This window comes from Corvus moneduloides, chromosome 27 (genome assembly GCF_009650955.1).
Source record: "Corvus moneduloides isolate bCorMon1 chromosome 27, bCorMon1.pri, whole genome shotgun sequence".
Lineage (NCBI taxonomy): Eukaryota > Metazoa > Chordata > Aves > Passeriformes > Corvidae > Corvus > Corvus moneduloides.
In genome coordinates, this window is record NC_045502.1 from 4,777,168 (window position 1) to 4,848,746 (window position 71,579).

At 49.7% G+C, this 71,579-nt stretch overlaps 1 protein-coding gene across 2 annotated transcripts; it reads right to left on the minus strand.

Annotated features, from left to right (window-relative positions):
- Nucleotides 1–355: 355 nt before the first annotated feature.
- On the minus strand, nucleotides 356–48,494 carry ZMAT4 (zinc finger matrin-type 4). Of its 2 annotated transcripts, XM_032092126.1 has the most exons (7): nucleotides 48,341–48,494; nucleotides 32,424–32,525; nucleotides 21,420–21,509; nucleotides 16,690–16,846; nucleotides 11,121–11,348; nucleotides 5,630–5,726; nucleotides 356–938 (listed from the first exon to the last, which is right to left on the minus strand). In XM_032092126.1, exons 2-7 carry the CDS (start codon nucleotides 32,523–32,525, stop codon nucleotides 923–925), a joined length of 690 nt encoding a protein of 229 aa, XP_031948017.1. In that variant the 5' UTR covers nucleotides 48,341–48,494; the 3' UTR covers nucleotides 356–922. The 2 variants fall into 2 exon arrangements, with proteins under 2 accessions (XP_031948017.1, XP_031948019.1); XM_032092128.1 differs by lacking the exon at nucleotides 21,420–21,509 and having other exon boundaries at nucleotides 712–938; nucleotides 48,341–48,490.
- Nucleotides 48,495–71,579: the final 23,085 nt, after the last annotated feature.

Here is a 71,579-nt window from a genome sequence, read left to right on the forward strand (position 1 = left end):
TCGGCTCCTTCTCTCTGCTCAGATCCCCAAACCAGGCAGAGGGAGCGAGCTGCTGCTGGCTGGTGCACGGCAGAGTCAGAGCTGGACTCAGTGCAGGGATAACTCCGTGTCTCCGCTGCCTCTCTGCAGGTGCACAGGTAACCAAGCTTACCTGCATGGGATGGCCTGGCCAGCTCAGCCTCTGCCATGGCTCTGGTCCCACCGTGCTTCCTGCAGCTCTCCAGGAGGGCTGTGTCTCCCAGAAATGGCTGGTGCACAGAGCAGTGTCTGACCTCAGGCTTGCAGCAAAGTCAATAAAGCAAACAGCTTCTGTTGAGCCTGCAGGAATCCTACCAGCAGGAAAAAGAATTCACACTTTCTTTTCAGTGTTCTTTACTCACGGAACCATTTGTTTCTCTAGAGACAAAGAGGGAAGGAAGAAACTCATCCATTACACAATCCCCACGATTCACTGCTGTTGGCTCTTTATGTGTTGACACAAACCATGCTGGAGAAGGTGAAGAAAGTGTGTTTATTTCTGATTGAAGACTGATTACATCACTATCATGGATAATGTAGTAGAATAATCTTATACTCTTGGGAGAAATCTAAGAATAAATATGAAAAAGTAAAATAGTTTGTTTCCACTGTCCCTGAAGATGACTGATGAGCAAGTGCTGTATTTACAGGATAGTTATCATACTCTAGACTCTGTGCTGAATAAATATTGTCTTGAAAGGGTAAAAAAATCCATCGAAATATTTTAACTCACCACAAAATTAAAAAAAAAAAATCCATGTATGTGTCCAAAGCGAAGGTTAGTTACATGTTAATTATTGAATCCACACAGGATCACTGTCCAAGAAAGCCTCTTCTCCTGCTGACCCGCTCCCCCTCCACAGAAGCAGCATTAGTGCTTGTCCTCTTCTCCGCTGACGAGCTACTATTGGTTCTTCAGGCTGCAAGACAGAAATGATGCCCGAGTCAGGCTCCATCCTGGTGGCTCCCATTCTGCTCCAGAGCTCTGCCTGGGGACCCGCACAGGGAAAATCTGCAGCTCTCCACAGAATGACTAAAGGAATGCTCTATGTGAGCCACCAGGAGACTGCCATTCTGAAAAAATATATCAATAAACTCTCTCTACCTAAAGCATATTTACAATTTTAAGGACAGTCTTGCGTTTTATGAAAGAAAACCACCATAGCAATTTGGAAAAAGTCTCATTTCTTTAGGTCCTCAATTTGAATTTAAGAGCCTCACAAATCCTGCCCAACTTGCCTCCTCCATGGCCCAGTGCAGCTCAGCTGATGAGGAATTCCTCACCGGAACTGGCGTTGGCAAGCTCAGGTTTGTGCTTTGAGCAATTAGCCCAATATTTAGGTTTTACATTAAAATAATTAATCCATACATCCAACACCACAACACAATGCTGTATGGGCTGTTCTGGGGCTTTCAAATTATGATCAAAACAGAAGATATCAGAGATACCTTTATTTTCACTTACATTAAAAGGGAAGGGAGACAATTTAAATCTATAATGAGGGGAAGTATTACATTCTCTCTCTTCACAGGCAGTGTAATTATTCAGCTGCTCTCTGGAACTGAAACTATGACAAATTAAAATGCCTGTCAATTCCATCTACCTTTTGTAACTATTCATCTTCTGGAGTTGTTAGTGCTCTAAAGGCTTCTTTAGGCATAAGCCACTATATATTTCAAAAAGCACATAGAAATGTTACCATTACCAAGTGTTACTGTTACCGCGGCCACCAAGGTAAGAACAAAATCATATGGCTTGGGTGTAAAGTACATGATACAACTCATTTACTCTAATTTCCAGAAATTTAGTAGAAATCTTGTATCAAAGAATGCCTTCCTTCTCAGTGAGGATGTGCAGGAGGAGCTCAACCTTCTGGCACCGGGGACAGGGCTGGAAACATCCAGGAGAAACAGAAATAACATTTGGCACTAAATCTGACCCAAGTGGAGCGGGGCCAGACAGCCCCAGAGCCTCCCCTGCTGCCACCCATGTGTTGGCTGTGCCAGACACACAGATCCCAGGACATGCTTCAGCCACAACAGGCTGTCAATATTTGTTCACACTTTCTTAAATAGATGGGAAAAGCGATGTAAACGCAACCACGGGAAAGGGTGACATTTCTCCAGGCACGATATTTACAATATTTTGATTAGCTCATTCCTGAATAGCCATGCAGCTTATGTTGATAAATTGTTCCAATTAGACATCTGTGTTCTCAGCCTGAAAATAGAAAAGAAAAGAAAAGAAAAGAAAAGAAAAGAAAAGACCAGAGGAAAGAGCCTGCTCAGGCCCAAGCTTGCTGTCTCTGCTCCTCAACAGGACATCAACTATCTGGGCTTCCACAGGGCACAGCCCAAAGTCAAGGCTAAGAGTTGTGCAGGAAAGGCTGCAGAGCCACCTCCCCTACTGGATGTGACCATTCTTAACCCCTCAGAATTAATTTTGACCATTGAATTGGTTTTATCCCAATGATGGCTGCAGGATTGGGTCCCCTCACTGCAAAAATCCTGAAATTAACCAGGAAGCCTGAGTCTGAAAGGGAAACCCTTATGTGTATTAGCATCTATGAAAGTGTAAATGAGTAGTTATAAAACCCTGGAATACATTTCTGAGCTCTAGATGTGGCAGAGAGGTCTGGCTGATCAAAGAGACAAAATGAAGGCAAGAAGATAAAATTCTTCTTTATGGAAGTGGGAATCGTTATCCCCACACAGTCAGACTCTTAATTACTAGGGCTGGATCTCAGCCTTCCGTCGCTGCCAGCCTGAGCAGCGGAGGACAGCTCTCAGCTCTCAGCTCTCAGCTCTCAGCTCTTGCTCTCAGCTCACAGCTCTCAGCTCACAGCTCTCAGCTCTCGCTCTCCAGCACATTATTGCAGCGGCTGACAGACCCACAGCTGCCCAGGGATGATACTCACCCCAAATGTGGGTCTGGGCTCTCTGCTCTGTGAAAAGCACCTCTGATCTTTCTACCCACATGCCCAGAGGAGGTACTTCAGACCCAGATCCAGGCCCTCTGGAGTATCTTCCCTAAAGGCAGCTATTTTCTCCGGGCCGCAGTGATGACCCAGCACCCGTTCCCAGCCTGTCCCCAACCCCTCCCCAGGAAGCGCTTTTTGCAAAGCCCCAGGGTAACATTCTGCACAAGCATTGCTTTGACCCCAGAAACTGAATATCCTGTCTCCTTTTACAACTATCTGTGGCTTTAATCCCCGTTGTTTTTTGCAAACCACTTTGAGCAGTGATTTTTCATCTTCGCAGTTTGCATAAAGCAGAAGAAGGGAGGTTTTGCTTCTGCCAGCCCATGGCGAACAGTGAGGAGCAAGGCTGGCATGTGCCTCCCCACCAGCCTCTTGGAAGTAACATTCACAACTGGGATTTTGGCTGCTGCTGGTCCCCATAGGAAGGAGCTGTTGGTGCCCACCATGGTTCAGCCAAAGTAGGCACTGGCCCCTCCCTGGCACCCTGCCCAGCACTGCTTCTCTGTGCTTCATGGGGGGAGAAGGGAAGGAGAGAGGAGATTAAAAAAGCCCTCATCTATTTCTGGAAAGCAAGTCAAACAATGACTCAATCATCTCTACACAGTTCATAAATCCCTAATTAAAGGTTTAATGCCCCTCCCCGCTGCAGATGTTCCAGAGTCCATCCACATTCCAAGACTTGCTCCGTGCCAGCATGTGCCCACAGCCAGAGGCATCACCCATCAGAGCCTGAGTTGAGCCCTGTACTCCCCATGCATCCAATGCAGCATTTAACCTTAATTTTCAAATTAAGCTCAAGTACCTGCACCCTGGAGGAAAAAACGGGAGCTGGCAGGTACATCTGCTTCGCGTACGCGCAGGCTGGAGGGATAAGGACTGGCTCAGTATTAGCTCCCTCTTCCTGCATCTTTTACTCAACACCAAAATACCAGCCAAGACACTTCCAGCTTCCTCCCTAAGCCCTGTTTTCCCCCTCTTTTGGTCCGAACAAATGCAGGCAGCAGCATTCGGAGTAGCCCCTGGAGCCCCTTTGAATGATTCATCTCTCCTGGCCAGACTACTCAAGAAGAGCTGCTCAGCTGCAGGGTACAGGCCTCAAATTGTGTGCTGCCCATGGAGTCCCAGGACCCCCAGCCCTCCACGGGGCAGTGCCAGGGTCCTGGTTAACACAGCTGCCAGGCTCATGGTGTGTATGGTGGGTTATTTAAGGAAGCTCTAACTGGGGCTCTCAGCATGCTGCTCTCTGCAGAGCTCTCAGGAACAGTAATAAATAACCACAATGCAGCTCATTCCTCATAAAAGTTCTTCTCTCCTGAAGCAGCTTTCCAGGAAACTCATCTGCCTAGTATTTTTTGGGTGGTATCAGCTTCCATCCTGCAATCACTGATCCCTGTTCACATGTCCCAGAACAAAATCCCTGTATCCCTTCATCCCTGTCCTTCACAAACTGCTGCCCCCTTCTTCAGGTTTGTTTAGTCTTTAACTATATGAAGTATGACAGCTACATAAAATGTTTTGTTGCCTTGGCAACTGCAGTCCAGTGGCTTCAGCCTGAGTTACGAGGCAGAGGACAGTCTTGACATTAACTAACAATAACGAGAACAGCAGAAACCAGTGGGAGAACACTGGCTGGAACAAGCAGGGGACGATCCTCACCTGCCCCCCTGCATGGAGCACACCTGGGAGCCACGGTGCTGCGATGACCCAGTGGGACATCACCGCTGTTGAAACCCGGCAAAGGACCAGGTCTGGATTTCTAAAGTCCTTTTCTTTGTATAGAAGAGGTAATTGCTTGGAAAACCTAGAGAAACATAGATGCAGCCCTGCCAAAATCTGGTTTTTGTGCTGCCCAACACATTCTTTTGCACTGGGAATGGGCTGAGCCCAGGGCACGTGTGTCATCCGTCACTCCTACAACAGTCAAAGCACGAATAACTTCCCAGCATGTTCATTCACAGCACTAGAAATTAAGATTTCTTAATCTCTGCTAATTGTAGGAGACTGCACAATAGAGCAGAACACCATTAGCAGTCTTTGCTAGTTCTGCTCATCCTGCTCACTTTTCAGACTGCCCTCAAAGCTACCTGAAGCACTTCAGGTATATCCCTTTATATTCCTCTCCTAATCTGGGCAGTTCTGAGTGATTCAGCCTGAAATGGTTCCCAAAGCTCACATATAAGTGCATTAAGAGCAATTAGTTCATTAAACTAGTCTCTGATATCATGTATCTCCATCACTTCATTTTAATAATTTGTAGTAATTGACAGAGCAGACTCCCCCCAGTTCTCAGAGATGGGTAATGCCTAATTACTCTAAATCACAGAAAAAACTGGTTCACTGGGAAACACCTAATCCCCTTCGGCTCATGGTGTCTCTTCTGAGGTTTCACACATGAAAGAAGCTGCAAACTCAGTATCATTAACCACAAATCAGTGGGACTCCAGGAAGCCCATGTGGATTTGGCCCTGCATTCCTCAACCTGGAGGTGCCTCTGGTATCTGTGTTTTCACAGCAACCAGAGCACAGCCCCCCAGTGCTCCTCTGCTGACAGGGAGTTGGATGCAAAGCACTGTTACAGACAATTCCATCTCGGCAGACTCAGACACTGGGAGAAGCACAATGATACTCACTTGGTTTGGTGTTTGGAGCCCTTCAGGTGTGCATGGTACTGCTCTATGGAGTTCAGGGTGACATTGCAGATGTTGCAGGTGTAGCTGCGCTTCAGGCCTGTGAAGAAAACCCAGTGTTGATTAACCCCTGGCTCCGGCTATGCCGCATGGTGAGACCGAGGGAAGCACAGGGCTACACCAGGAGGGAAACACTCCTGTGCCTGGGCAACAGACTACTCAGAGTCAAAATGGCAGCTATAAAGTACAAATAAGTGAAAATGACTGAAGAAAGGGGGAGAAATAGAAAAAAGCACCTATGCCCCAAGCAAACTTCTAATTAATTAGACAGCACTTGGATCCCACATTTCATTTCCAGTTTCACAGAGATTTCTCTTTACAGTGATCCCTCTATTTACTTTTCCAGGCCAGGGTATTCAAGCATTAGAGAAACCTAAAGAAGTATTTTTAGAACGGAGCAGAAGAAAGCCAGGTTCAAAGGCTAATCCCCCCTGAGAGTGTGGTGCCTCTCTCTCCTGTGCCCTCCTCAGAGCATCATCACTGTGTTCACACTAACAAGCACTCGAGGTGCCATTTGTGCCTCTAGTTTTTGGTAGTGATCACAATACAGGGCAATTCCCCATTAGCATATTCAGCAGCCAGATCACTTAGGAACTCTCTTTTCCCCAAAGGGATCCACTCTGATTTATCCACCAAAGTGAACCAGCCAAGCACAGCTGCTGGTCTCCAACAGCCCACATTTGGCAGCCCTTGGCTGAAGGTCAAGGCTGGCAGACCGGAGGGGCACCAGGCAGCCACCCAAAACCAAAGCAGGAGCTCTCTCACCTCTCGGTTGTCTCTTGGCTGCGGTACAGACCATCCCCAGCTGAACTAAGGGCTCTGCTTACAAACACCGGAGCCATGGGATTCCTTGCAGGGACTGCTGTGCTCCTTAGGAACTGTTCTAATGTTCCTTGTAATGGTCTCTTCTGGCTTTCTACAGAATTACTTCTTTGCCGAAATTGTTAAAACAACTCATTTAGAACAAATAACGTGTGGCATTCTCAAATTTTATCAGTCCATGCTCACCCTAATTAACTGTAGAGGTAATAAACACACTGACCCCTCCCCAGCTAGACCTACAGGCTCTCAAAAAAATCCTTTGTCATGTTTTGAACTCCAGACACCAGCTACACCAAGAGTCCCACTTCTCTCAAACACTTCATAATATCTCTCACCCAGGAATTTGGCACAACATGAAAATCATCCTTAAATAATATTTCAAAATCACTCAGATGAGTGCTTGCAAACAACAAGCCAGCAACACTGCAGAGGTATTTAAGTAGTTTCTGTATTTCTATGTCATGATGTGGCACAGAACAAAAATCAATTTACAGATGTGCATATGGATTTTGTCCTTACAGAATTTATTCCTGATAGAGCAGTGATGGTTTTACAGTCACACCCTTTGCCCATTGCTGGCAGCTCCTGTTTCCTTCATTAAACCAACAGGCATCAGAAGCCACATGAATCTACCACAATGCAGGGGAAGGGACGGGAAGGAATGGGTGGGAAGGGCAGTGCACAGCTGGCATGGTGTGTCAGCACAGTGCAGCAGACTGAGAACTTGGACCACATCAGGATCTCCACATGGCAGAGCAGGACTGGGGAACTAAGAAACAGGTGATACTTTAACTTAAGGTAATAAGGGTCTGCTGCTCAGCCAATTTAGCAGCACATTAACAGCAGCCTCAGTGAATCTTAATTACTGGTGTAGGTGGAAACGCCTTCAGCAAATACAGCTCCTAACTGGGGATGATGATTTTCTCCCTCAGCATGTCAAGGCTACTCACAGTGATGAACCAGGGGGAACCCTGTTCCCCCTCCCTGTGTTCTGTGCAGGGGAATTCAGTGCTGTTCCCTGATGCAGCTCTTCCCACAGGCTGGAACACGCAGCCGCAGACTGCGCTGATTCCATGAACTGGGATGGAGAAAGGAAACCAGCCTCAAATGAACAGCAGGATCAGACCACAGGCAATAATCACTTCCAGGATATCAAAATTACCAGAATTTGACCCCACTGGAGCTCATCAAAGCTGCTACTCGGCTGAAACTGGTTTCGTAAAACTCCCCAGCCAGTGTGCTGGGGTTGAGCTCAGCCCTACGGGCCATCCGCGATTGGAAGGTGGTCCCAGCCTGAGCAGACCATACTGGCAGCTGCTGGGCTCTGGCTGTATTCTCATCTCCTTTTGCATCCTCAAGACACATCAGCATTGCCTCCCCTGCAGCGTGACATGCATTCATGTAAAATTGAATGTCCTCCTATCCCCATTAAATAAAATATTAACAAGTCAAGTTATTAATGTCATTCTGCATAAAATGCATTAAAACCCATTCCAGGGGAGTTCTTGTTAAACTGATTCTTACTAACCACAAGTGACAGCACAGAACGAGAAGTATTTATAAGGCATACCAAGAAATTATGAGCTGAGATGAAAAATGAAACTCAGCTCTTTGCCTGATTCTGGAAGAATGCATCTCCAACACCATCAATTTACCTGAGAACACAAAGGCTCCAGGTGACATCTCCATTCCCTTGTCCATCTGTACTGCAGAGGCTGCTGTGCTTTATTTTAGGGATTCAGAGCACCTGTTGCAGGGTTCATCTTGGCCCCAGCACCAGGCAGAGCCCCCCTGCCTCAGAGAGGGAGCTGGAGAGCTTGGCCATAGAGGACACGAGACGTGAACTAAAACTGGTGAGATGTGCCTTGATGGAGCAAACTTGACATTCCTCCTCCCTGTGCCTGGCACAGGCTGGAGAGGGAGAGCGACCAGACGGAGCCACATCGCTGCCTCCAACCGAGCTGTGGCCACTCTGCTGCACAGGCACAAGTTGTCATAGCAGAGTTGGAATTCGGGGATTGGTACCCACCAGGTTTTATCTTCCTATGATCTGTGCCAGGGTGCAGGGGCAGCCAGGGGAGGCAGCTCTGCAGGAAGAAAACTCCCAATTTCTTCCTCTTTCAGGGTATGTTCACATGCTTCCCTGTCTAGCAGGAGTAGCAGGGATTCCAGGTCAGCCACAGAGCAGGGTGGGTCTCAAAGCAGCTCTGTGCCACGGCTGGAAAGCCACACAGAACTGCTCCAAGAGAGTGGGCTGGACCCTGCACTCCATTCGGCCAAGGGAAAGGGATATGTGTGTGCCCATGCACTCCCCTGTGCTGCAGCTTTAACTCAACACAGACTGCAGAAACAATGCTCATTTCTCCTTTTTTTTTTTCCCCTCTCCTCATTCTTATTTCTGAGAAGAAAATAAGACTTCAAAATTGCAGGATGAGCTCTTGGTGAGAAGAATCAATGGTTTTGTTTCCTATAAATATAAATTGTCCAAAAATGTATCTCTATTCTTATTTCTCCCAATACACATTCATATTTATCAATAAATATTTTATTACAGCCATTATCAAAACATCAAAGGCTGCTGAAATGTTGTACTTCAACTGACACTGCTTGTTCCAGGCTCACACAATGCATCGAATGTTCATCTCCCACACTAGTCAAAATAGAATTAATATTTAAGCTGTGATGGGAGAAGCCACCAGGGATGAAGAGGAAGGAGATGACTTTGCGATCCAGGGGAAACTGAGGCAGCAAAGACAGTGAGGAGCAGGGAGTATATGGGGATGTTGTCCCCACCATGGCCATGTCCTGCTGCCACTGTTACCTTGTAGTCAGACATGATGTTACCTGCCAAGGTGAGGCTGTTTGCTCGGGCACAAGGTGGATATCATTCCGTGCTGGCCATTGCAGAGACTGCTTTCAACACCTGTAAAGATCTGCTCTAATCTTGCAGCTAAATGCATCCAGGAGAGCATCTCTAGATGGACACAGATGGACAGATGGTCATGACCTAGTTAGAAAAACTGAAAAAGAAGATTTCCCAGCTTGGCAGGCTCAGCCTCCTTGGCTCCCTGGGCCTGACTGCAGCTCGCTGGTGCTGTGGAGCACTGGGCACTGCACACTGAACCCCCGAAACAGCACCCTGAAGTGCCCAACCAGAGGACCATACCTGTTCCCCTGTACCAGGCACACACATAGCCAGGATACAGCTCTGCTGTCCCCTCTCCTGCCATCCACAGACACTGGCAGGACCACACTGGATCCAGTGCAAACCCCAACCATGCACAGCACCACCGTGAAGGTAAAACCCAACAGCTGATGAGGCTGTGAAGGCCTCCAATTTCAACTCTTCCCAGTAGCTAAATGAATAAAACACTTCCCAATTGATTTATTTACAGTTAATGACATCTTCAGCCACTCTTGAGCTTGGCACAGTTCAAAGTACTGAGTATTTCCATGCTATTGTCCCAGGTTTTATTCCCACATATTTCCAGTAGCAAGCAGTGACTCAGCCAACATGAATCATTGATGGCACTGAGTCACACTAGGTAGCACAGGAGGATCTAGACAACCATTACGAGGTTTTACGGGAGATCAAGAAATGCCCAATATACTGTACAGTCATTAGTATCTCAAGAAAAATTATTTCATTTAGCGAGGAGAAAGCCCCAGGAATATCAAAATGGTACTGCAAAGCCTCACTGGCAAACCAGAGCTCTCCCATGTAGTTCTGAATCAAACTTGTCCTCCTTCCTCAGCTGCCCCAGTCAGGTCCCTATGCGCATACGGGATCATAACCCAGACTGTGGAGACGAAAGGCTCGTGCCTCTCCTGCACCTACGCCTTGGAGTAAACAGGTACTTGTCAAGATTCAGTCCTGGACACATCCTCAGCTGACTCAAACTGCACCTCTCCATCACAAGGAGGGCCCGGGGTGCTGGGGGGCTCCAGCTGCTGAGACTGCCTGGCTGTGGCTCTGCTCTGCTTGAGGGTGGCTCCCAAGGGGGTGCAAGGCCCAAATCTGTGCAACCCCAGGGTGCAGTTCCCACAGGGACCCTGCAGATGCCAGAGTCTCTCCCTGTGGGGCCAGCATGGATGGACCGACAGACAGATGAAGAAAGGCTGCTCTCCCTTCAGCAGGAACACAAAAAATTTGTGTTTAACATCCCTGCAGCAAATGCTCAGCTCCTCTTGCTGCTGCTGACCCAGGGCCATTGAAGCCTAATTAAATCATGGAAGACAGTTATCCTGCTCTCCATCACAGAGATGTAGGGAGTGCTCTGCCTCCAGCAACATCCTCCCATCTGCACTTCTGAGCTGTAACGGGCTCTCCTCTCCCAGGGACAGGCCACACTTGCTTGAGGACAGGTGTGTGCACTAATGGAAAGGACTGTTTTAGGAGGAGGCAAGAGAGACACCTAGGAAACATCTGTGAAAGAATGCTGCTAAAACTGCAGGCTGGCATTCCAGAGCAGGGGATTCTTTTACAGAACTGGGAACCTCAGGAAGCAGTAACAGCATCTCGGGCTCCCTGCACCACCGGTTACTGTAATGGGCAAGGGTCACGGGATCCCACAGGGAGCAGGTCCCTCCTCTCCATGTGCAAGTCTCTCACCTCTCAGCTCCCCCAGGTCTAGGGTCTTCCCCAGCTGCTCCAGGAGGTCGGCTCTGGCTGCGTTCTTCTTGTGCTTTTTGCCGTCGTAGTGCTGCTGTGCCATCATGGGGTTGTTGAACCAGGCTGCGCAGAGCTGGCAGTACCTGTCCGAGTCCCTCCGCTGGGGCGGGGACGGAACCACCGGGGAACTGTCCGTGTGCGGGGGCTTCAAGGAGCCCAGAGCGGCTTCTGTAAAAGGGATTGTTCAGACATGAGCTTCCCCGGGTTCGTGCTGCCTGAGGAATGCCAGACCCTGAGGCAGATCCCACATTAGACACGGGGAATAATTAGCTGCAGTTACACGGTCCCGGTGGATATTTTGGATGGTGCTGCTTGGAAAGCTACCATTTCCCATTAAAAAAAGCATCATGAAAGGACAGCCCAGAACTGTTCCTCAGCTTTCTGCATTTCACTAACTAGGGAAGGAGGATGCTCCCAGTGCAGTTATACATCTTATCGCTGTTCTGACTAAATCTGCTAAACTTATCCTGCTTGAATTGCTACTCCAAGGAAAAATCATCAGTGGAGAATAAATACACCATGCAGAGCCATCTCCTTCTCAAGACAGAGAGACATATTTATCATTATCTCAGGATTCTTATTTTTCAATTTATTTGGTCTCAGAAAGAATGGGGAAAGCCATAGTCATTGCGAACTGTCACAGATGAAAAAAAATACTCAATACTCAGTCCCATCCTTCAAAGATCTTCACATTGTGAATTGTCAGGTACCAGCAACACACGGCCTTAATTTAATTCCATTTTCCTTCAGATTCATCGAAAGCGCATCCAGGAACACAAACACGACCCCCAAATCATTCCAAAGAAGAGTGAGTGATTAGTTTTTATATAATAGAGTGCACTTTGTTCGACAGAGTTTCCCAACTTCGTACAATACAAGTCACAAACCCATGAAAAAACAGTGTAAAGCAAAATAAAGTTCAGGTAACATTGGGATATAAAAATATACAATGACTAGCACTTAATTATCACACCTCATTCAAAAATTCCCTTTTATGTGGCTTTCCTTTTCTTTTCTTTTCCAGATGAAATGTCTGCTCTTTAAATAATTAACTACCTGCTCTCTCCATGGTACCAGAATAGGCACATTTGGAGGTGGCAAGAGGCATGTGGTGGCTGTCTTTGATCAGGAGATGATCCAGCCGAGCCCTGATGAGCACACAGGGCAGCAAATGCCAAACCCACCTCAGTGTCTGACACCAGGAACAGCAACACAGGGATATATTTAGACATATAATTATGCCTGGAGCCCACTGAGATTGACTCCACAGCTTGAGAAAGTTAATATTGTTATAAAACTTCTGCTGACCTGCTCAGTAAGGGACACCCTTCAAGGAAATTCTATCTTACATATAACATTACTTACAACCTTATCAATTTCCAGGGGTTTATAACCTTCTATTGTTTTTGATGATGACTGCCAAGGTATCAGAGTTCCAGCAGCGATGACACTGCCTCTGAAGAGCTGCTCTGGACAGGGCCAGGCAGGGTCTGGCTGGATTTTGCTCCTAAAAAAAAGTCTTTTCTATGGTTCCAGCAAGAGAGACACAGCCCAGCCCCTCCAAGGTGTACGCAGCAGAACTGCCAGTGCAAGCAAAGAGCAAAGCCAGGGGCCAGAACAGTCATTAGGAAGAAAATTAGGGAATTGCAATATTGCCTGTTCAAACTGGGATTACACAGACTTTGCACGTGCTTGACTCACGAAAAACAAGCACAGCTTGCTTATTGCAAACGTGTTTCTGCACTCGCCAAGGAGCCTCCCTGCAGGAAGCAGTCCAGGCCCAGAACCCAGTGATGCCACAGGGACTTGGAACAGCCCTGGTGATTCCAGGGGGACCCAGCCCTCTGCAGCACCCCAGGACAGGGCTGAGTCCAGGGAACCAGACTGAGCTGCAGAGATATTTGGACCATTATAAACAACCAGCAATTTTGGCAGCCCAGGAGCTCTGCGACAGATCTGACTTGCTGTTCCACAAGCCCCAGGCTATAAAGTTAAATCTATCCAATCTTTGGTCAGCTTTCTCTTTGTTTCTATGTATGCTGCTGCCGGAGGGGAACCAGGGAGGCTGAAGCTCACGGAGCTGGTGATGTCCACAGGAGTTACATCTCCTGCTCACTAAGGAAACCTGACAGAAGCATCTCCACTCTCAGCCACTGGCCGGCCCAGCAGCCCCATGGCTGTGCCTCTGAGCCCCTCTCCATGAGGCTGGTGGCTTGTGCTGCCCCAAACGCCATGCAGGAGGGAGGTTGTCAGGGGGACTGTCACTCCTGCTTCAGGGGATGGCACCAGAGCCCCCCATGCCCACCCCAGCCCTGCTCCAAGCCCACATCCACACCTGGCTGCCATGAGACCGAGGGCTACAGATCCACAGCAGAGATCTCCTGCCTGCATCACATGGGAGCTGCCATGGGCAAGGATTTCCTCTTAGCACTCACAGTACAAAACATCTTCTTGTAAAGTCACATTCCTCAGGGCCCACTGACAACCCCCATCAGTCCTAAGGTGTGCTGATCCCAGCCTGGCAATTAATGAAAACATCCCACATCTACCAAATTCTCCCAAAGAGAAATAGATGAAAGTTGACTTCCCTGCAAATGTGAATTTATCATTTTGATATGCACTACATAACTGCTACAGAACAGCAAATGCCATCATTCCCTGAGCAGTGACACGAAAATTAATAATAAACACTCATGAAACCTCAAATCTTAAAAATGTTTCTCCATCTAAAACACAAACATAAAAGCTGCGAGTTTGACTATTTCAAGTATTTCAAAATGCTAAATAGCTCATGACAGTCTGCCTTACGTTCCCTTTCGCTGTGGGAGGGAAGTGAGAAAGTCTTACTTTGCTGCAAGAGGCAAAATACAAAGTTAGAAACACTTCAGCACTCCGGCAATGAACTAATGTTTGACTTCTTTCTCACATCCAAAGCTTTTTATTCCAAGCTGGATTTAAATGGCACCCAATTTTTTCCATTGGCACACTCCAGGAACTCAGCATGAGGACAAGAAACTGAGCCTCAACAAGGGAGCACTGAGAAACTCAGTTTTCTTCAGAAGAAATCCCAGAAATCTAGGACTAAGACAGACTCCAGTTGCTGCTGGACAAATCCTTGCACCCAAACCAAAAAGCCATTTACTCAGTCCCTTTTGATGTCCCAAAGCCAGAGCCATTGCCACTTTCCCAGAATGATGCCTGCAGGTCCTCGCACTTGGATTGATGAAGACAGCAGCTATTTCCCCCACAATTCTTTGGTTTGTAACTCATGGTGATGATGGGATGCAAGCTGACAGAGGATGTTGGAAATGACTAGAGGAATTCGTCAGCAATAGTGATGGCATAAAGCCTCTGAGGGCTACAACCTTGTACAGCAGAGCAACAGGAAAGATCACAACTACTTCACTGTCATGATGAGATATCGTTTTTGTGAGAAACCCGACTGTTGGGCCACTTCTTCTCCTGAAAGCACTGGCACAGAATGAGACATTTGTGTTCCATCTGTATGGTAACAGTGAAGGAGAACGTAGATCTCTGCAAGGGGACTAAGAATAGACATGATTTTCTTCAGGACTGATGAGAGAGAAACCCCAGAATATCAAGCAATAGAATATCCTCCCCAGGAGCATCCAGCACGCTCAGGGCTGCGCTTGGTTGGCTCTCAGGACTCGTGAGCAATGGAGTCTCTGAAGCTCTCTCTGAGAGACTTAAAGCTCCCTGGTGCCAGCCACAGAGGACTGGGACAAAAATCCACTGAAAATTGCTGGGTGACTGCAGGAAGCCCAGAAATGCTGTGTCCAAAGCACATATTTCTGAGAACTCCTGGAGAGCAAGGAGGTGCTTATTAATGTATTCCTGAGCTCGGCTTCATCTTCCAGATCAAGTGGCTGTAAGAGCTGATGAGTCCTTGAGTTACTCCTTCCTAGTGATTAGGATGGCTGAAGAGCCCATTACTCCAGAGCACACAGCATGGCTCACTTAGAGCCTTGTGAGGCTGATCTAGATGATTAAAAAGTGAGATAAAAAACACAGTGCAAGGCTGCAGCTCTTAGCAAGCCCTGCCTTGGCCAGGCCCCACAGCTGAAGGGTGAATCCAAACTGTCAACTTACATGGGAATCAGTCCATGTACTATTCTGAGACCCAGCACTCCTGAGAACATCAGCTCACCTGGACTTAACCAGGAATACCAGGGTTTGTGGCAGGTCCTTCGGTGCTCCAGGAGGAGCTGGCAGGTTGCACATGAGGGATGGGGTTCAAGCCCCGGACAAATAAACACCAAACCTGAGTCTCTGCTGCTCTCTGTGCCGTTGCAGCTATGTGCCAGCTGCAGAGAGCAGCCTGAAGAGCCCGACATGAGTGAAAGACCACAATAGCTCATGTGAGAGCCTTCCTCTTGGCGGACCCAGGCGTGGTCCCACAGGTTGCCACGGCTGTACCCTCACCTCCCACAGGACACACTGGTGCCGGAGTGTGTCCAGTTAAACTGAGCAAACCACCACGTAACACAATTCCCCACATTCCCACAAGCAAAGGGGCCAACAGTTCCCAAGCCCACCCTGGCAAAGGACAAATTATATTCTCTGTATCAGCATCTACAGTCTGTGAAGTTAAAAAGGCAACAAAACCACACACACAGGGTGCCAACCCCTGTTATCTAATCACATCTAGGATTTACGTGCTAGGCAGGGTCCAGTATACACAGCTCCATTTGTATTTTGTGCTGAAGGAAGTGCCACTGGCAGCAATTCTGGGTCACATCTGTCTGCAGGACCTCAGCCCAGCAATCCTTCCCAGAGAACGAGGAGTGCTTTGTTTGAACATTCTCTGCTTCCACAACCAAAGAGGAATTTTTTTTCACAGATTATTAGTGGTTTTCAGGGACTTTATGGTTAAGCAAACAATAAGATGGTTAAATTGTCCAATTCCAACATTTGACTTCTTAAATGTGGAAGTTAATAGGGTGCATTACTAGAATCACTGCAGAGGAAAGCACGAAACCCATCTGGGCAAAAATCAAGAAACAATCAATCCAAGGGTTTTTAAAGCCTGGACTTCCTTCTGTGGTAAGAGCAGATGATGCTCTGTACTGTACAGTAACACCAAAGGTTTATTAAACATATTAGCTGAGCTGATAATTAAACTGCTGATAATTAAAGTCAGGCTTGGCTATCTGCACCCACTGGAGACATTGTCTTCCACCGAGAAAACACTTTGGAACTGTGGAACTGGAGATAGGGCTCTCGCACCAGGGCCAGTCCCAGCTGATAAACTCCTACTCTACATAAACAAAGCAGACAATAATGAGCATCAGGAATTTTTAAAGGCTGTTATGACAAAAACACAAATGAATAGCCACTTCTGTCAGCCGCCACCGCTCAGCTGCCTGTGTTGTATCCATTTTCTGCCCGCACACACGGAGCCAGCACCTTGGCCAAGCCCCCTTGGCACAGTGAGCCCACACCACTCTGCACCGGCCCCTCCTGCTCCGCTCGCTGCCTCTGGACCTACCTGTGGCCTTTAATGCTGGTTGTTCCCCTAGCAACAGTTTTAACCTTTTGGCATGGATTTTCCCTTGGTAATGCGATTCCGCCACCACTGCTGAGGTAAAGGACATGTTACATAGTGTGCAGCATTTGTTCTTATCCACTGAGTCACCATCACTGCCCTGGGTGGAGACAAAAACACAGACAAAAAAAAGAGGTGCATAAGCCCACTAAGCACAATCACAGAGAAAGAAGAGAAGAATAGAAGAGAGGAATCTAGGTTGTTAGCCAAGGCCATGGCTGCCAAGTGTTTCCCTTCCTCGTCTCCCCCAGCCTTGCTCCCGTCTCATCCCAGCCCTGTCCAGTTTGGGGACACCTCCAACGCTCCAGCACCTTCGCTCTCGTCTGCACTGGGAGCTCAGCCTGTCACTGTATCCCATACAGCCATGGAGCTCCCGGCACAATCCCGAGCCTTTATTCCTGTTCTCTGGCTGAGGGAGTCACACAGACCCAACACCAGCCGTCCAACACCAACCCTTCCTCCCGATGCACTTTTTTAAGAGACCCCAAAACATCTGGGGGGACAGGACTGGGGGTCACAACCCTCTCTGTAAGTGGGAGAAACAAATGAACCATCTGAAATCACACAGGTCCCTCCAGCAGGATCCAGCACCAGCCCTGGGCAAACCTAACACAGAGTGGACACCTGACCCCCCACTGAAGGTCATTTTCTCCCCCCAAAAAAGGACTATTGGAAAAACGACCGATTTTCATCACTTTTTTCTTGCTGATAACTGTAAATCAAACCTTAGGGAGAAATCTCAAGAGGTGATTAGTACTATTCTGAGTGTAATTTGCACTTCTTTTAAATAGCTTTCTCTCAAGATATTTTATGTCTTCAAAGGGAAATCACTTGAAAGTTAAGAGCAGAGTAGAAAATTTCCAGTATCTATTGATCATCAGTGGCAACATATAAAGAGCCTCCAACAGAGCTCGTTTGAAAAGCTGATACACTTCGTTGTTAATGCACCAGGGTCTCTTCCTCTGCCAGGGCTGCTCTTCAGTGACATTTTTTTCCTTTTCAACCTACTTTCTCAGCTAGACTGCAATTAAAAATAAAAAATTAAAACCCCCTCAAAGAGCCCTCCAATACCTCATGTAGAGTTCAGGGTCCCATTTACACTGACCCACAGTTCACTGTGCAGCTCATCTGGGTTCACCCAAGTCTCTGGATGAGTGTGTCTCTCAATGTGTGGGTAGGAGTTCAGCCACCAGCAGGAGAAGAGCGTCCCCAAACCCTTGGTGGGTCTGCAAGCCCCGCTGCACACGTGTGACAGACCTCTGCTCCCTAACAGCCAGTTTTATACACCAAGTGCCATTTGTTGTAAGTGGGATGCACAAGGTATTTGGGCTCTGCCATTATTAAGCATTTACCAAGGTCTGTATCATCCCTTAGCAGCATCACCTCCCTTCCCTCCTCCACCAACCAAACCCCTGCACAGAGCCAGAGGTGCTCTAGGTTGATCCAGCCCTGAAGGGTAATTATGCCTTCTCATTTGTCAGAGGCTGTTTTACCTGAAACCAAAGAGGCTGGGGGAAGTCAATCCGGGTGTCTTTTGTCACCCGCTGAATGACACCGCGCTGACAGGATCGTGCAGGTGGTGAAATCACACGGCTGCTCACCCAGGATGCCTGAACTGGGGCACAGGGCTCTACACAGGGCAGGTGGCTGCTCCCTGGGGATGTTCTGCACCCATGTGCACCCACCCATCCCTTCTCACCACTGTCCAGCTCCCGGGGCTGAAACAGTGAACAGGCACTAACAGCTCCACTGAGCTTCTGTAAATCTACACGGCAGCTCCTTAACCCTGTGCTGCCAGACCCAGCCAAGGAATATTTCTACATTTTGTTTCTGCAGCTTCCTCCAGCCGATCCTGTCTCGCCAACCTTCACTACAATGCAGCACAAAAGCCACTGGCTTCATACAAACTGAAGCACAACAGAACACATCACTGGCTTGGAGTTAAAGCATCCATCTCCCAGCACTAACATCCCTTCTCTTCCCCCACTCCGTAGCAGTACCGAGCCAGCCTAATTTATAGGGCTTCTTTTTGTAATATTAGAAACTTCAAAACCAGTCTTGTATATTCAACAGAATTAACTTCAGTTATTTGGCTGCCTGTTGACAAGCTGCTAAAAGGCATAATTCTCACTCAGGGCCAGGCACTTGCAGTCCTTTGCTAGATGTTCCTTAAGAAATCCACAGGAAAAGTAAGGATTTTTGTTCCACAGAAACAAATCTGCTGTCTTCATTTCCTAGGTTTTACTAAGAAGAAAAGATAATACAAACCCTAGAACACAGCAATATAAACCACAGCATTAAAGTGCTGCAAAGTAACTTTAAAATTTGAATTAATTTTCAGTGCATGAAGGTGCTGCTGTTAAAGAGCTGCTTTCTGTACTGCTCCATAGGAAATTCCGGACATTTCCATTCTGGAGCCTGTTTTTCTCATGGGACGAGCAAAGAGCAAGTACCAGTTCATGGCTCTCTAAAGCTGAAACACTAAGTCTGGAGCCCCTTAGGCCTGAATATCCTGAGGAACAACCAGCCCTAAATGAAGTGCAAGAGGTGTGACAAGGTCAGCATGTGTCCCACGGCATCCTCTCCAGCAGAAACAGAGCTGCTGGCAGCCTGGAGAGGATGGGGTGACCCAGGATATCCCCCACCTGCCACTGCCCAGACGTGGTTCAGTGAGCATTTAAACCTGTCAGAGAATGAAGTCTTCCATTGCTAATTTCTTTCACTAAACCAATACCTAATGCTTTGGATAGAAACCTCTGGTTGGGTACAAAAGACAGTAAGAATGCTGGCCCTAAAACCAGTCGCTACATCTCAGTCTCAGGGTAGGTGCTGAAGATTTCAGTTGCAGCACATGGTAAAATCTGCCCCAGAAGCATTAAATGCTCTGATTTCCTCATTGCTTGAGGCCAAGCCCTTGGCTCCACCACCCCCAGCACCACTTTGCAGGACACATGTTGCCTCAGCAATAGAATCTAATATCATGCTACCTTCCCTCAAACCATTCATCCTCACTGTTATAAGCCCTTTCCTCTTTAAGGAAGACGAAGCTGGTTAAAGCAATTTACTATCTTACAGTACAAGTAGGACTAGAAGGGATTTGAAGGCTTTCCTCCCACCCCAAAAAAAAAGCACTTCGTATCACATCAGACATTTTCACCATGTCTGTTCTGGTCATAAACAGGGTTAAAAGCAGTGAGAATCAGGATTTAAACCTGATTTACCAATACTGGGACTTAAAGAAATAACTCCTGATTTCAGTAGGGCCCTGATACCTTCTCAGATTACTTTCAGTTGAAATGTCAAGCAGAAATTTAAAATCAAAGGTCAAGACATGAGGTTTTTCCCCTCCTCCACACCAAATTAAACCAATAATGAAGAGCACAACAATCGAGTTGTTATCCATTGGAAAAGTACTTGTATAAGCCTTCTACTTCTCACTCCAAAGGGCTAGTGGGTGTTTTGGGAACGCAGTGTTTTTGCAATCCTCAAACAACAGCCAACCCCTCACTTCGCCTCACAGAAAGGTCAGGAAGCAGATGCTGTTTCCAGTCCCATTGCACAGAGTATCCACAACTCCAGCCACCTCTCCCTCCTGCTGCCACCTGGCAGAAGGACAGGGTGTTAGTTCTGTGGTCAGCAGAACACCAACCCAATGGCATACAGCCATGTAACAGTTTTGATGAAAAAAGGCTAATATTCCCTTTTTAGTTGCAGATACTTCTACAGGAATTTAATTGGTTTTCACAGATTGTTTATAATGCTCATTAAAGTCGCTGTGCCATGGCCTGAGTGACACTGCCGGGATTGGGCACTGCACATGCACGTGGTAGGGGTGTTACTGTGCAGCACTGGAGATGTCCTTAGAGATGTTCTGCTCTCTCTAAATGCAAAGGCTTGTATAATATCTGATCAGCAACAGGCCTACTTTGAGCTGTAAATGTTGGCAGATTTTCCCTGCTATATTTTTATAACACAAATAATTTTAGAATTTAGGTCTGGCCTAGCCTAGCATTCACCTAGAACATGAGGACACGTTAATCCACCCCCACTAGGGCTGCCCTTGGCAAAAGCATCAGCAAGCACAGAATTACATTCCTTCTCCATATTGCCCTTCACAAAAGCAGTGGGAAATAGTTCAACTTTGACTTATTTGAGGTCTGATTGGTTCTCTGTCCTCCATATCCATGCTGAGGTGCACATGCATCCTTGAGAGTGGTCTTGGAAGTTGGGTGAAGGGGTCTGACCCCAGTGACCCAGTGCTGCTCCACACAGAGCAACCACAAAGGCCCTGCCAGCAGCACCCTGGAGTGGCCATCACCCCTCACCTGGAGGCACGAGCTTCCCGCAGGCATCACCCCTATCACCTGCCCCAATTGCTCACCAGCAAACCCAGCCATCACATTGAAATGGAGTAAGCCCTGAGTATTTGCTATCAGCATATTTTTTCCTATGAAAGAACATTCGAATAACTAAAACCACAATTACTGTTGCTGATGTACATAATAATTCTTGTGTAGTTTATTGAAAATTATTTCCAGTTATTCGCATTTCGGCTAATCTAAATGTTACCTCTGGGCACCTGATCATCTGTGGCTGTAACAGAGAGAATGTTGTAGCCCAGAGTCAAAGATTCACAAAGCAGCTGAATAAACAGGGACTTGGATTATACCCACATTTTCTGACCGGAGCTTTTTTGCCGGGCAGCCTCCATCGATGGGGTGAAGCATGTAATAGAGGCGGACTTTGCTGGCATGCTTCCGACTCTGGAATGCAAAAAGAAAAGAAAAAGGAGAACTGAAGTTACAAGGAGCAAGAGGCTCTGTTGCTGTGCTCACTACACCAACCCACAGTCAGATTTCATATCCCCTTGACGTATATATCCAACACCAGGGCAGAAAAGGGGAAAGGATCCGGGCGAGGAGCATTTGCACTTCTCAGAGTTTCCACAGAGCTCTGCACCCAGCTGAAATGAGTTGTGGGATGAAACCTGCCATTAGCAGAAGAAGTGGTCCACCCTGGCCCCTCTCCAAGTCCCGCTGCCTGCAGGCCCTCCAAGACACAGCAAGGATCAGACGGCGAGGGAAGGACAGCATTTGTTATCAGACCATTTCCATGGTCAGATTGAAAGATGGGGGTTACTGAGCTTCAGCCAGAGATACAACAGCATCCTGAGGTGTCAGAGGCACACACACAAACCAAATTCACAGCTCCTATGCTTCTAGAACGATAAAATGTAAGAGGGATAAAAAAATCTCCCATGAGGGAGACACGAGCAGGTTTCACGCTGCCTTTGGGCACAGCTGGAGTTCACTGGCAGGTGGGGTTAGAAGAGACAGGAGATCCCCTGGTGACCCCAGCAGCAGCAGCCAAAGCAAATCCTTGGGACTTGCAAGACTTAAAGGAAGATTTTAAAGCTCCTACAGCAGGAGTACAGACATAAACCTTCAAAACCCTGACTTACATCAGGTCTTGTCTTCCAGCATATGCAGGGGGGAAAAGCCTGCAGCCACAAAGTACCTGCACCCAGCACATGGGCAGCAGACACATGGGGAGCTGCTACCATGCAAATGTTTCCTTTGAATCACCCTTTCCAACTGCCCCACAGAACAACAGTTCTAATGTTATAATTTCAGATCACAGAGCTGCAATTTAAAAATATTAAATTATCATTAGCATGTTCTGGAACATTCTTTTTCCTGTGGTATAAACTTGGAGCTAAATTTGCAGGAAGCTATATTTGTATTCACATGCAGAAATGTGACTGTGCAATAATTTTTTCCACAGAGCAAATCAGTCAAGATAAATAATGTCAAATATCTGTCCCCAGCTTGTCTTCCTGCTGCATTTAGCAAATGTGCCATGGTTAGGGTGAAGTGCAGGAAACCCCAAAGCTCCAGCTACCACATGAGCAACCCAGACAGCAACTGCATAATCAGAAAATGACAAAATGAATGTTTGAAATGCACAGGACAGAGGTGCAACGCCACTCCTGGTGCTTGGCCACAGTCCCAACTTCCTGCCTGAAGCGACGCTTGGCGGGTCCCTCGCACCACACAAGGCCAGTCAAACATATTGTAAAGGCAATGTGGCCAGAGTTTTTCAGCTGAATTTCTTCCCTGAGCATTGACACCCCGCAGAGCAGTCAGCCTCCCTCGAGTCATCCTCCCCATAGTCACGAGGCTCTTCCCTCGGTTGAGTTCATCCAGCACGTCATGATGCCCACGCGCACACAGCCACAGCCTGCTCAGTTTAGAGGGTAAAAAATTTGGGAGGGGTTGCTGGGTGTGTGTAATCTGCAAAGATGTTAAGAGGAATAATTTTTACGATTCTGCTCCGTGGAGCTCAGCTGGACCATAAATGATGCCCAAATGTCAGCGTTAAAAGACAGCGAAGCTTCAGCCTTCTGTAAAACACCTCTCACCTTTCTTGACACATTTGTTTGGATTTGTGAAAGCCAAGACAAAGAAATAACTTATGTTTGGCGTAATTTAAAACTACACAGCTCCTTACGCAACCTTATTATCTTACGGTCATAAAAGCGGAGCTTAAAATCATCCCTGGCCTCCGCACGCATGTGGTGAGCATCTCCTTCCCTCTGAGGAGCAGAGGAAGCACAGCCCATTTGTCATCCATTTTATCTCTGGCATTTTCTACATTTACATGTGTATTTATCATCCCAACACCCCAGCAGGAGCACGGCAGGAGCACAGTGATTATTCTTAGCGTGCTGCTCACAAACAGCACTGCGGGTTATCCTCTCCCTACTGAAAATCTGCAGCTTCAAGGCACAAGGAGGGCAAGTGCCAGACACACGGGGGGCCAAAGGAAGAATCACAAACAGGAGCCAGAAAACTGGGATAAACTGGGATTAGGCCACCTCCAGCCCCCATTTTGATCCATCTCACCACATGCGCAAGCCTCAGGAAAGACAAAACCACATCTGTAAATCCTCAGTCCGGAACGAGCACACTGCCTTGTTGGAAGCACCTCCAACAGCCACCACAACCTCATTTTGGGTGCAATAAGGGTGTTTCTGTGCCCATGAGTATTTCTTTTGTAGCCGTACAAAGTGTTATGCCAAAGGCATTTTTACTTCCCTGTCTAGTGGGAGCAGCACCTTTCAAAGGCACTAAGTCTGGTTTAATACTGCAGGCTTGAAAACCAGCCCTGACCATGCAGGGAGCTCCAACAGAGTCTGTTTTCACACAGCTGCTGCAGAGCTCTGCATTGCAAGCTCATTTGCTACTGTAAGGCTCATCAATAAAAGTAAATAAATGGATCATTTCTATCTCTATCAAATCTACTCTAATACAGAAGATCGTGGCAGAGACAGCAAAGTTCTGGCAATTCAACCCCAAAACATAGAAGGGCAAAGCAGAGCTAAATTGTGCTATGAAATGCAATTTGATATTGCATAAATCAGGTTTTGCAGCACACTCTGCCTGGAGCAAGCAGCGAGAGCAGGCAGTGAAGTCTCTGCGGGAGCAGTGGCAGCTGGCAGGGCCCTGGGAGCTGTGGATGGGGCTGGTTTGGGACATGCAGCCCTGTTGGCCCTGTTTGATGGAGGAGCTTCTCATCCCTTCTCTGTGGATTTACTAACAGCTCTGGGGAGGACTGACCCATCTCCCTTCACACGGCCAGAAGTTGCCAGCTGAGGCATTATAGCCCGGGGCTTGCCAGGTCACACAGACACACAGATCCTCCCTTCCCTGCGTTTGTCCGGGGGTCTGGGAGAGGAGTCCTCTCACCAGCTGCATGAGCTCAGGCACCCCACCACGGCCCCAGAACGGCTCCCACTTCACGTCACTGATTCAAGCTGACCTGGCAGTCTAAAGCACTTTGCTTGTAGAGGGCCTTCTTCCCATCTCCCGTCATCAGGTTCGCATCAACTATCTCTGCAGCTTCCCTCAGGCTGTGCTAGCATATAATCTCATTTCCCAATTCCCCATATATCCCTTCATCAATCCTTGCTCCCTCCTGTGCTGGCAGCTTTATGGTTTTGGGCAGTTTACCTTTCCTCTCCTGCTCCTCCTTCTCTGTGACCTCTTCTCCAGCCAAAGGCCAGGGACCCCCACACTGGAGAGCACGTGGCTGCACCAAGTACCAGCAGAGACACAGGTGCAAGATGAAGGAAGGAACCACCACGGCAGCCCAAATGGCTGCAGCTTCTGTCTGTAATGAATTATTCTTCAGAAGGCCATTGGTTGGGTTTTAATGCTTTTAGCGCACATTGTGTTGATTTTTTTGTGTGCTGGCAATTTCTTAATTAAATTGCCATGCAACATGCAGTCACATGATTATATCAATTTTATTATCTGTATTGGCCCTACTTGTAATCTCATCAAAAGAGAGAAAGTTATTTTGGCTGGCCCAGTTCTCCAAACCTTGAGCAGAAACCCAGTTACATCGTTCTCCAGCCCCTTTCCTGAGCATGCTGTGCCCAGGAGTTGTGCCAAGCTGGATGGCTCTGGCTCCCCGCACGGGACCCCCGGCACTGCCATGCTTGCTTCCTCCTGGAAACTTCCTCCACTTCCCCACACCCACAGAGGGTGAGCAGTGACAGTGCACAGCATGTGGCCAGTGCCCTTCAAGCACCCACTTGTGAATTACTGGACCTGCTGACCTAAACGACATCATTCTGGAATTTGTAATCGCTGCCTAACAACCTTCCAAATTTCTACTGGAATAGAACCAATCTATTCCTTCCTCTATGATATAACAACATCCTCTGCATTTTTTAAATAGACAAGAGAAGTATTTTCAGCAAATGCCTTCCCTTTTCTGCCTCTACTACCCACACAGCAAACACTGTCAAGATCCCTGTGGCTCGCTGCAGAGCTGAACTCCCGGCTGTTATTCCAGACACTGCTGGATGCCAATGTCCTTTTTCTCCCTTTGTAATTTTTGAAAAGCCTCATTTATAATTTATGGTCGTTTCTATCAACTTCCCCTTTTTCCTCCATGAGTTAATTTTTTAAAAAGTGTCTACTCATGCTTTTGCCTTCCTGGGCACACAGATATGTGTCTGCAATTCCCAAGTGCTCAGCTGAATTCTCACCCCCATTAAACCAGCTGCTACAAAGCAACAGGGAGGCACGATATTGGTTTGGACATTGATTTGTTTACACATCAAGGCAACTACTGAGGATCTGTTCAGCCAAGCAACCACTAGCTCCACTTCCTTACATCTGTGATCATTCCACCTGGCTTGCCAGGCTGACTCCAAGTGGAGATCCTGAGCATGAATTTTCTGTCTCAGGAATCACCATTGTGATCTTTAGCTTTACTGCTTCCTATATTGGTTTTGACTGTAGCCAAAGTATCTCTTGTCCAACACACTGCTGGGTGCCCTGTGGAGAGGAAGCAACTCTTCTCAGAGGCTGTTTCCAGAGCAGCATGGCAGGAGCAGCCAGGCTCAGCACCTGGCTCGCGTGGTGCTGCTGCCCACAGACCTGCACTCCACACCCGGGGCTACCACAGACACCTGCTCCTCCCCAAACCCACTGGCAGTCCCTTCTAACATCACTCCCTCACATTCCCTCTGCAGGTGGATCTTACATCTACACTAATGCAACCATGCATTTCCTTCTCCGTTGGTATTAAGGGATTTTTCCAAGCAATGTACCTCCCTGAGCAACCTGATTGAGCTGAAGGTGCTCCTGCTCTTGGCAGGGGTTGGACTAGACCTTTAAAGGTCTCTTCCAACCCAACCCATCCTACGATTCTGTAAACATGTCAAGGGAAAGGGGATGCAGGGACAGAGCGAGCAGGCTGGGAACTTCTGAAACGTGCTCCACACAGCAAGCTAAATTCTCGCTGCTCACCTGCAGCTGCAGCTCAGGTCCCTCATCTCGGACCACACTGCTGCTGGATACCGATGTTCGAGGTGTGGGTGGGCTTCACTGCTGGTACAGCCCCACCATCCCAGTACCAGGTAGGCAACAGAAGAGTTAATGTCTGCTGTGCATGTGAGCTGCCCAGCACCAGCTCCGCAGCATGGCAGCACCAGCAGCAATGCTGTTGCTCCCATTCCATCGTCACTGTCTGAGACAAATCCCTGTTACAGCGCGTCAGTGCCAGTCACTCCTGAGAGCCCGTCAGCCCCGAGCGCACGGGGGCGGGTCTGTCACAACACACGATAAGAACTAAAGACTCTGCTTTCAAACACCAAGAACCCCAATCCAAACATGGGTTGCAAGTTTAAAATATTAAAGACAAGCAAGAGTGAATACCCTGAACAAAGAGGTGCCCTCCTGCGCAGCAGGATCAGGAAGGGAATGCTGCTGCAGGAACTTGCCTCCCGGGGACACTGGCCAGGGTGAGCCAGTGCAACCTTTCTTTGTTTTCATTCCATGTAGCTTTAATGTGACATCCCTTATGCCTCTCCATTACTGCTAACCCTGGGGTCCCATTTTCCCAGTGTGTTTTATGGCTGCTCTGGAAAGGCCTTTTAACTTCAGCTATTTTTAGACAGCAATAGGCCTCTGTGCAGAGGTACCTGGGAAGGGAGCTGTGCACAGGGCTTCATCTGCTCTGCTGTTGCTGCTGTTTAGCAATAGATTTTGACACTGGGAGTGCATTAAAAATAATGTTCAGCCATTAATGTTGACAACAGAGCAGTAACATAGAGCCTTGTAAAGTCCCATCCCATCTCCACTGGTTCCCACAGCCCACCGTGATGCAGCAGCTGCTGCTGCCCTGTGTGCAGGAAGAAAGCTCGAGCCTTGTGCCCTAAAACACTGGCACCCACCTATCTCCCTCATCTGCAATGGGTGGCCACATTTACCTCAACATATTTTAACTGGGGCTGTTACCATGACACAAACTGCCCAGGAATATCCGCAGCAGGCCTGCATGTGCACACAAGAGAACAAAGCAGCACATTCATCATCTCTGCAACACAAATACGCTCTCTTTAGCTTTTTCTCCTCAAGCCAAGGTTCTTCTATCGAACAGCAGCATGATCTGCAGGGTAACAGTAATGTTTGAGCAGCCACCAAAAACCGTGAATACCACAGCAGAGCAGATTCCAGCAGTGGTGGGGACATGGGAATAATGGGTAGGATGTCCCCTCCTCCTTCATCCTCTGAAGGATTTACATGCTACTGCCACCAAAGCAAGACACAACACGGCAGGTGAGCAGCAACAGTGGCAAAACATACGAGAGAGATCATGGCCAGCAAACATCACTTTCCCTTCCATGATCACTGACATCAGAAGAACCTGACACACAACAGCCCTGTGCAGCCTTTATTTTCAGCTAAAGCACATCCTTTCCACTCCTCCATCCTGGAAATGCCTGCAGCATCTCACACAGGGAGCTGGGAGTAGAAACATAACATTCCAGCTCCTTGCTTTCTAGCATAGCATTTATTTTGTTAAATAGAGTATGTGCTCTTGCAGCACATTAATATTTCAGACACAGGATTGCCTTTCTGAGCACACACATCTTGATCCTTAAGGCACTGATGTGCCAATAGTAAACAATGTTTATTATTCCTTCAGACAAGCCATCGCTTCATGCCGTTTGCAGCCAAGGACAGCCCAACTGGAAGCAGATTAACCCCAGCACCACTCCAGCCCGTGCAGACAAGGAGTATTGATGAGGCTGTCGATATCGCTTGCCTGCTTCGCTCTGGAGACAGAGTGAGAAATTCCAAAGCACACTCAGCTCCAGAGAGGAGTCAAAGGGCATGGCACTGGATTTGTTCTCCCCAGTTTCCTCTGCGTTAGAATTTTAATACACTTTGCCGCTGCCCTCCCCTGCTGCTCCACCACAAGCATTCAAGCAGCATTCCCTCATCCCATAAGGTGAGCCGACGCTTGCACGGCCCCCTCCTGGGCTGCTCTTCCTCCAGATCTGGCATCTTCCTTCATTTTAAATGGAAAAGCAAAGCACTATCTGAACACCTGAAGCAATAAAGATTATGGAGAAAATGGAGAAAAGCATTGCAGCAGCTTGAGGAGCAAATGTGGTGATGAAAGTGCAGCTCAGGGTGAAATCTGAGAACAACTTTGTATATGAGGTAATTTTCCTGCAGGATTTTCAAGGGGAAACATGAAAATAAATGGTAACATCTTCCTAATGGCTGTGAACACTTCTACATAGAGATGAGGACTCAGAGCTGACTAAGAAACCTTAGCTCTCTTTGTTTTAGCTTTTTAATTTACAGAGCAGGTCACCAAAGTGATTAATACAACCTCTCCCAAAGACAGAGTTGGAAGGAAGTGTTCAATTATAGGTGATCCAGAGAGAATCCAGCAGCAAAGAGGCTTCCAGCTCCAGAGGGAGGAAAGATGCAGAGATACAGAAAAGAAAAAATCAATTTCTGGGGCACAGACTTCCAATGGCACTGCAGCAAGTGCGGCACACTGTCGCCCCTTGCAACTGACAGTGGAGCACGAGGTGGGAAATACCCTCCCCGCACTGGCCATCACCCCATGTCTGGCCACCACCCCCCTGGCACCCAGCCACCACCTGCAGCGTGTGGATTCTTCATCCAAACAGCCACCCTGCTCCCTTTTGTTCCCTCCAAGGAGGAGAGGGTGGGTAGCCAGGGTACCTCAGGGACACTCGGCATGTCACAGCAGCACCGTGAATGTCACCCAGGGACTCAGGCATCCGTACTTCACTGCTTTATTCCAGAAGCAGAAACGGGAAGAGAGTTTTCTGATACTTCAGGGGACAAATTAAGATATTAATTTGCTTTAAGAATTAAAATATGCAAATGCACAGTCTTTTGGGCATCAACACCAACCAGTAATATTTGTCTCATCTCCTACTCACGGCTGCACAAAAGCTGCCCAGCATCACCCCCTTGAGACACTCGACACCGCAGTGTGCATTGAGCTCGTTAAGGCATTTCCTCATTCAGGAACGTCATTACAAGTCAATATCCCAAGGCAGCTACTGGGCTCAGCTCTGTCCTAGGGTGAACCCTGGAGAGGAGGGCAGGACCTGGCAGTTTCACCAGGATGGGAAGGAGAGCCGGGGCGCATCAGACACATCAGACAAAGCCAGAAACACAGTTGCACAAAGCACATGTAAAAAAGGCAGTATTTGCTGTATGTCAAGTCAGAAGCAAAAATATGCTGCAAACACTCTGATCCTTTTGCCATTTTTCCACTACACTTGCCCTTGGAAATAATATCGCTTAATACTGCGTGACTGACATAAAATCATTTTTTATTCCTGGCAAAGTAGCACAGAAGGAAAGTTATTGGTTGGTGATTTGGAGAAGGAGATGAGACAGCGATTGGAACTGACTATTCCTGTTTGGCAAGATAAAAACGTCCCCCTTTCATAGGCTGTTTCCCTCTATTTTCTTACAGAGAAATGTCTTATTTTGCATGCACAGAGAGCCAAGATCCCAGTCTCTGGCACACAGGCTGTAGAGCTCACTTGACTGCGCTAGCAAGGCAGTGGATCAATTCCCTTTCTCTCCAGGCTCGCTCAGGAAGGATAAGGATGCTGCTGACCAAAACAAACCCAGACAGAGCCCTGGCACCCACCATCCCCGGCTGCACCATCACCAAGGGTCCTCAGCGCCCATGGGAAGCTGGGGTGACCACCCCCAGGACTCCTGAAAACTGATTTGCAGAAAATTTAGTCTTCTGAAGTTGATACTTCCTTTATGAAAAGAATCAGTTTTTAACTATAGAACACTTTTTAAAAGTAAGAAGGAAAAAAAAGAAAGGTGTGAAAATGGTGACCAGCTACTTTGATAATTAGAAAGAAGCAGTGAATTTTACACTCTTACTATTAACTAATGGCCTGCAGCAAGGGCTGGCAGCCTCAGGCAGGATGGAGCCCCCAGCTTCACCTCCCCAGAAAACCTCAGGGGATGTTTTTAGCCTCTCACCGTGCCTGGGGGCTCTTGGGACCAGGGTCCCAGAAGGTTACCAGGAGAATGAGCATCATGCTCAGGAGTAGTGACCAGAACAGATGCCCTAAAGGGACACTGCTCCCTGTCGAGAGCAGCAAAGTGTGGCACAGCCACGGGGCAGGGGCACTCCCAGCCTATGGGCCACCAGAGGGGATCCTAACTAGCCTTTACAGCTCACTCACTCCATGCCTCTGCTCTGTGTTATGCAACCCACCAGCAAGGCTTGGAAATGACATTATTGTGCCGAACGTCTACAGCGTCTGCTGGGATTTCACAGCGGATGACAAACGAGCACAACACCTCGTACTAAAATATACAACAGAAAACAGTGTTGTTTTCCACATTTCAAAAACATCTGCTATGAATTAATGATTCAGCTCATACCTACAATGACAGGCGCAGAGGAGGCAAGATTGGCTGAGCACCCTGTGGCTCACCAGGCGCTGCTCCTCTTTCTGCAGCAATGCTCCTGCCTCCTGTAGACAAAATTTGGCATCTGCAGTGCCCAGTATCAAGATCCAGAAGGTGTCCCTAAAACTGCAGCCTTCAGCTTCACAGAGTTGCCAGGGTTCCCTGCTGCACACAGAGGGCAGCCAGAGGAGCAGCTACAGAGGAGCTCCTGAGAAATTCACCAAAACAGACATGTAAAGTGCCCTACAAGCAAATGTGCATTCTTGTTCCCATTGTTAATTAATGCAGCACAGTATCCTCAGATCATGTACATTAAGCTTCCCGTACATTCTCCACTGGCCACACACGTCTCCCTCGTGTATCAATTGCAAAACGCTCGAGTCAAGCAAATGCTTGGGGTAAGTTCATCTTCTAGGTCCCTGTGCACAAACTCTGCACCTGTTGGAACTTTGCAGACACTGATAGTCTCCGTGCAACCAAAACCAGGAGCAAAACACACCTCACATGAGTGCAGAAGTCCCTCACCCCCCGGCTTGTCACACAGAATCACAGAACCATTTAGGTTGGAGAAGATCTCCAAGACCATCAAATCAAACCAATTATTCCATATTATCTCCATATTATATATGATGACTATACAGAATTAATATATTCTCTATATATACACACTACGTAATATAGATAATGCAGACATGCATCACTTCTGGAGTCCTCCAGGACAGGCTGGACCATCTCACATGCCCCCAGGGGAGGACAGTCCCTCGTGCACAGCCACCACACAGTGATCCTGCACCTCTTCTGCAGCTGAACCTGAAAATCTCCGTTCTCCCATCGGGTGAACACCAAGAGTCCCTCACTGTGGCAGGATCTACACCCAGGTAGTGGGTTTCCTTTCCTGAAGGATTTTACAGCACCATACCCCTCCATAATTTCCTCCTTGTTTAATAGAAATGTATGTAAGTTTGTTTTGAGATATGCAGTGCTGTTAATTGCTGTTCTAACATGTCTCTAATAATCCATCCTTTCTAATTATTCATTGCTTGCTACCTCTTAAGTGCTTAAATACATCCACAAATTCTAATCTATTCTCTGCACAATCAGCGATTCCTACTCAGCAAACCACAGTGCAGCACATTTAATACAACCTGAGCTTGTTTTGCTGCACTCTTAATTGCTGTCCTTGCTAACTGTGTTTCTTTCAGTCCTGATCAAATTGCAGGCTGACTTGGCAAAAACAGAAGAAAAAGCCAGACACACAGCAGACACCGCTGCAGTGACATCACTGACAGAGCAAGATGCCACCAGTAAAAACAGTTCTTCGAATCCTGAGTCTTCAGAGCAGAACTGCAATGGTGGAGGGACAGACCAAGAACATCCTACCTCATAATGGGCCACGCGCTGGGACTCAGAGATCAGCTGAGCACTGCACACCTTGCAGTAACTTTCAGTGAACAATTCCTGGTCGATGTCAGAGGATTTCATCTGTTCATGGCAGAGAGAAGAGACAAGAAGCAGAGTCAGTTACAGAAAGCAGGCAGATGTGTCTGACAAGGCTCCTACAGAGCCAAGGGCAAGGCAACACTTGAGCCGAGCAGTTCTTGTCACCATGAGGGAATGAAACCAATGTTATACAGGTGCAAATGTGACACACAGACAGTCCCCACCACATCCCCAATACCTCCCATTCAGAGTCCCCAGGTTAATGCACCAAGAGCCCATGTCAAGCGTTTATGCCTCACCCTGGGCAGTTCCTGGGCACTGCTGGGGACCAGAGTGTGCCCCCTTCTCTGCTGCAGTGGAAGCAGTCGGACACAAGAGGCCAGGTGTGCCCAAGCAACACCCGTCCTCTGAATGCCTTCGGCCACAGATGCAGCACAGGTTCCATGGCATGGCTGTCCTGCCATGACATCCATCTGTGAGCTACTTGGGAACGGCTGTTCTTCATTACCTTTCCTATCTAGAAACATCATGCACAGAACCAGCTGTAGCAGAGATCACCCATGGCTCAAAACATGCTCTTATGTTACACAACATAAAAGAGCTTATAAAGACTTTTATAGAGAAGGCAAACAGCATCACAACCTAGAGGAAGGTGGTTTTAAGCTGGAAGAGCACTCTTCTGTATTTCTCAATTTAGATGTGGAAGAAAATTGTTTGGATGATTTACTGGGCTGTGCTGTTCTCCAGAAGCTGGTTAAATATTTATGTGTTCCCCAGAACTTTCTATGAGGACACTTGCACCTTTAAAACCAACTTGTTGAGCGCCCTGATTCACAGGAACACGTTGCTCCTCTGTTCGTAGCCTCCTCCTTGTGCCACTGCAGGTATACAGCTCTGAACTCACAATCAAGGGGTGTATCAGGAAGGTTGAGGCTTAAAACAGACTGAACCCAAGCAGAGCCAGAAAACAACAGAAGCAGCTACATAGGGAGAATATTTAAAACCAATCCCTATGCAAAGAGGGAAAAGAGAGGCTAGTGCCTTCTAATGCCAAGATAAAATCTATTCATTCACAATCAAAGCAAACCTGAACATAATGAAGACTGATAACATAGGTTTTATAGAGTTCATTCCACTGATTGGGAAGAAAAATAACATGGAAATGAACAGGCTATGAGATCTCATTAGCAGACAAAGTCGGGTGGAGAAAGGCTGGTCAGTGCCGGGCTGTGCAGCGGAGCTGGACGTGGTTGTGCCAAATCCCCAGTGTCCTGCCATCCCACCGTTACTGTGGTCCCTGCATATTTGATGAAAACAAGCAGCTGAGCTGACACCAGAAACTGCCAGCCTGGAGAGACCAGCCGGCCCGAGCTTCAGGAAAGGTTTGCTCAGGTGTTCTGGTTTACCAGACAAAAGACAAATCTCAAAGCTCCTCTGCTGCTGCGCTTGCTCTTTGTTTGATTCTGCAAAGACATTTGCTTGTTTTCTCTTGCTATCTGCCTAGTTTTAATCTTCATTTACTCTGTCCAGAGAGATATTGCATTGAGAAACTTTCAAAGACACCAAAAGACCCTTTTAGGAATACAAGAAGTGTTGCAAAATTGCATCAGAGGCAAAACAAAGTGGGAGGAAGAAATCTCACTTAACTTCAACAGATTGACACAAAGCAAACCAAAGAATCTCATTAAACCTCAATCCAGCAACCAAGCCAGAGACAGGTAACATCACCTTCATTTGCATGCAGCCTGCAATGCTAGTACAAACCCTCACTGCAAAAATCAGAGTAAATCAAAAGCTTCTCAGTATTAGTTCAGCATTCTGTGCTCTGGTAACAGAGTCTAAGTCTATTGTCCTTAAATGGAATCATCTGTCCCCCTTTATAGCGGCAGGGGCTGAACAGGCTTATCCAGGAACTGGATCTCAGGCATTTTCTCTAAGCAGTAAGTTCTGATACAGGTGTGGGATGTGTTTCCCTCGATATCACAGGTTGAGCACCAGGAGAACATGGTGGTTCTGCTGATGATGTGACCGTTGTGTACCACGATCCATGTGTAAATATTCGAGTTACCTAATGTAAGTCTCTCTGGAATAGGAGACCCTCACATAATTCACCCAGAGCACAGTTACACATGACAGAAGCTCCCGCTCTCCTGCCTTGCTCCCAAATCCTGGTGCACCTTCCCTGCCGCTCTGCCTGGCATCACTTGAGCATCTCAGTGAGGCACAGCTCCTAGCTGCCTCCATCCCACTCTGTGGAGGACAGCCTGGCACTGGCTTGCTCTGACCCCCCCAAGCAGTTCCTCGGATCCCAGTGCTGCCTCCAAACTGCCACACTCCCGTGGAACCGCTGGCGGAAGGATGGGGTGACCCTTCTCTCCCAGGGCAGTTCAGGGACCAGCTCTCTTCGCTTGGCTTCAAGCACTGGATGCACAGGTGAGCAGCAGCAGATCCTGGTTACCTGAAATCTCCCTGTGCCACCGGGAGGCACAGCAAGCCTGGGATTGACAGAGCCTGCAGCATGGCAGGGTCCCCTTGTCCAGGTGCAGAAATGTAACCGGGTGTCCTCATGCCTGGGATCCTGGCAGAGGGTTTCACTGTTGCTTTTTTCAGGCATTGCTTTTTCACCGTGATGAAAAGGACAGCAAGGCAGAGCAGAAAGGAATAGGGATTAGGAAGAACAAAAGAACAAATGGAAGCAATGCCTCCTTCACACTTTTGCATGAATATATTAGGCTAAACTGCTATGAGGATTCAAGCATATGTAACCTTGGCTACTTAAAATCATTAGAAAGCTCTGGTAACAATAATTGCTCTAGGCAAAATTAAATTTTGACAAAAAATAAGATTCACCTTAGCAAGGAAGATTTCCACACAAGCAATCCACTACCAGCACCCATTTATAGAAATCACCCTTGCATAATTGCCACTGAAACCAAGACAGAACAAGTTTAAACTCAAGCACGAGTCACTGACTTGAGAAAACAGACAATTACCTGTCCCACAGAAATGCAACAGAGGAGCAAAAGTCTCTTCCCCTCCGCAGCAGCCGCCAAAGGATGTCCAGATAACACGCAGTGAAATGAATGCATGAACATGCCCCTCTCCACCACCCAGGTTTTAAAGCTGCCACAGTCCCCAGGATGGCACCGGCTGGTCTTGCACCAAGACCACAGGGAAGGTCCAGGGCTGGTATTTGGGGATCTGCACAGGAGCCCTGTTGCATGCAAGAACCAAATGTCTGCTTCCTACAAAGGGATTGGTACAGAGGTGCCACGGCCACAGCAAAGCTGGATGATGGGTTCTCTCTCAGAGCTGCAAGGGCTCCCCTCTGTAGCAAGAGGCAGACTCTAGACAAGAAACCCTGGGAAAAAGAACACAGCTTTGTGATGCGAGTGCCCGGCCTAAAACCAGCACTTCTTCCTCTCCAGAAAAGCTCCCTTCCCTGTTTCTGTCTCATCTCAGAAACCCTTTGCAGTACTCTTCTGTGGGTTAATCCGAGCAGTGATTTATTAACTTCTTCTGCCTGCAAGTGTGATAAAGGGAGTTCATAAGCAATTAATATTCATGTATTTCTAATCACTTAATACCACTGTGACTCTCCCTGCCGACACATGCCTAACTACTCCAGGACTGACCAGCCCTCAGCTGACCTCACCACACAGCCCATCTGTCAAAATGCAGCACAGAAGGGAGGGGTTTCCCTGCCACCAGCCATCGGCATGTCCTTGGCTGTGAGGGACACTCAAGGACAACCGCAGGTGCTGAGCAGGGTGGGACATGTCCCTGAACACTCTGAGAGACTTTTCTTCCCGAGAACTGAAGAATTAACACGGGGTTCATAACCTTGTCACCTGGACACAAACTGTCATGCTGAGCAGAAGCATTTGGTCTGCACACCAAGGTATAAATATCTGAAACTCCTAGTGTCCTCCTCCTCAGGTGGGGACATGACAGGGCCTCTACCAAAAATGCCAATTGCTTTGTCTCTTTCAGTGGGGTTTATTATGGCCTCCTGTGCCACACTCCAGTACCAAGTCCCCTCCCTGCTCCAGATCCATGGCCTCTGCACATGTCAGCTCAGGCTCATTGTGTCATAGGAGACCTCGTTTGCAAAACCTTGTGCCATATGGTTGGGATTCTTCTCAGCAGTTTCAGAGACTGTAACAGCTCAATGAAAATCAGTTTGATCAGACTGACTCCGGTTTTTGGCAATGTCCAGAAAGGTGCTAAGCTGCACTAAATTTTAGAGGATAGCAACCCATAATTGACATCAGAAACATATGCAAAGTCCAATTCCTTTCTAAGGAAATGCTTTGCACCACCTGAATCCCACCAGATGCGGTGACGTGCTGAATGTGTCCCTGCCACACAGGCGAGTGGTGGAAGTGCCCCTGCAGTAAGTGCTTTTGGGATCCAGACCCAGTAAATGGCTCCAGGACCTCAGTCAGGGCTGGAGCTCCAGCAGCAGGTGCAGGTTGCTGCTGCTGCCATTTGCTACTGCCACAGCACTTGGGCCCTGCTCTCACAGCAGCAGCAGGAGCTCCTAGCAATGCCAGCAAACACTTCCCATCACGTTTCTGATAAATGCTGCTGTAATCTCCTTTCCAGCAATCCTCCCTTAGCAAGACACTTCTATTTTTACTGTTACATACCCTATTCTCAAGTTCATTGCCCATTTTTCAAGCAATGAGCTCAGTGAATAGTGAAAGAAGTTTTTTATTAATGGGAAATTCAAAACTGGTAGCAACAGTTCCAGAGTACATGACAAACACGAACAAGATAGAGTCTTTTTAATTCCAAGTTTCACCTTTTGCATCACTTCACAGACCACCCTTGGTGGTGTTCCCTGCCAATTATTTCTATATTTCAACAATAAGCAGAAACTCATGAAAATCCTGGGAAGCTTCAGATGACTTCATGTCACTGCAGGGCAGGAGTTTGAACATCCAGCACCAGCCCTCACCTGACCAGCCAGCAGCAGACAACCCACAGCTCTTCCAAAGGTTCCTCCTGTGCTGCTCACAAACCCTGTCAACTCGGAGCACCCGCTCAGGAGGGGAAGCGTTCAATGGGGACAACACAGGAAGAGCCTAAATCTGAGACTGGAGCCAAGACCCTGGTTAACTGCTGTCTGAACTCTACAGCACGCGCCTCAGGACACACGTAGAAGGTACCAGCAGACATCCTGGGAGTTGCTGACTTGGCTGCTGCAGGTGCAGAGCCACACACCCAACCTCTTCCTTGCCCTGCACTAGGGCTGCCCTGGGGAGGGCTCATGGAAACACAGAATAGTTGAAGTGCCTTTCCTGGAGTCTGCTCCCCAAGGTGCTCGGTCCATCACCTGTTGGTTGCAGGGCACCAGGAATTCCTGTACACTTTCCTGTTTTCTATTGCCCAATCAAAGACAAGGAGTCCCACAGGAAATACCAGATTCAGCAACTTGTTTTTTTCCAGTCAAGAGGAAAGAAAAAAATTGTGGTCCCTTATCTGATTTACTCTTGAAGGCCTATAATCACCTTTTCCAAAATTAACAGCTTCTGAAATCTCCGTATTGGAGCACAAGAGAAGCGGCAACTGAGCACATGCACAAACGCCAAATGCAAACAAGTCAAAAATTAAATGTCCTGATTTTCATGTTATGAATTATTTGTGGCTTTTGCTGCTGTCACTCTCCCGTGGATTAACATCTCGTGTAACACCTCCTGTTTTCGTCTGTTGTTTAATTTGTCTTGCAATAAAAAGAAAAAAAGCCTTTACTAATAATTAATGTGCTTTGAGCAACTCTGTCACTGCACTTACATCGAGGCATCTGAAGAAATGCAAAACTGCCTTTTGAAGTGCCTGATTTCCCAGCACAACAAGACAATGGCTGAGCCTGTTCCATGAGTGCAATTCTCCTCCTGCTTTTATTGCCTTGAGACAGTCTGGGTGCTGGAGGCCATGGCAGCCAGGACCTGGGCTGGGATGAGGCAGACCAGGGCAATTCTGTGCTGCTGGCTCTCCCTGGCAGCCACAGACAGGACAGAACAACCCATCCCATGGTGACAGGACTCTCTGCAGCCCACTCTGAGCTGATGCAAGAGCCCAAATTCACAACCATGGGATCTGCAGACTCAGCCTGTACCAGCTCCTGAATTTCCTTGCTGTCCCTCCATAGTCCCAGAGAGGTGGAGCAAGGGCCCGTAACGGATAATGCCGTGTCCCTACCCACAAAGAGCTCCCTACGAGCCACATCTCCAGAGGATGTGTGTGCTATTTTCAGTTTTTCCCATTCTCCTCCCAAATCAAAGATGTTCCGTGTCCCTCCAGCTGTGCTGCACATCTGCCATCTCTACCATGCTTCACCTTCCCTGCAGTTCTTGTTTGGTTTGGGGTTTATTCCAACTCCCTCCATTCCCTAAATCCTCTACAGAGTCAATTTGCTTCACTTCTGCACTGAGCCTTTGATGCATTTTGACACGCTTTATTGGAGCCTTGAAAATCAGAACAAGATTGTGTGTGGCATGAGCTGGGGAGCAGGAGAGATCCTGCACGTGGCTGCTGCATGTGTCAGCACAGAGAAGAGAGGTTGTGGAGAACAACAAGGGGGAGACAGAGCCTCAGTGCAGATGAGGCTCAGCCTCAGCACCCCAAATGCCTAACTTCACACAATTTCCCCCAGTGTAAGCAGGCAAGTTGCTCATTTACCAGGGTTGACTTCTTGATAGAAGTGCCCAAGGCGCCAGGCTGGACAGGACTTGGAGAAACCTGGGCTAGTGAAAGGTGTCCCTGCCCATGGCAGGGAACTGGAACAAGGTGATCTTTAAGGTCTTTTCTAACCCAAACCATTCTGGGATTCTGTGCTTGCCAGGAGTAAGAAAGGTACAGTCACACATCAACAGTGCCCTCTCAATGGATGGAGATGGTGTTTTTGAAAAGAGCCTCTCAGCTTTCATGCCACTGTGGGGAGGAAATTGCCAGAGATGTCTCACTGAATTCCCAAGACTCACGAGCTCTGGGCTAGAGGGAAAGCTGCCAGATGTTCCCATCTCCTCACCTGATCATCAAGGTACCCTTTATATAAATAGAACCAAGAAAGAAAACAGCCTGATGAACACATCAGGAAAAGCAGTGCTCTCTGGCAGAGGGAAGCCAGGAGAGACAGGCAATGTCCTCCAGGCAGAACAACAGTAGGGCCAAGTCTCCAGGTGCGCCTCTGCAGCCCCTACCTGCACCACACCAGGCAGCACAGCACCCACCTGATGGGGGAGCAAAAGCAAGAGACTCAAGCGTGGCACTAAAATCCAGACAGTGACTTTTTGATCTACTGCCTGTTTGAAGTGGGAACAAAAGGCAAGCAACAGAAATTACAGGCACATAGATTCAGAGAGCAAAGGACAGATCTGGGCGTGCAGCAGACAAGCCCTCCATGCCCCAAATTGCCTCAGGGGAGATGAGGGAAGGACACTGCCAAGTTTAGAGGGAGCCACACTGCAATTCTGGGAGTAGCATCATTCCTTCCCTACAAATGCAAGTATCCCGTTAAGCACATGAAGTTTTCTAATTATTCATACTGCACCATGTAGCAGGGTTTAATTGCAAACATGTGCTGATTTGAATAAAAACGCATTTTAAAAAAATTTGATATACTGTGATTGTTTTAATACAGTTTGTAGAAACTCAAGGGAGAGCAATCACATTTCACACCTCAGGGTATTGATTCTGTGTCCTGCACACTTCAAGGACGGGGCTCTGTCACTCACTCCAGCATGACCAGGTGGCACAGCTCAACCCTTAGCAGTGGGCACAGCCTAGAAATCTCCTGAAAGAAGGATTAAAGCAGACCTGTGCAGGTTTCCCAGAGACTACACTGGAGACAGAGGGGCTGCTGGAGTCAGATGCAGAAGGGAGGGATTCACCTGCATTAGGATGGCTAGCAAAGGAGGGACCCTGACCCAGGACCCAGCTGCTGCAGGCACCTCTCTGTAGGAACAGATTTTCCTTGACTAAGCCCTGGCCAAACCCCAGCCTGGGGAGGATGCCTAGTCCAGCACAGCCTGCTCTGAAAGCCTGGCACCTGCTCCCGCTCGCCTCCACATCCCACTGCTCTCCCTCCACACCTCCTCCCATCCCACCACCCAGGGCATGTTTTTGGCAGCTCTCAGTGCCCCCGGTCATGAGCACCGGCTGCTGCAGCCCCGCAGGGACCCAGGCTCCCCAGGGACCCTGCCAGGCGTCAGGGCGTCGCGGGGCCGGAGCACAGGGTGCAGCGAGGCATCTTGCGGGCTCACATGCTGCAGAGCCAGGGTTACCATGTGATGCTCATGGTTGCTATGGAAACGGTGGTTTCTCACAAAAAGATGCATAAATAGCCTCTGCACTCCTTGAGTGTGGGCGCAGCCAGGCTGTGGGCACCCCGGTACCAGGGGTCACTGCTGCCCGGTCCAGGCCCCGCGGTGCAGGTGGAGCAGACAGCGAGTGGCTCTCGCACAGCCCTTCTCTGCAGTTATCATCAGGACAACACGTTTATTTTTGGATTAGCAGGACCTACTTTTTCCAGTGGCTCCCTAATAACACACAAAATGGCAGGAAGCAAGGCAAACTGAATCCCAAGCCGGCAGCCTGTTGCCTCTGGTACTTTGCATAATCAGGGCTTGTCAGTCCCCATCAGCTTCAGCTCAGAAACCCAAGAGGAAAAGCCATGTAAGGTGGCAATGGACTTAGAAGAAGCCTCCAGAGAACAAATCTGTCCATCGCTGATGGGGGATTATTTTAATTCTGGATCCCTGATAAAAGTCTGCATGCTGGCCTAGCTGGCTAAGCTAAAGCACCTCTTCCCAAAACCACAATCAGCCTCGGCAGCACTAACCCCAGATCAGTTTACTGCCCCTGCTAACAGCACTAAATGCTCCCTGCCCAGCAGCAGTTAACCAAGTTAGAGATAGCAGAGGCAGAGATGCTCCTGGTTATCCACGAGTTTTCAGCCGAGGTGAAGCAGGTGGGCTGAGCTCCTCTCCCCTCCCTAGGATGGTTCCTCTCCCATCCTGTATTTGTCAGCCAGAGATGACTCACCCGAGTGCCACCTGCTGAGGATTTACAGGAGCTCAGGTGCCACCAAGGCAGCTGAGCAACTCTGGCCAGGAACCCTCTCTGCTTGTGATGATTGATGGACTCTGCTCCCTTCAGCCACAGCTCCCTGCTACAGCAGAGTCATCGATGAAATGATGTAGAAACAAGACACCAGGAATGCAAATGTTTCCAGAGTCCCCCAGTTAGCACAGAGCAGCTAAACCTCTAGCCTCATTTAACTGCACATGCAAATTCCACATCCTCTAAAGGGTATCAGCAGATTTCATTAAACTCCTTCTTATTATCATGTAATCTGCCAATTAGTTTTGTGAGCACCAGCAAACAATAAGGAGCTTTATCTTAAGTAAAACATAGAATATTTACATCCTTCCTACAGCATTTTCTTTATCTTTGCCCATCCTTGGTTTAAAAAAGAAAAAACAAACCCCTCCTTTTGTCTGCATTTGCTCTCTTCTAAGAAGCAGGAGCATCCCCCACTCTTGGCCACACTAAGCAGAAGCATGCTGGACTTTTAAGTTTTATGTCAGACCTGCCTTCCTTGTGCTTGGGAGCATCTCAGCAAGACACTTGGATAATTCATGTTTCATTTTCTCCTCTGGAAAAAACACCATTCCATCCCTTACCAATAGATGAGCAATGAGAAATGGTTCATCAATGCCCACCGCAGTGCTCCAGCCCCATGAACCAAAGGGTCTCCAGAAATGCAAATTGTTCTATTTTTGTGAGAAATTAAACTGCCATTGCAGAAAGGCTGGAGCTGGGCACGCTCCGGGGTGGGCACTGGCTGCTCCTTTCAGAGACCAGCTCTGACTCATAGGTTTGGAAAGGTCTCCCTTTCCCTGCATAGTCTGGGGACTCCAATTCCTACAGTATTTATTAGGCATCCCCACGGTACTCAGAAGCAACAGAAAGGCATTAAAACAAGTTAATGTGTTTCATACATCAGTTTTCCAAGTGGAGTTTGCAGGTTATCCTGCAACCATGGCTGTCAGCCTTACGGTCTGGCAAGGAGGAAAAAAGGCTCAAAAATGCTTCTCATATGTTCTGCAAAAGCAAAAACATCCCGGCTGCTTTGTAATGTCCTTTCTTACCCACTGTCAGAGCAGAGCACTACGAATCAGCTCCTCACATCCCTCTGTCTTCACTACCCTGTCCCCAGATGTGGGGATCTGCTGGGACCTCCCAGCCTGTGCCTCCAGGAGCAGGCAAGGAGAGCAGCCCGACACCTCCTCACAAAGGCACAGCAAGCTGAAAGTGCAGTAAAACCCTCTGATAATTAAATAGAGACAATAACAGGACCCCACACTCTGTGTGGCTCCTGTCCCCACCAGACTAGCATGAACTACAGCTGTGTGCTTGAAAATTAGACAGATTAATTATTGCTACAATTAGTAGTATCGTGAATCATCTCTGGTGGCAGGAAATAATATTGTCATAAACTTGTCTAATTGCTCAGTATTTTCAAATGAGCAGTTGAATCCGCAGTTATCATCTTGATGCTTTCACTAGTGACACTGTGGGATGGAAAACACAGAATTGATTAATTAGTTTTCATTTTAAGTCAAACTAAACTCTGGCTTCCCTCCGCCACGTGCTGTCACTGCAGCCAAGACTGAAGCTCGGAGGTGGCAAGCACAGACGTGGAAGACACCACCAGCGTCCTGAGATACAGGGTTACTGCTGAGAGCAGGGGAACTGCCAGCCTGAGCACCCTCGTCACACACCGAGGCCACAACAGTTTCTGCCTCTAATACAATCAGCTCACATGTGCTTATTATGTATCAAATAATAGAGGGGCTTGCACAGCATTCTGTACAACAGAGGGTTTAACCGACTAATTTATGGTTTCAAATGCAGTGGGTGTTCAATTCCATCCCGTTCCTGGGGGTTTCTGACAAACCACTCTAGGTGCTGCAGATCCAGCACTCCAAGCTTTTCCCATTTTCTCGGTGAATTTCGAAACCAGAGCATGTCTCACCTTCACAGCTCACTGCTGGGTGTCATGTCTCTGGCTGCATCCTCAAGTCAGCTTTAAATACCAATGTCTCACTTCACCACCAGGTCCACCCACTGTTTTTAAGTGGCTGGATCAAATTTAGGAGCAGTTTTGAGTTCACAGAGCGGTTCCCCATGTCTCCTCATGTTCATGTCACTTTCTGAGAGCTGTGCATGCAGCTCCATCACAGCCAGCTCACAGGCAGTGGGGACCTTGCTCAGGTGCCCTTTGTGACACACACAAGTAACATGTATGTGACATATAAGCAAGCAGATCAAAGCAGGAGACAAGTGACACCTCTAAGGCCTCAACTGCTGATGCTGACAGACTGGAAAGGTTTATTTATACTCTCCCACCTTCAGGATTTGTTTAACCAACAAAGATGCATTGGCAAAAACCAGGTCTAAGCTTAACTATACCTTCTACCCCATCTCCCCTTAAACAAGGCAAAGCAAATATATTTCTGCTTCAGAATTAAGAGCAGCAATATTCTTCTCCCCTATCGCTTTCTAAATGAAGCTCCTGAAAACTATTTTTGAAGCTTCCCAGATTCACTTCCAGACCTGCTCCCTGCTGTGCTCAGGAGAAATGGATTAAACAAGTCTTTTGAAGAGCAGCTGCCCATAAGCTGCTCTGGGGACAGCTCAGCTCAGCTTTTTCCATGTCTCCTGGAAGCAGGACAGCCACCAAAACTCCCAGGGCCAAACCTCCATGTATCGGCAAAATGCTGCCATTGGGTGAGTACTGCACCCCAGGCTTGAGTCCCAGACATCCAGGGCTGGTGAAGTCACCCATGCCCCTGACAGCACAGTAAAGGCCTAAAACCTGTCAAGCATTGCAACAACATGCGAGTCTTGATACTGCAAATATCCATCTCCAGCCATTTCTAGTTAATGAAACAAAGCAAACTGTCGAGGAAAATGGGAACACTACAGCAAAAACAACAACAAATTAAACTCTAATGCAATTAGAGAGTAATTAGGGATCTATCCTCCGGGAGCATTTTGGAACTCTGGGTCTTTCTCAAAATCTTATCCCTCTGCAACTTTATTCCTTTCTAGTTAATAAGGAAGATGTGAGTGGCATGGCTCCCCCTAGTTCCCTGCAAAATGCCATCTTCTGCTCTGCAGGAGCAGGAGGTGGTGGCAGGTAAAGCATTCACACCTCCGGGCTGAGGAAAATGCAGGTGTCAGCAGAACAGGGTGCAAAGGGAGAACAGAAACCACTGCCTGCATCTGCTGCAAGGTGACCAGAAACACAAAGACCCAAATGCTCTTGTGCACAAGCCAGGCTAAGCAGGCACAAGCTGACAGCAGAGCATGAGCCACCCCAGAAACCCCTTTGTTTTCCTGTGCACAGCTCTGATACAAGCCACAACCCAGAAAAACATGTATTTATTACCTCTTGACTTTTTAAATGTACTCACAAATGTACTCCTATATATGCTTTAACCAAACCTCTCAAGCTTGCTGCAGGACAGAGCAGGGCAGCCTTTGGACATCAGTCCCTGCAGTGCCCTGGGCAGGGTACAGGGAGCCCTCAGCACCCACAGGTGCCCCACAACCTGCACACTGCCTGAGCTGCCTCCCTGCATCCCAGCAGATTTGCAAAGGAGCGTTTGGCATGGCCTTTCCCAGAGGGCAAGGGACATGGAGTGTGGTACCAACAAAGCATCCAGGAAATGGCACGAGAACTGAAACAAAGAGGCAAAGATGCACTGTCCCATTCAGCCATTTCTCCATCCAGGCTCATCCACACGGTGCCTGAGGGTTACAGCAAAGCCTGGCGCTGTTAAACCTTCCTCTGGGGGATGCAGACACAGTGAACGCTCTCTTCAGAGGGTGAGGTGGTACGGCAAGAAGAAAAGCTTTCTCTCCATTCCCTTAGGCTGCTGCTATTCCTGGGGGCAGCCCCGTCTGCATTTCACAGCTCCAGTACCTCTCAGCAAGGGGTGTTTTTCATGCTTTGAAAGGAATAATAAAGCTATGTCCTGCCATATGTGCTGCTACCTGCCCAGCAGATGCCAGGGAGATAACCCCCTCCACGTTCAGCAGAAGAAGGCACCTGTGCAATGAAGGGAGGTGAGAACCTTAATCTTCAACTGTTTCTGTGCCCAAATCTGCCCTTGGGACACCCAGAGCCCCGTTCTGGCCTAGAAATTGGCCCAGTTCTGATCTCTCAAACCAGTTCTGGATCTCAAGTCACACCTCCTTCCTTGGGAGCTTAACCCAGATAAAGTGAGAACCCCAGATTCTAAAGTGCCCAGGGCAACAGGGCAAGGACCAGCCAGGACCAGCCCCAGGACCCCTCTCAGACCCCACAGCCATTTCCTAGAGGGTTTGAAGAGCCTGCCCAATTGTGAAAGAACACCTTGCAATGGAAAAGGGTATGATTAGAGACTCATGGGTCTCAAAAAGACACCAACTCTTGGTCAAAAGTTGCTTCTTGCAAAGGAATAATTCTCAGCAAACCCTCGCTATTGTCATCTGCACTTAACCACTGACATGAGGCATGAGGGCTGTCTGTTGGGGGGCCTGGGGATCTTTCCTTCCTCCCTGCAGGGAGGGATTATAAATCCACCACCAGATCAGCTCAGCCATCAGCATTCCCAGGTATATCCCCAGCATGAAAAGGGGGAGAGGTGGTGTAGAAGCCATAAATCCCCAGAGAGAGGAAGCCAGCTGCTCCTTGTGAGCAAGGTGCTCAGTCAGCAAGGACCAACTGGCTGCACCAATTCCTCTGCAAACTGGAAGCAGCAAATAAAACAAATCCAGGCAAATATCAGCAAAACAACTCCTTACATAGACACCTTTTCAAGTGGGGGCAGTCAGCAATGCTGCAAATAGCTGGGGAGGCCTCTCAGGGTGCAGTACACCTGGAAAAGTGAAAGGCAGCAGCACTGCACCTCCTCTGTGCTGGCCAGGGCAGGAGAAGGCAGAAAAGCCTGAGGAAGGAAGGCTGGATGCAAAAGAAAAGTTAAGACTGAGCAACTCAGCGCCAAGGGAAATGACTTCTGAAACACCCCAGCCAGGCACACGCAGAACCATGGTGCAATGTATGGACAAGGATCAATTATTTGGAGTGACTCAGAAGTGACTAAGAATGATCACATAATATCGACTGTGAGGGCTGGAAATCACCCCAAATTTTGTAACAGTCCCACCCCAGGATGTGGCCTGAAGGCAGGATCCTCCCCAGGGACAGGGATGCAGGAGGTGCTGGTACAGGGACACTTGCATCAGGAGGTTTATAACCTACACATCTACACTGTTCTGGGAGTAAGAAGGGATTCCTGACCTCCTGCTTCTGATAAAAAAAGGGGGAAAGACCCATTTGTACTCTAGAAAGCTCCTGTGCTGCCTCTCCTTCTTGTCCCTTCCTACAGTAGATGAGTCACTGTCTAGAACCTTTAGCAAAACACCTCTTATTGTTTATCGGGTCCCTGCTATTCCCTGCCCCACAACACAGTGCAGTAAGCGTCAGGCAATGCTCCAGGTCACCATCCCCTTCCTGTAGAATGACGAGAGCCCCAAAGCTGAAGCCACTCTGCCCAGTGTCCTCTTTTCCAAGCTGCTCTTCCCCAACAGCATCCCCCTGCTCACCGTTCACCTCTCACCTTCCGGGGCCGGTGGTTGTGTTTTGCAGAGGGATTGCACGTGCTCCTGCAAGAGCAAACAGCACGACCTCATGCAGAAAATGCAAACTGATGATTTTTAACTCAACACTCCGCAAATCTTGTTCTTCATCAAATACCACCCACTCAGGTCACTTTACCATCGCGGGAGGTTAAAAGGCGTGTACGGCTGCCCCAGGGGCAGCCACCCAAGCATGATTAGCATCAGGAACCAGGGGGGCACTGCCCAAGTCCGGTATCACTAACTGAGGTATACAAATCGCTAGCAATCCAGACAGCTCAAGGGTCAGTTGCCAGAGATCCTTCACACAGCCCAAACCAGGTTAAGTTCGCTCACGCTGTGTCAGGGACAGCTCTGGCTGGGCTCTGACCTACGGACACCCCCAGTGCAACACGTGGGGCCAGGCAGCCCCACGGCGCTGCTCGGACCGATCCTTTCGTCGGCCGGAACAGCCGCTGCAGTCGCTCAGGGCTGTCCCCAGGGACGGCGGCCCCAGCCCGCAGCTCAGCTGCCTCTCTGCAACCGAGCTTTTGGTCTCCAAGCCCTGCTGGCTTAGGAAGTTCTCCAAACTTCCCAAACAACACAGAGAACGGGCTTGTTTTTCCTGCATCTACAGACATCCACGCTCGTATCCCAACAGCCCCGGAAGCTCCCGTTCCCACGCGGGACCATGGGGATGCCTGTGCACAGTTCATTTCGGCAAAGAACCCCGAGGTGCACCAACCACCAGCACAGGGGCTGCTTCCCAAGAGTCCTGCACCCAGAGGCCTGGCTGCCTCCGGCCGCCGCCTCACAGGTGAATGCAGCATTCCGTAAAAACTCCACCGGGAAAACACTCCTAGGCTTGGCTCGGGTCTGGACCCCTCGCAGGGCGTGCGCCGGTCACCACCGACCAATGCCGTGGGTCTGGGGGCGGCACGGGGGCAGAGCCGCCCGCTCCCTGACGGGTCGGACCCGCATCCCGGCTCCATCCGCAACAGCGCTGGCATCGCCCGAACCGCCCCGGCCGCCGCTCCCAGCCGGTACCGGATCGCCTCCCACGGCCCGCACTGACACGGCTATTAAGAGGCTCTGATTTCTCTGCAAACTTTCCTCCAACTCCCATCAACAGCTCCCCGCAACAACCCCCGCGCGAGCCGGCGGGTCGGTGTCGGTACCTTCGGGTCCGGCAGGTGCCTCCGGGGCAGGTGGCCAGTGACTCCAGGGCCGGTGCCTCGGGCGCGGAGAGGCCGCTCCAGCCGGGCGCCGGGACCGCTCCCCCGGGGTCCGGGGCCGCCGCAGCTGCAGCCGCAGCTCCCGCCGCTCCGCCGAACCCAGGCCGAGTGCGGCGGGGGGCGGCGGGCGGGGCCGGGCCGGGGCCGCGGCTCCTCCCCGGCAGCGCCATTGGCTCCGCCGCGCTCCGCAGGCCCGCCCGCCCCCGGCCCCGCAGCCCCCGGCCCCGCGGGCAGGTCGGGGCACAGCGGAGCCGTCCGGTCTGGTCGCTACCCGGGGCACAGGTCTGACACGGGCAGAGAGCGACAGGACTCGAGGAAACGTCTTTGAACAGAAAGAAGGAAGGTTTGAATCAGATGTGTGAAGAGATTCCTCCCTGTGAGGGTGGTGAGGCCCTGGCACAGGTTGCCCAGAGAACCTGTGGCTGCCCCATCCCCGGAGGTGCTTGAGGATCGGTTAGCCGGGACTTGCAACAACCCGGTCTAGCGGAAGGTGTTCCTGCCCATGTCAGGGGGTTGGAACTGGATGATCTCTCCTATCCCTTCCAACCCAAGCCATTCCGTGAGTCGGTAGCTTCCCCCACTGTGAAAACAGAAGGATGTGCATATCTGATTTGCAGGGCAGTGGCTGTGAAGGGTATCACAGTCGCCAGGGAGAACATACTTCCAGACTCTTACTTTTGCAGATGAGACACACTCATTTTAATAGCCTGGATTTATGGAGCGAGCATGCCTGGCACTGCAGGCGCCCACCACACACAGCACGCGGGGACAGTGGGAGGCAATCTCCTGCACGGGCAGGAGCGGCTTCCTCAAAGCAGCGGCTGGAGGAGAGCGACTACCAAAGGGAACTGGATGGGTTCGTCTTCAGTCAAAGGTTGTTCACGGCCTCAGGGGAGGCAGCAGGCAATGAACAAGTGCCCCAGGCCAGGGTCCAAGCAGAGGAGCAAGGCAAGGATCAGAGCATGGCAATAAACAGGGGAAGGAGCAATCGGGGGACACAGACCCCTGCAAACTACAGGATGGGAAGACAATCCCTAGAACAGCGCCAGGCACACATGCCTGGGAGTCTGGGATGCAAACTCAGGCTCACACCAAACTGTCTCCCCACTCTGAATCCACTAAGGTGGATTTCCCTTATCTTTGTGCGCACTATCCCCAGGCAAAGCCACTTCAGAATGCAGACTGACAGTCCTGGAAGCCCAGGTTGTAGGTGACCACAGTCCTGTTTTTGCTACCAGATACCTGGGGCCTTACCTCAGTGGTGAAATGGACTTCAAATCACCCTCTATCACACAAACATTAGATAGAAGAGAAAAGACTTCACCAGCAAATTTTCCATTTCCAGCTTAATCTGCTTGACAGCAGTTTTACAAACTATCTGAGCTTCATGATCCTGCTTGGCTCTTTAGCTGAAAAAAAATGAGTGCTAAGGAGCATTTAAGCCATGCAACTAAGCCTCCAAAATTGACACGAACTCTTTAGAGATGCCACCTGGAGTCTCAGATACTTCAGTCCTAAGAAGGGCAGATCAGACAATATTTGCAATGATGCAGCTGCCATTCAGGGAAGAGCTGGTTCTGAAATCTTTTGCTCACATTTTTTGGGATTATATAATTCCCAGGAGCATCCCATGCTCACTGGCAATAAATGGCAGCATCAGCACAAGAAATGTTGGAAATAATGTTGAAAACTCTGCTTTTGCTCTATCCCAGCACCCTGCAGGGCTGAGGAATACATTTCCTGGCCCTGAGCTGGGCTAACTTTGGAACAACCCAAAACACATCAAAACAAGGAGCTGTAAAGCAGCAGCTGTGATTGATTAATCACAGTAGTGAAGCTGAAGGGTTTGATCATTTTCATAAGCTCTTTAAAATCTTATTCTCCAAAGGAGGAGAGGTTACCACAGACATGGAACAAAGCAAATAACAAACTGGAGCAGATTCCTTCCTGGAAAGGCTCTGCACGTGCTGTGTTGCCTCTGACAATGCCTCTGGATGCAGGAGATCAGGACAGATGAGCGAGTTTGCCAGGCTGTCTGGGAAAGAAATACTCTGATAACATCTCGGGCCCGTTTTCCAGACATTCCAGTGCCACCTGCACGGGCATTCTGCTCCCAGCACTCACAGCCTGGCTCTGCACACACCCCAAGCCCGATGGATGCAGCACCCTGAGCCAGCCAGGCTGTCCTGCACCTTGGAGCAGCCTGGTCAGGCCAGGAGCAGCCCATGCCCCGCAGCAGGCACTGCCTGCGTGGCCGCTCTGCTCTCACAGCTCGTTGCTGCATGCCCTCACTGCTCACTGCCAGGACCCAGCAGGACACGCTGTTGGATAATCTCCAACTCTCCCTGGGCCTGGGTTACTCTGCCTAGAGAAGGAGGCACTAATCTCCCTCCCTCACAGCAGACGTCCACAGCCTTTCAGCTGAGGGAGGAATTGAATTTCCCATCAAACCTCCTCATCCAGAGGAATCTCACCCTTCCTCTCATACAGATTATGGCTATGAATTATTTCAGATTCCCTGTATTTTTAGAGGAAGACCACATTTTTTCCTTCCATAAGAAAAAAACCATTTCTCTCTAGTTTTACTCTGGTGGGCAGTCACATTGATTAACTTGACTCCTCCACCAGCTCCGTTTCCTCCCAAAAGCCAAGCTAAGCACTGCCCCTGGCAAGAATATGGTCCAGTAACCATCACCCCACAGGGCTGCTCAGCAAAAAAATTTTTCAATCACAGATTATATATGCAACTGTTATCTGGTCAGAAATTAATTGACATTAATTAAACCTCAGGGTGTGCAGTGAGCCAAGCCCCCAGAGCAGGCCCAAAAGCACAGCCCATACCCAGCACAGCAGCGTTGTGGGGGTTCCCCACATGGGACCCCCAGCCTTGGGGCAGCAAGGAGCCCAGAGCACAACAGAGAACCAGGCTGTGCAGGACTATCCATCTGTCTTTGTGTAAAAGCTCTTAACCCCTCTTTCCCCAGGGAAGAAAAAGAGAAATCGACTTCTTTAAAGCCATTTTCTTAATCAGCAGCCATGGCATAGGTTGGGCATGGCAAAGGCACCACTGGAAGGGAAATAAGCAAAGGGAAATTAATACTTGGGTTTTTCAGGAGGCACAGGCAGGCCCAGCTCCTGTGTGTGTTCACAGCCCAGTGCCTGCACATCAGAGCCACCAAAGGACACGGCTGATGCGCCCAAGCACATCAGCACCAGGACTGGGAGTAGGTCACCTTGTCAGACAGAGGGGGATTGCTGCAAGGAGCTGCATCTTACACTTTAAAAATCTACTTTCTATCTCATTCCAGTAAAACAACTGACACATGGTGAATGCCACATACTCCAGGGGACATCATTTCAGGCCTTCCCCTGGAACAATCTGACGTCAGCCTGTGGATTCAGAGCGAATTCTGAGGAGAGGAGAAATGATGCTTCACCGTACAACATCTGGTGTTCCTGATGCCATTTTCTATTTCCCCTCCCTCCCTTGGCCTATGCAGTGCTCTCCAGGCTCCATTTCCTGCACTCTCAGGCATGGGGGAATGAAGAGGAGAGGAAACCATAGGCAAGGGCACAGTTGCTTGCCCATTGTTTATCAGACAAACATCCTTGCAGGAAACCCTGCCTGAACTGGGACCTCATTTCCAATGTGATGTGGGACAAACAGTGGGACAAAGCGCCACCGGTGCCACTGGCTGTGGGCAGATGAAAGCTACCTCCAGTTCTGTGCCACTCCTTTCCCAAATCCAATTCCTGTTTCCATTAAGAGCAGAGATGGCAGATTGATGCAGAGCACAAAGCAGCACTGGCGCTGGGCACAGCAGCTCCTGGGCTTATCCAGAGGAAGGAGATGGAGGCTTGAGAAAACTTAGCATCGGAGTTCCCAAACCCTGCAGCTGTGAGCACATGTGGGGCTGCCCAGGGGCTGCCCAGGTGTGATACAGCGAGGAGCCCACACACCCCGGTGCCCAGAGAGCAGCTGTCAGCAGCCCTCACTGGGCCTGGGCAGTCCCTGTGCCTTTGTGACAGCCACCTCTCAGATTCTCTTCTGTGGCACGATGAACTTTGGACTTCTCCTTTCCTGACATTCAGCAGTGAAATCAGAGCAGGCAGCAGCAGGTTCTTTGCAAGCCAAAGTTTGCTGAGGATGTTTAAAATATTCTGTGCCTCTTCACTGAGGTTTGTGGGTCCCTGTCCTGGGGTCCTCCTGCCAGCTCGTGCTGCTTGAAACAACCTGAAGGAATGGCTGACCCTGGCTCCATCGCACTGCCAAATATGCCCTCGGGATGTCCCTAGATAAGTTCCTTTGATTTCATCAGCTCATCCCCAACTGCAGTTTTTAATCCTCAGGATAACGAAAGGCTGATCTGCAGCCTCCTCCCAGGATCTCAGGCTCTGGCAAAGCATCATTAGCTCTGTGCTAGAATTGCAGCACCCAGGGAGCTTGAACAAAGAGCTCCAGGCAGTCCCAGCCTGAAACACTGGGAACAATGCCATCGTTCCCAGAGAGGGGAAGATGTTTGGAAATGCAGTTTCCGAGGTCACCTTTTATGATCCAGACACACCATGGGCACACCACAGGCACACCACAGAGCCTGAGCACTCCTTCTGACAGCCAAAGCCAGCGCTGGAACTTCCTGCAATGCCGAAACAGCGTGTGCCCCATTTCCAACAGGTCCTCTCCCTCCTCCCCGTTGCCCACCTCAACAGCAGGGAGCTGCCCACCAGGCCTCTCTGAGAGGGATTTCAGTCCCATTCCCGAGGAGAGCAAGGCTTGGTCTGCTAATCTCAGAGGCTAAAATAATTTTGTGCTTTCTTTGAGAAATCCTTCCAGCAAAGCCTGGAAGATGCAGCGAGCCCAGACAGAAACATATTTCCCTTGTGGTTATGCTGCTGCCTGACTGCCAGCACACAGACAGGCTATTTGTGCCTCACTAGGCAAAACCCAATGAAGTGTTTAACTTGACAACAGGAGCGTTTCTCTGAACGATGCCACCTCAGCTGACCCCAGCACAGCTCCCCCAGGACCTCACCAGCACCCACTACTGCAGCTGCCTGCAGCGCTCCACTTACAAGCAGTGGTTGCCTCTGCACCAGCTCCACAGGCTCCTTGAGCGGTGTCCAACATCCAGCGGTTGTCCACTGCAGCCTCTTTTGCTGCTTCAGAAAGTTCGGACTTCCTCCCACCCCTCTTACAGCAGCTGGGTGGGCACCAAGGTGAAGCTCAGGCACTGGGAGATGATTGAACCCCTCAAGCGGAAATACTGACTCCTGTACAGGAAAAACATGGACTTTAGCTCAAGCTGAGCTGCATGCTGGAAGCCTGTAAATAGCAGCTTCCCTTGCCTGCGATTCACTGAGCATCGCCAATGCCCCAGTTTCTCCTCTGGCTCAGAGACCCGGGGACCAACCTCAGCCCATGCCACCAGCATCAATCTGGAGGCAGAGAGCAGTGTCACACCAGTGAACGGTACAGCTGCCACTGGAGTCCGCAGGTGGGAAGAGAGTTGAGTAAAAGGCTCTTACCAGCCAAAACATCTCAAAAACTCCCTGATGGCTGAGTCCAGGTGTGAGGAGCGGGAGGTGGGATGCAGGTGCAATCTGCCAGCCCTGAGCAGCAGTGCAGACATGGAGGGATGCTCCCAGTTTGCTCTACCTGCCCTCTGTTGCTGCAGTGCTGCCGGCACAGAAAGTGGCCAGGGCTTCGGGCAATCAGGCCGGTGGCTCTCAGTGGTCTGCCAGGACAGTCCACAGCAGTGGGAAATGCAGACCAGCTGGGAGGACAGGGCTCTCCCCAGGACCCCCAAGCCTGTGATGGTGACAGCCTGCAGGGGATGTCAAAAGGGATTCCCCGCGGCCAGCCCAGAGGGGGATATCTCAGTTAGAGGAGGCAGTTTTCACTGTCTCCATCTGGTCAGAAGGGGAAGTTCCCTCCTGGAAGCAAATTTCCTTTCTTGATTTGGGCCCCACGACACACATGGCATCAGGAGCAATTTCCATACCCACCCTAGCCCCATGTGCAGGGCTTTCTACCTTGCTATAAATAGTTTCTAGCACTGCTGAGCAAGGATTAATGACTTTTCTAATTATGCCACCATTAGTTGGTGACAGGGGAATGATACTGTGCAGATGTCTGAGCCCACTCACCCAGCACGGCTGGATTGCTCTGTGCAGAACATATCTGTATGTTACCTCATAATTTCAAAGAATATCAAGTCACAAGTGCAGGAAAGAAAAAAAAAAAAAAAAAAAAAAAAAAAAAACAAAAAAAAAAAAAAAAAAAAAAAAAAAAACAAACAAACAAAAAAAAAGGGTCTTTCTTAATATTAAATAAGAGATGTCTGGAAACCATACGTACTCCAAGTTCCTAAAAGGAACCCCATCAGCCTTGGGTGGCATCTCACAGAGCTGCAATTCCATGTAAACATTACCCGTGATTTGTACCATCTCACAGTACCAGTCTGGAGTGCACAGACCTGTTTCATATTGGCTTCCTGATTACCCTTGATTTTAAATTGGATTGCCTTATTTACCAGGCAACTGCTTGCTTTGTCCTACTGAAAAGGGGTATTTTTCACATGGCCTACCCTGCCAGGATGCCTGCATGGTCACACTGTCACACATCACTCAGCCACTCGTCCTGGCAGTCCTGGCAGACCCAAGCTGGAAACCAGCTGTCCTTTGTCCAAACAGTTCTTTTCCATACGACTTGCTAATAATGCACTCAAGAATTTCTGTAGAAGGGCTCTTACTTCAGAAAATCCTAATGACAAGAAAGCACATCTTGCAACACCTGATGGAGGTTTCAGCCCACCTTCTGTGGTTTAAGTTTTCCCATTTATGACAGCATGAACAAGGTGCAGTTTTGGAGGGCAGTACAGTATTTCAGTGCCAAAATAACTTTCTTTTTCTGAACAGTGGATGGATATGGCAATAAACATTTTCTCCTGAGGCCATGGCAGGTGCTTTGTTTGCCTGGGAAAATTACTGGAAAACTTAACAGCCAAGGAGCAGTTAGCTCAGCAATGCAGCACTGCAGGTTCCATCTGCAGGACCCCAGCAATGTGGCAGGGGACCCCAGCTCCTCTCTGTAGCCCAGGCTCCAAGATCTGGATTTTCCATCCACTGTGCAGAGGCTGAGCGCCTCTCAGCAGACTCTACTGGGCTTCTGACAGAGCTGTTCTTTGCAAGAGCCAGCAGAAGGGAAGAAATCAAGCAGGTTCTTTTGCCCAGTCATTTGGAAACAATCAAAGTTGCTCCTTGCAGCAGACATCTGTGTGGGGTCCCATTTATGATGATAACAATTCTATTAGTTCCACAAGGCAACACCTGTGTTCTGCAGAGCAGGTTAAAGGAACTGTCGTGGGTTTCAGACATGGTCACAGGGATGTGGTCCCCGAGGTCTGTGTGCCTGGCTCCCGCTGGGCAGTGGCCACCAGCACCCTCAGAGTGACCCAGCAGCCCAGTGTGGCACCAGGACAGCGGCGTTGCTCTGTCTTGGAGCCACGCAGGTGCAGGGAGCCATCACCTGCCTTGCACTGCTGCCTTCCCCGCCCCTTTCCCCAGGAAGCTGCAGTGCACAGCCCTGGCCCCCATCACCATATGGCAGCTCCTTGTCCTCGGGCTTTGAAGCGTCACTTCATTTCTGTTCCACCGCCAACCTTGTCAGAGTGCTCCAGAAACCACTGTCGCTATTTTTAGAGGGTTAACAAATACCTCTAGGAAAAAATAATCCACTGGTACGTGACTCCCTTTCAGTCCAACATTCAACAAACGGCCACAGCATCAGTACAGTAGCTGTAAAGATGAAATAAGACTGATGAACTCTGATTACCCTCACCCACCTGCCCACAGTGAAGGAACATGAGAAAACAGCCAACCTTCTCTTTGGTTGCCAAGGTTTCTCATTTTTATGTATAGTTACATATATTTATAGTGCCCCTTGCTATCAAAAATGAGCAAAGGGAACAGCAGATAAGACAGCCCAGCAGGATTGTTTCTCAACAGAATGTTTTTCACTTTTCCACGAGGCGTCAGCAGCTCTTTAAAGTCTTTTTATTACGTTCTGCATTAGATGCAAAACCATATTTCAAAGACGCTTTAACTTTGAAAAAGAAAAATGCAGATTCTGTACTGTGCCACCTGCAAATATGGAGGCATGACCCACATTAGAGAAACTTGGGAGGGAAGAAGGCAGGGAAGGAAGGAGGGAGCTCTGTGGACGAGATCAGGCCATTTAAAACACTTCAAAAATAAAAACTCATGGGGAAATCGCTGCCTTCCTAATTATAGCATTTAGGGGAGCTCCTCACCCTCTCCCTAGTGAGGCTGGGGAGGTCTCAGGCACCCCACATTCTGTATTTAAAGTCATGTAGCAAAAATTAACCAGCTTGGATTTTCTGTTAAATAAAACCAACAAAGCTTCCATTATTTTTTGTTCTTTCTTAATTAGTTTGTTAGACCACAAATTACAAATCAAAAGTCTTCTCATCTCCACTCCTTCCAGCACAGAGACTGTTATCAGTTCCTGAATTTTCTGGGGATTGACTTTCACTTTTTTAAAGTATGAAAAGCTTTAACAGCCACAAGCAATTAGTGAAAGGAATAAAGCTGCAGCTCGTATGTCCAGATTAGTTATGCCACAGAGAGGCACCGACCTCATTAGGCCAGACTGGGAACTCTGACAGCTGTGCTGAATCCCAGAAACCAGGACAGGTGCAGAATTCAGCAGCAATTTCTCACTGGCACCAGTTGTGATATCAGTTGTTACCTGGGCAGGGGAAAAGCAAAGCACTGCTGCTGCTGTTTAGGCTTATCCTTTAAAAAATAGAGTATTTAGGACAAATGGATCTTGCCAAGATTCACTCCAGAGTGGCAATTAAAAACAATAAAATACATTATAAATATATTGTATGTGTATACAGATAATGTGTATAAATGCATTATAAATAACGAAAATAATGGAGCTTGACCAAGGGAGCTGAGCAGGACCGGAGGAGCCGCTCGGCCGGGCCCGGGGGCGCACGGGGGTGGCCCCAGCGCTCCGCCCCCCCCGCGCCGTTCCCGGGACAAACGCGCCACCGCGCGGCTTTGGGGACAAATCCCGGGATCCCGCAGCCCGGCGGGGCGGGGGCACAGAGACCCCTGCCCCGGGGCCGCCCCGCAGCAGAACCTGGGAAATCCTCCAGAGTGGGGAACGGGGAGGCTTCGCCACCCGACTCACCCCACCCTCCCCTCAGAAGCAGCTTCGGGAACAGAAAAAGCCTCTGGCACTAGCTCTGGGGCTTCATGACTCCCGGGAACAGTGAGCCCTATGTTCTTGCAAGACATGGAATCACAGAAACAGGATCACAGCATCATGGAATCAGAGAAGCATTTAGGCTGTAAAAGACCCTTAAGACCAGCAAGTCCAAGCATTACCCCAGCACTGCTGAGCCCACCGCTGAACCCTGTCCACAGGCACCACAAGTGACAAACCAAGTTTCCAGTGTCTGTGATCCCCCTCCACAAAGCTCCCAGAGATTTGAGAGTCGGGGTGCTGGGCAGGCTGGTGAGCACCAATGTCCCAGCCCTAAAGGAATCCAAGTCAAAAGCTGAAGTGTAATCCCAGGCAAACCACATCTGACAGCTCATAGGCTTCCCTGCTGTTAGACAAATCCTCTTCCTCTACATGTCTTAAACGGGGAAAACTGTGTTTTGGAGGGTCAAGTGTAAACCAGTGGGTTTGGGGCATTCTGCTTTGGAGCAATACCAACTGCATGCTGCCCCTTCCCCTGGCAGCTCACTCACAGCCCAGCACCTACTCCTGGCCAACCAGCCCTCCACCAGGCCGGGAGAAGTATCTCTGAGCCCCGGGATTGCTCCTGTTCCTAGTGTGCAGCTCCAGCAGCATTCACAGCTGGTTTTTCCCAGCACAGGTACTGCAGGAGGAGCTCCTCTTATTCATAAAGTAAGATGATCTGCAGGGAATTAACTTTGGACCCCATCCCAAAGCTGAAAGAAAGAGCAGATCAAATTCTGCCCCACTCTGGAAGACACAACAGTGCTTTTCTGAGAGTGAACTGAAGAAATTTCGGTATCTGCAGGCAAACAATGAACCTCTTTCATATTGTACAGGATTCTGTCTGTCTTCCCATTAATTCAGTCATCTAATTGCAGACAATCTGGTTTCTAGGCTGTAATCTGATATTTGCACAAAAGTGATACAAGTGTCTCACCACTGAATCCTTTTTACTCAGAAGAAACAGTTCAGGTATTGAGAGATGCTTATCAAAGAGCAGGAGCTCTGTGTTCCCAGCTGGAGCTAAGCTATCCTACCTCAAGGAGAAGGACCTTGTTGGGGAAAAGCATGTATGCCCATCTGGATAAGCCAAGGATGCCCTTCTCCTTCCCAGAAGTATCTCAGCCTGTACCACATAGGTGCAGCAGGAGCTAAGTGACCAGTACAACGCACTTAGGAGAAGCCCCAGGTGAGACAGGATGACTATAGGCAATAGAGAAGGTGTAATCACAGAAAACAAGGAGCTTCAAGGATCAGATGTGGCTTGTGAAATATTGTATAGGGATTTTGAAAGTGACTCAAGTTTTCAGTTGGACCAATCTGTTTGCTCCTGCTAGATATCTGTATCACTTCCATTGTTAACTGAACAGAAGGGACACTGAAGAAAAACAGGGTGGAAAAATGAAACTGTTTCAGTTCTCCCACTGTACAGACTTCTCCATCTCGAAGATTTTCTAAGGCAGAAAGCCCTAGTTTCACAGGAGAGGGGAAGTGTTTGGGGCACAAAGGTCAGCAGAAACAATGCGAAACGTTAGAGCCATAAACAGAGCAAGAGAGTCCCCGGCCCTGCTGTGCTGGGACTCTCTCAGCCATTCTGCCAAGAGGGAAACAATGGCTTGTACCTCGCCAGCACAGCACAAATTGCAGACTGCCGTCTGGGAATTCCAGACTGCCATTCCCTGTGCTGCCAACTGCCAATCACGGAGCCAGGCTGATCCGCTGGGATCTCCCTGCAGGAGAACGAGCGAAACACTCAGTTCCTGACTGCGGGGGGGAAAGGAGCTGTGCTGTGCGTCTGGTCCCGTCTGGGTTGTTATTCGGTCAACTTCAGTCACGTGTTCCAGTAACTGTACTGGGATAAACTGGGAATTCCTCCTCAGCTAAAGCAAGGAGGGAGTGTTTTGCATTGGGATAGCACCTGGTGCTGATCTCCGCCAGCCTTACCTCGGCAGACACCCCATCCAAGCACACAGTTTCGGAGTCCTGAGTACCCTGTCCTGAGACCTGCATGTTGTCTGGACAAACCAAAGAGCACCACAGTGCTCCTTATTGAAGCAGGAGCTTTGCTTTCAGACACTTCCAGCAAGGAAGTTCAAAGAGATCAGCAGCAATGCTGCAGCAGCCAGGCCATTCTGCCAGCCCTGTCCCAGCTGCTCCCCACAGCCCTGCACCGGTGCCAGCCAAGCGCAGCCCCGGGGAGCGCACAGGGTCCCTGTACCGTGTCCCTGTACCGGGTCCCTGCACCGTGTCCCTGCACCGTGTCCCTGTACCGGGTCCCTGCACCGTGTCCCTGCACCGTGTCCCTGCACCGTGTGTCCCTGCACCGTGTCCCTGTACCGGGTCCCTGTACCGTGTGTCCCTGTACCGTGTCCCTGCACCGTGTGTCCCTGTACCGTGTCCCTGCACCGGGTCCCTGTACCGTGTCCCTGTACCGGGTCCCTGCACCGTGTCCCTGCACCGTGTGTCCCTGCACCGTGTCCCTGTACCGGGTCCCTGTACCGTGTGTCCCTGTACCGTGTCCCTGCACCGTGTGTCCCTGTACCGTGTCCCTGCACCGGGTCCCTGTACCGTGTCCCTGTACCGGGTCCCTGTACCGTGTCCCTGCACCGTGTCCCTGTACCGTGTCCCTGCACCGTGTCCCTGTACCGTGTGTCCCTGTACCGTGTCCCTGCACCGTGTCCCTGTACCGTGTGTCCCTGTACCGTGTGTCTCTGTACCGTGTGTCCCTGCACCGGGTCCCTGCACCGTGTCCCTGTACCGTGTGTCCCTGTACCGTGTGTCCCTGCACCGGGTCCCTGCACCGTGTCCCTGTACCGTGTGTCCCTGTACCGTGTGTCCCTGCACCGGGTCCCTGCACCGTGTCCCTGTACCGTGTGTCCCTGTACCGTGTGTCCCTGCACCGGGTCCCTGTACCGTGTCCCTGTACCGTGTCCCTGTACCGTGTGTCCCTGTACCGTGTGTCTCTGTACCGTGTGTCCCTGTACCGTGTGTCCCTGTACCGTGTGTCCCTGTACCGTGTGTCCCTGCACCGTGTGTCCCTGCACCGTGTCCCTGTACCGGGTCCCTGTACCGTGTCCCTGTACCGTGTCCCTGCACCGTGTGTCCCTGTACCGTGTGTCCCTGTACCGTGTGTCCCTGTACCGTGTGTCCCTGTACCGTGTCCCTGTACCGTGTCCCTGTACCGTGTGTCCCTGTACCGTGTCCCTGTACCGTGTGTCCCTGTACCGTGTGTCCCTGTACCGTGTCCCTGTACCGTGTCCCTGTACCGTGTGTCCCTGCACCGTGTCCCTGTACCGTGTGTCCCTGTACCGGGTCCCTGTACCGTGTGTCCCTGTACCGTGTCCCTGTACCGGGTCCCTGCACCGTGTCCCTGCACCGTGTGTCCCTGTACCGTGTGTCCCTGTACCGTGTGTCCCTGTACCGTGTCCCTGTACCGGGTCCCTGTACCGTGTGTCCCTGTACCGTGTCCCTGTACCGTGTGTCCCTGTACCGTGTGTCCCTGTACCGTGTGTCCCTGCACCGTGTCCCTGTACCGTGTGTCCCTGTACCGTGTGTCCCTGCACCGTGTGTCCCTGTACCGTGTCCCTGTACCGTGTGTCCCTGTACCGTGTCCCTGTACCGTGTGTCTCTGTACCGTGTGTCCCTGTACCGTGTCCCTGCACCGTGTGTCCCTGTACCGTGTGTCCCTGTACCGTGTGTCCCTGTACCGTGTCCCTGTACCGTGTGTCCCTGCACCGTGTGTCCCTGTACCGTGTCCCTGTACCGTGTCCCTGTACCGTGTGTCTCTGTACCGTGTGTCCCTGTACCGTGTCCCTGCACCGTGTGTCCCTGTACCGTGTGTCCCTGTACCGTGTCCCTGTACCGTGTGTCCCTGTACCGTGTCCCTGCACCGGGTCCCTGTACCGTGTCCCTGTACCGTGTGTCCCTGCACCGTGTGTCCCTGTACCGTGTGTCCCTGCACCGGGTCCCTGTACCGTGTCCCTGTACCGTGTCCCTGTACCGTGTCCCTGCACCGTGTCCCTGTACCGTGTCCCTGTACCGGGTCCCTGTACCGGGTCCCTGTACCGTGTCCCTGTACCGGGTCCCTGTACCGGGTCCCTGTACCGGGTCCCTGTACCGTGTCCCTGCACCGTGTCCCTGTACCGTGTCCCTGCACCGTGTCCCTGTACCGGGTCCCTGTACCGGGTCCCTGTACCGTGTCCCTGTACCGTGTCCCTGTACCGTGTCCCTGTACCGGGTCCCTGTACCGGGTCCCTGTACCGTGTCCCTGTACCGTGTGTCCCTGTACCGGGTCCCTGTACCGTGTCCCTGTACCGTGTCCCTGTACCGGGTCCCTGTACCGTGTGTCCCTGTACCGTGTGTCCCTGTACCGGGTCCCTGTACCGTGTCCCTGTACCGGGTCCCTGTACCGGGTCCCTGTACCGTGTCCCTGCAGCAGGGCTGAGCCCACACTGCCTTTGTGAACAACGGAATGCCAGCGAGGGTTTGGTTATTCCAACACTGACTGTTTCACAGCAAGCAAAAGGGATCCAAGAAAATGTTTTCCTGTGAGTAAATGGCTGTGAGAAGCTGCTGTAAACACTGCACTCAGCGTCCAAGAAACAGAGAACCGAGTATTACCTGTCACAATACATTGCCGGCCTCAGCCCACCCGTTTGCCAGGAGCTGGCTGGGGCAGCAGACACCTGGCTGCTGCTGTTTGGGCAACACCACCACATTAATGCTCCAAAGGAGGAGAGAGACCGCAGCCCTCTGCTATTTGGAAAAAAAAACCACACAGACAAATCACAGAGCTTTTCTTAATGCTGCCATGATATACAAATAAGAGGCTTAAATATAATTATAGGTTGTTTAATCAGTGTGAATAAAGAAATATGTAGTAATTGATGCCATATTTTATAAATATCCTAACTGTTTAAGAAACGGAAAATGTTTTCAAAAGAAATACTTTAGCATAATGATTATAAAGCCCTTTGATGTGAGTGAGCTGCTTTCTGAAGCCAGTTTTAGATTCAGGCACATGAACATAAATAGAGTTAATTGCCCTTCTGTGTGAGCTGGATGTTAGCACATTCCAGCAGAGTGTGCATTTTTCAGAGTGCCAGTTCCAACACATTCCACCCTGTGCAATTTTTGCCTTTCTGCACAGCGCAGAGAACAGGCACATCTGGGCAAGGGTAAAGTTAAGCGCTTGTAGCAGTGAACCTTGGAGATGGATTGAGACATCAACTGCTGGCCCAGATGTTAGCTGGGTATTCAAGTGCAAATGTGTTTTTTTCTGAATTCACCCCTAAGGGAGAGCACATTGATGTGCAAATGGCGATGGGGGAGAAGGGATGCTGGTGGCTCCTCCCATCTTCCTTCTCAAAAACTGCAGTTGTGCCATGTGGCAGAGCAAGGGGATGATGCTCCTGGTGAAAAGGGGAAATCCTCCTTCAGAGGCAACTTCGCAGCTGAAGGCCTCCTCCGGCAGCCCACAGGTGCAGGATGCTGACGCTGTCGGGAGAGGAAGCTCATGGAAAATTGCCAGCGTACGCTCTGCTCTTCCCTGGAGTGTCCCTCCTGCCCGAGTGGGCAGCAGGACAGGTGCCACTGCATCAGCAATCCCTCTGTCTCCCCCTGCCTTCCCAGTTGTCCACTGAGCTGTCAGTCCCGCTGTGATCCCATTGAGGCCACAGGAACAGTGGTGAGGGATGTTCCTCCCCCAGGCCATGCACACTCTCAAACACAAAATTCTATATCGAGTTATATATGAAAAATGCAAATGAAAATACAACACAACTCTACCCAAAGATCTTACAGAAACAAAGCATCTACATCTCCAAAAATAAACACCACCTCGGATTTGGTCCTATGGGATGAAAACAGGGAACACTTTGTATGTAATGCTAAAAATAACAAAAACATCCACATTTGGACATGGTTTCGGGGTGCACAGCAGTGTGCATTCCCAACTGCCAAATCACAGCATGGAGCAGCCCATGCCAATGACCCGTGTCAGAGGCTGCCTCATGGTGCAGCATTCCCTGGGGCTTTGGGTTTCTGCCTTTAATGAGCTGGTGATGAGTGACCCTTGCTCAGCCCTTCTTCACTCCTGGGCCTTCTGGGAGTCTGGAAGAACCATTTTAAATCCAATTTCATCTTAGAGATTTTCTGAGGCTGGGAGTGAAGCACACTGTTGAGACAGCACAAGTCCTAGCTCCCTACTGCAGCCTTGCTGCCTATTCCAAGTGTCTGTCACCACATCAGACAGCCATGCACAAGCATGAGTGGCACTTCTGCTGCCATTCCAAATCCCAGCCCCACCAGCAATCCAGGATCTAGCAAAGGTCATGTTTTCCCAGTGCAGACGGGGCACTTTGTGACATTGGACTGCTACCAAGAGCTCACCACGGGCCAATAACACAGCGTTTTTGGGGAGGGGGCCCACTGAGTGTAGCAGCCTACAGAGAACCATGGTGCCACAGCTGGGCAGCTAAAACCCACCTCAAATGGGTAAGCCCCAAGTCTGTGCTCTGGAATGCTACTGCAGCAGAGCTGAAATGCTGGGATGCAGCACGGGCTCCAGCTGGGTCAACTCTCTGTTCAGAGCCAGGCTCTTCTGGACCCTTCCAAGGGTCTGTGTTCTTGGTCATCAGCAGACCTACAGTTTGGGAAGGACAGCAGTGCATTTGGCTCCACGCCTGAAATAAACACTGCCATCCATCAGCAGTTTGGCTTCTCATTCATATGATGGGCTTGATCTTGAAACCATCTGTTTTCCCTCAGCTTGCATTCAGCTTTCACTTGGACAGCAGAGCCCTTTTCAGCTACAGCCCAAGGGCATGGGGGTGGGAAGGCTGCTTCACTGGCTGCTTCACTGGCTGCTCTCTGTGGCCAGAAAAAAATAATTTGCTTGGAGACACTCACCAATGACCCTTTTCTTACAGGTAGAAGTAAGACTGGCAGGACTTGCTGGTGAGGACAGCCAGAGCAGTAGCCCTGGGACAGAGCTCAGAGGGTGCCACTGGGGCTGCTCATGCTAGATCCATGCAGCAAGGTAGATCCCATGTAGTTTGGAAACACTCAGCTGATCAGACCCTGCAGCACACCAAAAAAGTCCTTTTTCCAGTGTAGGACTCCAAGAGAAAAGGGTGCTTTCAGCAGTGTAAACAAACCCTCAGCAGTCTGAGAGTCTGAGTAGTTTCATTCTGGTAATACTTTTTTTAACCTCTCAGTAAGTTTTCTCCTCCAAAAAAAAAGTGATCTGGACTCTGTCACCAAGAGCCTCTGAGTGCACTGGTTGTGGCTTGGGGCTTTGTTTCTTTTCCAGGGAGTAGAACCAACTCGTTCACTGAATGGGTTCTTCCCTTCTCTCCTTGGGATGCTTTTGCTTTATGTCAAAAGGCTGTTTTTTACTGACAGGTTGGTGTAAAAACACATTTTGAAAGGTGCAAACAGATGGTGGTGCCTGTGTCCTGCACACGCAGCACTTGCACATCTCCACAGTGATCACAGCCATGATTCCTCACATGTCCCCATCAACAGCTCCAGCATCCGGGTGGGAGGAAAAAGCAGAGCTCTGGACTGCACATCTCGTATGGGCTCACCTGGGAAACAAGTGGCCTCCAGGCCTGCAAAAGATGCCCAGGCAGTTTTGCCTCCTGCTCACTGCCATGCAGAAGCCGAGCTACAAGGCAGAGGGAAGGAGCTGTGTGTGTCCATTGGCCCTTCTCCCTGCTTCATATGAAGCAGAGTCTTGCCCAGCTGACCAGCACAAACAGCTCCAAAATCCACGAGAGTGAACTGCAGAACCCTGTGCACTTCTAGTGCTGCAGGAGGGAAAGAGAGCATTTCCTGCAAGTGTTTCTCATTCCCTGGGCCAAACCTAGACCTGGCACAAGTCAAAGCAATGCCGAGAGGAGCTGATGAGAGCAAGCCTCCCATGATGACACCCTGAGCAGTAACTCCTGTCCAACCCAGTGGGGACACCATGTGATACTCCATCAGTCCCTCAGCAGCTCGTGGTGCCAAGTCTGCAGGAGCAGGTGATGTACCACATAGTGATGATAATTAAAACCAACTGCCAAGGAAATGTCTGGAGAGAGCAGCAAACTGTCAGGCTCAGGGTAAGTACTGTCTCCTGCAGCACGGACACAAGATAGCTGTATCTCTGGGAGGGCCCATCGGGAGGGCCCTGCGGAGGTAATTTCCAAGGAATGGATACAGAGGAGATTTTTGTATTAACCCTTTGCTTGACTTGACACTGCAGTTAAAGTCCTAACTGTTGCTGTTGCCACGCCATTTAGAAGTTCAGCTGCTAAACAACGCTGTCAGCAAGCCCTCCCCTCACTCAAAGATCCCGGGGATTACATCCACAGACATCCCTCGGTATGCTGCAGGGCACATCTCTACCCTCGAGGGACAATTGAGGATGCCACATCGCTGGAAGTGTTCCAGGTCAGACCAGACGGGATTATGAGCAACCTGGTCTAGTGGCAGGTGTCCCTGGCCATGGCAGGTTGCTGGAATTGGATGGCCTTTACAGTCCCTTTCAACCCAAACTGTTCTGGGATTCTGCGACCATTTGCTTCTGTTGAGAAGCCACGGAGAGTTCGGGTCGGGAGAGAGACCCGGCGGCGGCTGCAGAGGTGGCGCAGGACAGCACCTCGGGCGATGGGAAGGCGGTGCTGCCGAAGGAGCTCTCGGTGCGCTCGGGGTCCCGGCCCGCTCCCGGCCCGCTCCCCTCCGTCACCGGGAGGTGGCACCCGCCGCCCGCCGCCGCTCCGGGCATCGCCCCCGCCTCGGGACGGCCCCTCCGCATCGGCCCCTCCGCATCGGCCCCCGGGCACCGCCCCCCCGCTCCCCACACAGCCCGAGCTGCTGCTCCACACTCCCCCGGTGCTGTCGGAGCCCAACCTTCGCTGCCGCCTCTGGCAGGCCCCCCGGAACTCCGAGCCTGACGCGCTGTCCCACGCGGAGCACCCCCAGTCCCTTTGTTCATTGTTCCTCTGGTTACAGCCAGCGGGAAGCTGCGTGTTCTGGCTCCTGGATCCGCTCTTCAGGAGAGGAACCGCGCAAAGCTCCTCTCTGCTCTGCTGGAGTCTCCACTGACACCCCATGCCTTAAACTGAATTACTGGGAGTCACGAAACACCTTGGGGAAATGGGAGCATCTCTGCTCCTGCTTAGCCACATGTTAAATCCAGGTGCTTGGAGGACATAAACCAGGATACCCAGACCCCCCAAAAATATTTTAAATCCTGAATCCCATTTTAAATTAATCTTTGCCTTTTAACCCTTGAGTGACTCTGGTCAGCTTTCCTAGCCCTCCTGCTGAAGCTTCCTCCTCTAGGAGACAGGGAAATCAAGGACTTTCTGCACCAAATACCTGCGGCAGCTGAGGCACTGGGAGTTTCCTGACCCAAATGGAGAAGGTGACAACAGGACAGACAGATATGTGCTCAGGGAAAGGCTGCCAGAGTGGCACCAGCTGCCCAGTCAAGGGTCCGGACGTCCGTCCATCCATCCATCCATCCATCCATCCATCCATCCATCCGTCCATCTTTCTCTCTCTACATCTTCCCCTGCAGCACATCTCTGCCCCAGACTCTGCTGCTGGACACAGAGCGTCCTCACTGGAGGACACATGAAAGCCAGTTTAGTCACAGAAATAAATTTTTCCTTGGGATCCCTGAGCCCAGACACAACCAAGTCCCTTGAGGGCTTTAGGCCTGGCAGGACTCCTTCCTGCAGCTCACATTGTTGAATAATCATATCCCATTGCTTTGATATATCCACAGATTTTCAGTGCCTGCTGGAGCTGTGAGTGTTCACAGAAAGGCATTGACATTTCTCCTATGGCTTTGCAGCACTCACTGACTTTCCAAGCCCAGCAGCCTGAATCCCCATCACTGCTGGGCTTTGTCTTGTCCAGCAGACTGGCAAAGCAAGCAAAGCCCTCCTTGCTGCAGGAGTGAGAGAGCACGACTCCAGGGTTGCTCCAGTGGCCCATGCTCTGGAGCTGCCGTCAGCCCAACCCTTCTCTTTGTGTCTGGTACATGAGGTCCAAGTTGTGGCAGTTGTCCTTGATCCCAGGTACATCTCAGTCTGTTCTGCAGGGCAGCGGCACTGAGCTTGCCCAGAAACACACTTCTTAACCCCCAGATGCATTTGGGATCATCCAGGGGCTGCTGCTAGCACAGAGCTGGATGGTTTGGCAGATACAGCTCTAAAGAAAAAGACGGGGAAAAAACTGGAGGAAAAATGTCCCCTCTAGCCCTCTTGTTGAATTAAACCACATGTATATTTTTAAAATACAGCGGAAAGGAACAACTCTCCAGCACATGTTCAAGAGCAGAGTCTTATTTCAGAGATTTCAAAAAATTAGTGGCTGAAAGCTGAAACAATATCACCCTTAGACGGGGACATTTGGAAGTGATTAACGAGCCTGAACTCATGCGTTCAAAATAAGAAGTTAGTACCTCACGCTGGTAACAACTGTCAGCTACTAAAAAACTGGGGAGAGGGGAAGAAGTCAAACTCAATCCTGCATAGTCTAATACTCCAAATCAACAGGAGACAACTAGCAAGCCCACCAGCTTGCATCTTCCCTGGGTTCATCACCTGCAGAACTCAGATGGAGGCTGCCAGCCCAGGGTACAGGGAATCCAGAGCAGCCTGGGGGGCTCTGGAAGATTCTCCCGTGCCTCTGTGACCAGCAGCATCCCCACAACTGCAACACGATGCAAAGTCCAGAGCTCTTGGGACGTTTTCCCACTGTATGACCGAGACCAGTGAATTCCCACCAGAGCAGTGCTGCAGGTGACAGGGAACCATCAATGACACACCAGTGCCATCCCACAGGGCATCTCCTCCCACTCCTGGTGCTGCTGGAGGGCAGCTGGTGGACAGAGACAATGGGGAGACCCTGCAGTCTGGGAACGCCTCCAGATACATCCAGAACCCAACTGCAAGCCAAGCTCCAAGCTGCAGGTCCACACTGGCAACCTGGTCCCCAGCCATGTGGGTATGTGGGGAGCTGCATGCCAGGGGAGCAGTGGGGGCATGGCTGTCTGTCTCTCTCTTCTGCACTGAGGGGCTGCAGAGGGAAGAGCCAGCCCACCCATCCGAATGTGCTGCCCAAACGGAGATGGCTGCAGGCATCATGAGACACCCATCCCACACCAGGGGTGCCTGGATGTGGAGACCCTGCAGATGCACCAGGGCAGGTGGTCTGCCCTCAGTGGGATGCCACAGCCCATCCACAGTCCGTCCCATCAGGCCAGGGCTTAGCTGGGAGCTGTAGAGAAACAAACCTCCCCATGTCTCACATCTGACAACTTAAAGATGAATAGTTTGAATTTGCTTCAGTTAAAAGAAATTCCGGTAACACAACAAACATCTGGGAGTTTAAAATTAAACCAGACTGCTTCTCCTCTGCAAGGAGCAAGCACATCCATCCTCTGGCTGGGTACCCAGCAGCCCCTGGCACACACAACTGGGCCCAGGGCTGCGCAGACAACGGGAGCCCCAGCAGAACAGCTGCTGTCCTGTTATGGGACACGGCCTTGGACTCAGCCTGCATCCCTGGCCATGTTTTCTCCTTGCCTTAGCAAAGATTTGGCCATTCAAGCTGCTCCCAGAAATTCATGGCATTTTAGAAATTGGCCCAGAATTTTCTCCACCCTTCTTATTTCTTTGTTTTGTTCTCAAGTCTGTCTGAATCCCATGCTGCTTCTCTGGATTTCCCTGGGCTGGGGAATGGTCAGGGGCTGGTAGCAGCATGTGCATGCTTCACACACATGTGTACAGGCAGTGCCATTAGCCCAGGAGTCCAGGATGTGTTTCTTATTCCCAGGCAGACCAGATGTGGTGGCAGAACAATGCCAAACCTTAGTGAACTTGTGACAAGGGAGAGCATCTCCATATCAGCAAGGAGACCAGCTGCCAGAACCCCGACCTCATGGCCTCTCCGGACAACAGGCATCTGCATCTGTCTGCCCTTCAGTGGGGAAATGTCTGTCTCTACAGTCTGACACACTTCTCAACCTCTCCTCAGAGATGAAGCTCCATATCCAAACACGGGAGCATACAGCAGGGAGCAGGAATTGGTACTGATGGACAAAAGAGCACACAAAGTTCCCAGAGCCAGGGATGCTGTTCCTGTGAATCTGCCAAGGCTGAAGCATAAGGAGCTTTCTTAGCTGAAAGGCACTGAATGCAATTCCACCTCCTCTTGGGAGCATTCCTGAGCACAGATCATAATTGTTATTATTTTCTTGTTTCTTTAGTGATATTGAACATGGTCTAAGACCCTTAATCACAGAGGAAATTACAGCAGACTCTCAGTGGGCTGACAAACGGGGCTGAGCATGGCCAAGAATAGCCATGCTGACAGCGTGTCCCGCCAGGAGCAGCTTCAAGGGCAAATGGAGGGATTGGGGCAGGGAGCAGCTCCCTCTCCATGCTTCAGGCAGGAGGCTCCCACCCAGCTGGAAGGAGCAGAGTGCACGGGGAGCCTTCTCCAGCCCACTGGACAGCCCTTCCTGTGACCACAAGCCTGTCCCAGTGTTTCCCCAGGCCCCCAAGCTGCGGTCCCTGGGCACACACAGGCAGGGTGGGAGCAGGACGCAGAGGGCAGCGAAGGACCAGCAGCAGAGCCCACTCACTCCCCAGACTGGCCCTCACCTGCTCAAAGTCTTTTGCATGGGAAACCCAGAACTCACTCTTCACAGAGAGCACGTGGATTCTTCCCTTGATATCAATCTCATGTTTTATCCTGTGATTTTGTAAAACAAAAGATGAAAATTTTTAATGAAACATATTCCTTTCTTTGGCACCAGGAATTATGAATTGATAAAGATTTCCTATTACCTTATAAAATCTACCCGGCCAATCCTTCAGCAAGGCCATGCCCATAATTGCAAGCAGATGTCTTTCTCTGCTGACACGTTAAATGGAAGCAGAAAGACCCGCTGCTATCTCCCATCAACAATTTGCACTTAAGCAGAGAACAGATTTTCACAGAGCGGGACTGCTGGAGGAGGAGGGGGATTAGGTTCCTGCAGCCCAGGCATCTCAGCATTACAGCAAAACAAGGCAGCTCGGGAAAACAATGAACTCTAAACAGTCCCTAATCCCAAAGTAACCAAAAGCTTTTGTGCAGGAAAATGAATTTGTGAAACTAATACTGCCAGGGCCCACAGAGAGCACAGGGGCGGAGGTAATGCAAAGGAGAGATGATGCAGCTGACAAGCACCCACCTCAGCTCCCACGGACACTGCCTGGGCAGCCCTGGCTTTTGAGATCCGTGTGAGCAGTTGTCCTGTCCCACAGAGGACAGGGGCTGGAACTATGAAAGTGGAAGTGACAGGGTGTTTAGCGAACATTAAACCCAGGAAACTTAAAAGATCTTCCAGGATTATTAAATAAACATTTAGGACAAATGAAAGACTATGAAATGGTGAAGAAATTGCAAAGACTCTGGAGCAGGCAGCCGGGGCTGCACAGAGCCAGCTGTGCAGGACAGTGTTTAATCATTTACATAGTGTCATCCATAGTCATGCCTCAACTCTTGGCAAGTGTTAATCCAGGAGTGGGACTTCAATAAAAATGTAGCCTGATATTAACATTTTATTAACCACCATTTAACATGTAAATTTGAACATGCCAGCCAGCACCATCAGTTTGGCCAGGCCAACACTGCCATCACTGTTCCACAAGCCCTGCAAGAAGGCACATAGCCTCACACGTGTTAAATTACCTCAGAGCTTCCACAAATAGCTCAACCTTCTCCAAATCCGTATTTTCTCTTGCTGTACAGTAACTGGGGAGGCTGTCTGGGCTGGGTGTGCTCACCCCCACTTGAGGATGACTGATTTAAAGGTGTCACATTTGTCTCAAGGGACTGCAGTTTGTTATT

Excerpts from the sequence above, each read along its gene's own strand:
- ZMAT4 (XM_032092126.1), bottom strand. The coding sequence starts at position 32,525 with ATGAAATCCTCTGACATCGACCAGGAATTGTTCACTGAAAGTTACTGC. Across the intron at positions 21,510-32,423 it reads AGCGCGTGGCCCATTATGAG|AGTCGGAAGCATGCCAGCAA; the intron begins GTAGGATGTTCT and ends TTTGCATTCCAG. Across the intron at positions 16,847-21,419 it reads AAAAGCTCCGGTCAGAAAAT|GGCAGTGATGGTGACTCAGT; the intron begins GTGGGTATAATC and ends GTCTCCACCCAG.